This window comes from Cucumis melo, chromosome 4 (assembly GCF_025177605.1).
Source record: "Cucumis melo cultivar AY chromosome 4, USDA_Cmelo_AY_1.0, whole genome shotgun sequence".
Lineage (NCBI taxonomy): Eukaryota > Viridiplantae > Streptophyta > Magnoliopsida > Cucurbitales > Cucurbitaceae > Cucumis > Cucumis melo.
In genome coordinates this window covers 10,457,474-10,529,562 of record NC_066860.1, presented here as the reverse complement: position 1 = coordinate 10,529,562, position 72,089 = coordinate 10,457,474, and the positions used below count along the sequence as shown (strand labels likewise).

Sequence of the window (72,089 nt, the reverse complement as noted above, 5' to 3'; positions counted from 1 at the left end):
CGCTACTTGAAGTCCCGTCTTGAAGAAATTTCTGAGAAAGTTGGTATAATCGATGCGGTAGCTGGCCGTGTCGAAGGGTTACCGATACAAGAGTTATTGGTAAGAGTCGACACCTTGGAGGCAAACACAAATGTCAGGAGAACTGTTAACTACGAGCGTGGGGACAGTTTATCGGGCTTTGCTGCCGACATGAAAGAACGTGTTAACGAGCTAGATAGCTCTCAAAAGACACTCTTAGAGATGATAAACGACATGTCAGAGGATTTTCAAGCTACCCTCGATGTCGTTAGGAATGAAATCGCAGATGTGAGCACAAGACTGAGTCTCACAATGCGAGCAATGGCAAACCAAGTTCCGATTGGAGGAACAGTTCCCGTTACTAAGGTGAAGGTTTCGGAACCTAAGCCCTTCTGTGGGGTGAGGGATGCAAAGGCCTTAGAGAACTTCATATTTGATCTCGAACAGTACTTCAAGGCCACAAACACAGTTATCGAAGAAGCCAAAGTGACACTGACAACGATGTATCTGTGTGAAGATGCCAAGTTGTGGTGGAGGTCCCGATACATGGACATACAGGAAGAGTGTTGCTCAATAGATACTTGGGACGTCCTGAAGAAAGAAATCTGCTCGCAATTCTTTTCCAAGAATGTGGAAATCCTTGCTCGACGAAAATTGCGCGATTTAAAACACACTGGCAAGATTCGAGAGTACGTGAAACAGTTCGTGGGGTTGATGTTAGACATTCGCGACATGTCAGAGAAAGACAAAGTTTTCTGTTTTGTCGAAGGGCTGAACCGTGGGCAAGGGCCAAGTTGTATGAACAAAAGGTTCAAGACCTCACGTCAGCGTATGCAGCAGCCGAACGGTTGTTTGATCTGACAAGTGACTCTCAAGATGTGAGACGTCATCAAAGTTCCTCACCTGGAAGGAACAGGAATAGTCGTCCGAGTTCTCCCAAAGCTGTCGGGGGAGACGAATGTCTTGGTAAAGACTGCAGATCTCACCACTCAAACACAGAGAACACATGGCGAAGGCCGAATAATCGGAGCCCACCCAAGCGTCCCCTCAGTTGTTTCATATGTGGAAAGCCACATTTGGCAAGAGAATGCCCGAATAAAGTCGACTTCCACGTATTTCAAGCCTCATTAATTGCAGATTCAGATGATAAGTCCAATCTAGCTGAGGATGAAGTGGGCCAGATAGATGGGAGCGAGAAGACTCGAATAGGGGCCATAAAATACTTGTCATCTCTCCAGAAAAAGTCAGGGGAGAGAAACGTACTAGTGGAAAGGGGGTTATTGTATGTTGACACCTGGATCAACCAAAAGCAGACGAAGAGCACTATGATTGATTCCGATGCAACCCACAATTTCATAACAGAGGCAGAAGCTAGACATCTAAGGCTCCGTTAGGAGAAGGATTCAGGAAGGATGAAGGCCGTGAATTCTGTTGCCCTACCTATCGTCGGACTAGTGAAGCGATCGACGATAAAGTTGGGAGGATGGAAAGGCCCCGTAGACTTTGTGGTTTTGAAGATAGACGACTTTGATGTAGTACTAGGAATGGAATTCCTCTTTGAACATCAAGTCATTCCAATGCCCTCAGCCAAATGTCTAGCGATTATCGGATTTTTCCCCACGGTAGTACAAGCAGATATTCGTCAGCATAAGGGGTTTAAAATGATATTGGCCATGCAACTAGACGAGAGTTCTGCCCAAGAGGAACCATCATCCGTAGCAATCCTGCTTGGGGCGTTGGAAAAGCCAGGGGAGACAGTCCTCAAAGACACTCTGTGTGTCCTAGAGAAGTGCCATGATGTGCTGCCAAATAGTTGGCCTAAATCCGTGTCGATGCGAAGGACGATCGACCATGGAATAGAATTGTTGCCAGAGGCAAAAGCGTCCGCGAAGAACGCTTATCGCATGGTGCCGCCAGAGTTAGCCAAACTTCAGAAACCATCGAAGATGTTGTTGAATACAGGATTTAGTAGACTTGTACAAGCTCCGTATGGAATCCATGTCCTTTCCCTGAAGAAGAAGGACAGAAGCCCACAACAGCGTATGATTATCTGTCAACCTGGACCTGGAGGAAGACAGAGAAGTCAAGGAAGTCCTTGCTAACAGAGTAAGGACTGGTAGAAGGCCCATGAGGGAGACACATAAATTCCTGGTGAAGCGGAAGATGCCCCTCGTGGAGGTAACAAGTAGAGAACATGTCGAAGACCGTGAAGCGTGAATGCAGAAAACCGAAGAGCTCCAACTTCGCCAGTTGATGAGGACGTCAACCGTTTAAGTGGGGGAGAATGTCAAGGACATACTTGTCCAAGGTATTATTTACCCATGGTTGTATGCCCGAATACCCCTAAATCGCTTTATCTTTATGTCTTGAAAGTAGTCTAGATTAATTCTTTCGTTATCGTGTCGTCGAGCCACAGTGTGACATTTCGGCTGTTTCATATGCAAGCTTGCCAAGGCCAAAAATCTCAATATGTACTATAGGGGGTACATGAGTAGTCCGACCCCCGCTCAAGCCTTGTCGCACTCTTTGTAAGCTAAGCTATTTTCTTTGCAATTGACAGTCTTCAATGCTTTCTTTATGATGTTTTCAACTGTTTACTTTCTCTCTCCCGTTTTATAAAAACATTTTTCCAAGAACGTGGAGGGAGGCTACATCATACTGCGAGTTTGTCCGCGGGTTTCGAATATTGAACGGCTGACTTGTTGACTGAGCAAAACAAGTGCCGCACAATCGTGTTTGAAAGTTACGATTGTGACATTACGCGCACATCCCTGCACGCTAACCTCTTCTTGCAAGGTCATATGCGCAGCCTAAGCACATCCCTTGTCGCTCAGTTGTACCATGGCCTTGCCATTGCCTCAAATAAGTCAAAAATAACCTTTATGAAAATAAAACCATGCCCATCTCAACTAAACATGTTCACACTCGTCCAAAGCCCAAAACATCATTTTCATTTAGAAACATAACTTGACTTTGAAAATTCATAACCTAAATTCCATAACTCTTTTGATAAAATTTTCTTCTACAAAGTTGCTCTAAAATATCTTAACTTTGTTACCTCAAACTTTCAGGACCAAATTCTAAACAACATGCTCTATAGCCTTTTAGAAGTACACCTTGCTCAGATTCTCCTCTAAAATGACCTTCTTGCCTTTCTTTCATCTAAATGCCAATCTTCTCGCCTCCAAATATCATAGTAGCCCTCTTCTATGAATTAGAGATATACGAACTCTTAAGAGTAATTTAAGGTAAATGTCATGAGCGAATTGTGAGAATTCCTTGTGTGAAGTTTCCTATTTATAGTGGAGCCTTACATGAAAATGAGATGACACCTCCTACTTGCTTAATCCAACTTTAAATCTCCTTAATCCACCTCCTACTTCTAATCCACCTCCACCTTGGCTGCAACAATGCACATGATTAGCTTAAGACACCTGGATTAACTCTTAACTAAATGCCATAAGTTTGCCACATAGCTTGTCCAAAACGTCTTGCCTTGTCAAAACGCTCAAATAACCTCTATGTTCCTTCTCCCATAGCCTTGTCCGTCCAACATATGCTTACTAACTTCATAGTGCCTTCTTGCCTAGCACATAACCAACCAAATCAAGCCTTTTTAACCTCTTAAGTCATCTGGTCAAGCACATTTTTATTTATTCTCGCCTAGCCATCATTCCTCTACTAACCTCTGATTCCTTTTTCTTGCCTAGGAAGTCCAAGGATGCTAAGCCATACAAAATGCCTAGACCATACCTTGGAGGTTGTTTTCATAGTTTTGGCCACCTAACACATGGCTTAAACACCTAGTTTGGAGGTTTTGAACCGTCATTTTGTCGCCCAATGCAGATCTTTTAGCTGTTATTCAGTGTCATTTGGTCGTCCACCTAACCTCTAAATGCCTAGCTCTTCCTTTGGACACTTAGCCATTTTTTCTCAACTTTTCCTTCTTTGATCACATTTTCTCTTAACCTTGCCAATCATAACAAGTTCTAATGGTCTTAGAAACTTTTGGGTTTCGCAGTGTAAATATCTCTTATATAAAACGACACTAAGAGAAATCTAAGAGACTTGATTTAAGATACTTGAGTTAGGATAGATGATGATAGTATTCTATCTCTGACTATTTGAGATCTTAAACTTGAAATCCTATATGATTTATCATTGTCTATCTTAGATAGACACTAATAGTGTGCTATCACTGTCTATCCAAGATAGAGAGATAATATTCTATTACTGTCTATCTGAGACCCTAAAATTGAAATAGAAAATAGTTTGTAAGCACAAAGATTAGATTTAATAAGAAACTTACAACTACTTTGTGTATGTATAGATAGACAATGATAATTAAAATTTATCAAAAGCAATAGAATTAAACTACAAACAAAAATCAGAAAATGCACAACTATATATTTTATAATTTCCAAAATAAGTATATTGTTATAAGTAGAAATAAACTTACGAATTACTAAAGTATAAAAAAAAATGTTCAAAACTCAAAATTTACAAACTGAAGCTTTACAAATAGTATCAATTAATTCTACAACTATTGAGAAATGTGTAGGTCAAATATTGGAGCAAAGTCAATGTATTCTTGAGTTAAAATTCTTCTGTGTTCCTTCTTGTTTTGTGTTATATTGTCTCCTTAATATGTCAGAAACATTTGGTTTAACCGCTTACTCCTTTTTCCTTTTGCTTTCCTTTTGTTACTATTTTTTCTTCTATACCCACTTATCTATCACTATCACTATCTTCTTTTGTTTCATTTTCCTCGTCAATAACTTGTTTCCAACTCTTTTGTTTTTTCTTTGTCGTAAATAGAATTTCTTCAATATCACTATTTGTTTCTTCTTGATTTTCCCCCCTTTTAAATATTCCTCATCCTTTTTTTTTTTTCTATTTTCTTTTCTTCAATGATTTTCTGCAAGAAAATATTGGAGTTAATAAGAGGAATAATGAATAGTGTACAATTATAGTTATCTATCTTTCTTAGATAGAGATAGAGGACTATCACTGTCTATCTAAAATAGCAAGTAATAGTCCTTTTAACACTGTCTATCTAGATAGAAAAAGATTGCCTTTAAACATGTCTCAGTGATATTTACGTTGTCCTCTTGGCTATGTTTTTTTTTTCCCTTCTCATATTTTCTTATTCATCAATTTCACCTGATGTTTTATTATCTTCTTTGCTTTATACTTTAGCTTCTTTTTCTTCTTCTTGAACTTCTTCTTCTTCATCATCTTCAACTTCTTTATCAATTTGAATGCCATCTCTCTGAAAGTAAGAATTTAAAAAAATATTTTATAAATGATCGTGTAAACAAAATCGAAATGATCGTTCAACAACATTTAAATGATCGTGTAACAACATCTAAACGATAGTGCAGCAAAATATATACGATTGTCCAACAATATCTAAACAATCGTATAACCAATTGTGTTAAAAAGAATTAAACCTAGGTCAACTCTTGTGTTTTTGGTGTCTCTAAATCTATAATTTCGAAATCATCTTGTTCATCTTTATCTATCTACAAGCATATAAAGTCTGAATTTTTAAAAACATCATATAGATGTCTAGCATTCTACATCTTAGATATATAGATATAGAGGACTATGACAGATAAACAAAGATGGAGCACTCCTTCTATCTATCCCAGTACGGTGTGATAGATTTATTGTTTGCAGAAGATTCAAACATTTGGCAACACTTGTGTTTTTAAGTTTATAGTTCTAATTATTTTCAAATCACTTTGTGTTTCAAGGACCATAGTTCCCTACAAATAAAAAGTAAAAAAAAAAAAAAAAAAAAACACAATTGTTCTTTATACTTTAAACAAAATAAAAGCAGTAGATAAAGAATTAAACACTAACCGCAGAGCAATATGTTGTTGCATACTTCACCATTGTATTAACTTCTTCATCTTCTTCAAAAAGGCTAAGGATATGTCTTCTTCCACAGTTCGTCAACACTCTTTTTCTTTCTCTCTCTCATTTTTTTTTTGTTGTTGTGGAAGATTTTCTGATGGTAGCCTAACATTCAAGCTTCTCATAACAAATGTCAACATTCTTTTTATTTTTTCCTATTCTTTTAACATTTTTTTTATTTATTTTAGGCCTTGTCTATTTTTTCTTGGTTTTTTTCTAATTTTACTTATTTCATTCAAGATTTTGTTTGTTTGTCTTATTGTTATGTGTAGCCACCAAATGTTGTCCGACCTTATTTAAAATTAATTCAATTGATAGATTACTTTTTGCCTCAATTTGACTATTTTTTTTTGTTTGTGATTAACCAACGTTTTGTAAAAAAAAATGTTATTTAACTACTTTTAAAGTTTTGAGGGTAGTCTGGTTATAATAACTAAATCAATTAGTTAAACTAACTATGGTAGGTGGAGAAATACTAAATGCGGTAACTTTTTGGAATTGATTTTGGCTGTTAAAGACTCTATGTTATCTTGAGATGAATGCTAATGTTAGTATTATTTTGAAATAAAAAAAACTAACTATTTTTAATTTTTAGCCATTTGAAGAAGTTTTTTTTTTCTATAAATAATCTCTTCTTCTTCATCCATGGAAACACAAGACAAAAGAAAAAGCCACAAAAAAAAAAAAAAAACCCTAGAGATTTTTACAATAATTCACACCCACTCTTCTTCATCCAAACCTCTAACCTCCATAGCCTTCATCTCTTTTTTAAAAGAATAAACAAAAGATCTACAACATTGATTTTGTTTTCCCTTCTAACAAACTCTAAATCTTCATCTTTCGCCAAAAAGCTCTTTACAATGCCAAAAATCCAACTTATAAAAAAAACTCTAACTTAGTTTGAGGTGTCTGGTAGGACTTAGGTCCAAATAATCCAAACTTCAAACAACAAAAGAGTTTAGTGTTTTAGGTTTCAACAATTTTTTATTTCTCCTTTTTTAGTTATTATTTTTCTTATTTTTCTATTTTCCTTTCTCTTACATTTGATTTTTATTATCTTGTGAACATCTCTTTTATATTTATATATTTTTTATTATACATATTTGCTTCACATTTTGTTGTTTATCTTTTTATTATTGTTGTTGTTGTTGTTGTTGTTATTGCTGGCAACCTTGGTCGCTATTATCTCAGGAGCGAAGCGGGACAACATATCAAAATTTGCATCATACTGCTCCACTATCCTATCGCCTTGCTCCAGGTTTAGAAACTCTTGCCGCTTGGCATCTCGCAAACTGGCAAAGAAGAATTTCGCATTGAAACTCTTCTTGAACTATTCCCAAGTGATCTGGCCCACGTCACTCCCTAGCATCCTCTCTGTCGTCTCCCACCAGGCAGGGCCTCTTTCTGTCAACATAAAAATGGTGCACTGAACTTTCTGATCATCAGGGCACTTCATATACCGAAATATGGTCTCCACAGAAGACAATCACATCTGAGCCTTGGTGAGATCCCCGAAGACCCATCGAATGTCGTAGGATTCTACTTTCTAAAATCTCTCAAATGTTTAGCCTCTGTCGGCAACTGGTACGACACGTTCTAGGGTACGACTGGAGCCTGAGCAGGAGCTAGCAGGGCAGAATGTTGTGGCTCCCGCATCTGCATAATCAAATCCCTGAACCTCTTCTCCATAGCAGCGAGGTCTGCATGAGTGACTGGTGCAGCAGGATGCACTTCAGGTTGGACACATCCTGCTCCTCTTCCTCGACCTCCTCGACTATCCCTACGAGCACCTTTCCTTGGCGGCATTTTCCTAACAACCACCAGTGACTCCTTTAGCCTCATACAATAATTTACTTCACAGTTTAACTTAGGTAAGGTCATACATATAGAGTTATACATATAATTTCATGAAAGCGTACCCGACGAGGGGCAGAGGATCGTTTTGGTCATAGGGACACAAAACACAAACTCACATCATAAGTCATTCTACATAACCTAAAACTTACGCTCTGATACCAACTGTAACAACCCAACTTTTCGGATTAAGCTGAGGCCACTACTTACTGCTAAGACTTGACAGTAAAACACATAAACTCATAAAAAACCTATTTATGATTCATTAAAAACATTTAAAACATAACAAAAGTAGTTTCGGGCCCTATTTTAGATCACTTTCCAAAAGTTCCAAAACATAATCCATAAAGTCATCAAAACCAAATAGAAAAATAGTTGTTCTAACCATGACTCAATTTAATAATTAAAAAGAAATATGAATAACAAATACATTCAGCGGAAGCATAAAAAAACTAGATGTGTCCATATGGCCTTCACGCATCCTTCTTGCCTCTCGTCGGTCTGCCCCTCGCATTACCCTTACCTGAAAAAGTTAAAGAGTAAAGGGTGAGTATAAAAATATACCCAGTAAGGGACCCACTACTAGACCTGCTGGGGTAATAACAATTAGCTTCCTATTAAGGGGTACCCTACATAAAATAGTCTAATGGTTTCGTAGAACGAAGACATCAATCAGTCTAGTGATCCCGTTGGATACACATATCAGTCTAGTGATCCTGAAGGATACACATATCAGTCCAGTGATCCCGAAGGATACACGTATCAGTCTGGTGATCCCGAAAGATACACGTATCAGTCTAGTGATCCCAAAGGATGCACATATCAGTCGAGGAATCTCGAAGGACACCGTATCTGCAAGGTACACTACCTCATAGATAAAGCTAATCGTTACCCCTCAGTCCATACTAAATCATCCACAACAGTCACATCACAATATTGTTCAAGCTAACAATTCAGTTCATAAGTTTAGCCAGTCAGACAGTTTAGGTTTAGTCAACAGTCTCATCAATCGCTATATATATATATATCCAATCCACACGATATTGTCACCTTATCTAAGTCCAGTCAACAAATCAATCATCTCTATGTAAATACACCTGACAATCATTTCGTCTCAGTCCAAACGCTAGCACACCTTCAAGTAAACTATATTATGCATAACGTCCATGTTATGCTTACCATCACTATTCCGTTTACAACACATTCCATCAACGAATACACAAATCTACACATAAGGTTCCCGAACCCATAGTCCATCAATGACATAACTCGAAAGTAAGCAGTCCAACAACATAGTTCAACTATACATAACATCAAGATTTTCATAATCTATCGACATTACTATTTCAGTTAACAGCACGACCCATCAACATAACTAAATTACACAGAACATCCAACCATCTGTACTTCATCAGCAGAACAACCCATTCACACACACACACACACACACATATATATATATATATAAGCTACGACTAACAATCATGTCACCTTTAATCAGTCAAGAGAGCATACTAGTGATGTTTTCTAGGCATACAAGTATCAATCAATTCAGTACTGTTGCTAATGTATAATCTTCATATGGGTTACTACGTTTCCAGTCTCGGTTTGGGGTCCAGTGGTAAGAAATCCCTTACCTGAGATGTGGCTACAATCCTTGTTCAAGCCAGCATCCAAAACGAATCCACCTAAACACAAACATAAGGATTTAAACAATGATACCACCAAAATCCACATGTAAAACGCTCCAAAGCAACATCCACAAACTTACCTAAGTAGATGAGAGTTGGCTCCAAACTACATTTACTGTAAAACCCAAGAATTTGGTTGTCACCTCTCTAACACCTTCAAGGATCAAAAGTTAACCCAACCAATAAGTCTAATATCTTATTCCAACATTTACTTGAATCAGTTATAGAAAACATTCGGAACTCATTAAATCACCCTTACCAAAACTCTCCGAAACTCAACGCAGATGGAGACGGCTTAAGTGGTTCGATGAACAGGAAGATCAGCTTGGCTTGGGAGCGGCTTGGCTCGGGTCGACTCGAGTCGGGTCGTCTCGACTTGGCTCAACTCGATTTGGCTCGGCTCGGCTTGCGACTTGGCTTGGTTTGCGGCTTTTTGCACACAGCTGAAGAAGACAAAAAATCAGCTTGGGTTAGGTGAACGGCTCGAAGACAACTGGCAGCGTGGTTGGATTTCGCTGAACTGCACCCGGGAAAGGTCGACGACGCAATCAATGGGCTTCAACAATGGAGATGGATATGACCGACTGAAAATTGCTCAACAACTTGTCGATGAACACGAGACGCTTTGGCTTTCGAGGGCAGAGACGCCCGACGGCTAGCATTTCGCGGATGACAAATGAAGAAGCAATGGTAGACGAAAGCGGGAGCAACCCGCAGCGGCGGAACCGGGCGAAAGAAGTATACGAGGATAAAGTGGACAACGAAGTGACTTCGCACGAACGAGGAGACGCACAGCGAACACCATGCATGGCTTCAGACCCGACGTTGTGCGTGGAGGAACGACAAGGAGAAGGTGAGGCGGCGGCTGTCGGGAGAGGAAGAAAAATCGGGGGGGGGGGGGGGGCTACGGTGCATGGGAAGGAGAATTAGGTTAAAAAAATAATAAGTAAATAATAATAATAATAATAATAATTTATATTATATTATATTATATTATTAAAATTTATACCCTTCTCCTTTAGACCAAAAAAAGTTTCTTTTCTCTTTTAGACCAAAAAAAGTTTCTTTTATCTTTTAGACCAAAAAATTTTGACCACCCAAAAAATTATTTAAATCCTTAAAATTTATGTAAAGTGTTAAAATTTACCTCAAAAATTTGGGACGTTACATATTATGCCCATTGTTGACGGGACGTTTTTGGTATTTTTCATTGTGGACCTATGAACTTATTCCATTTTCGAAATGGTTTGATACAGTGAAAATATTTTGCCGCTTTATTATATTTTTTAAAAGATCCCTTCTTATTTCTTCATTTTTCTTCTCTTTTAATTATTTATTTATTATCTTATTTCTACATTTTCCTTTTATCATATAACAAACTTATTTGTTTATGTACATTATTTCATGTCTTGTTTATCCTTTTTTACTCATTATTTGTTCTTACTGTCTTCTTTCTTTTTTTACTAATTTTGTTTTATATTTTATTTTACTTATAAATTATTATTTATTTTACATTTTTATCCTTGTATATATGCTTATTTAAATGTTGTATTTGCTTTATGGTCCATATAATGCATTCTTGCTAATAGTTGTTTAATATTTTTTTAATATTTTCAATTAATTTTCTTTTAAAAAACATCCAAAGAAGAAATCTAGGAAACTTGGGAGTTCAATTTGTTAGAATTCTTGAGATGAAGAAATCAATTCTTTGGAAGTCCGGGATTGATATCCAATATGTTTTTATTAAAATCTCAATATGTTATTTTATGTTTGCTTAATTTATTATGATGCTTCTTTACTCTTGTTTTAGTTATCTAATTTTCCTACTAAGCTTATTTAGTGTTCTATTTAAAATTTACAACTCTATTTAACATTTTTCAATGTTTTAAAATCCTTCCAATTTAAAATTCTATATGTTTTAAAATAAAGACTCTTTTTTAATCATTTAGAAAATTTGTCTCTAATGTTATAGTTTTTTTATGCTTTTCAAAGGTTCAAAATTTAATCTATGATTTCATAATGTTTCCTAATCAATCTTTTCTAATAATTTATAATATTTTCATTGAATAAAATCCTACGACGGAATCTAGGAAATTTGGAAGTCTGATTTCCTAAAATTTTTGAGGTAAGAGATCACATCTTTGGGGGTCCAAGATTTGATCCCAATAAAAATGGTTTTAATTAATGTTTGAAAAACATCTCTTTATTAAAAGACTATTCCTACGATGGATTTTGAGAAATTGTACTAATTTCCCACTTTCTTAAGGTGAGAAAATTTTCTTTAATACAGTCTAATAAATGGAATGCTTTATTTTATGAGATGCTTCAAATATTGGAGTAATGAGGGATAAAATAAGACATTATTTTAAAAATAAATTAAAGTATATTTTTAATTCAATATTTGAAATTTGGCCATCGTTTTCTAAACTAGTGTTGTAAAGTGCCTTTCCCAGACACAAATGACTCTCAAACTCAACTCTATTTTTCGTAGACCATTTTTTATGATTGTATTTAAAAATTGCTTTCTTCATTTTGGTCTCAAATCACACGGTAATAAAGATTAGTGCCAACTCTTTTTTATTATTTTGTTTAAAACTAACCCACTTTGAGGACTCTGGTTGCTCCGCGTTGTCTTAGACATGTGGCAACACTATGTTTGTTTCCATTTCTTTGTTTTTTTTTTCATGTATCTTTGTCTCTTCTTTTTTCTCTTGGACCTCAATTTTTTTGAAATATTTCAAAATTGTTTGAGATCCTTATTGTGTTGAATCTAGCAACGTCATACAAAACTACAACTGAAATGATGTTACATGGATAGAAATCTATCATTGTCTATCTAGATAGACAAAGATATAAAATGTTATAAATTTACTTACATCTTCATATTAAAAAATGCTCTCGTTTAAAGTCTTCCATTCACTTGACTCCAAACACTCCCATATCACAATTGTTGGCCCCTAAATTCCAAGCTTCCTTCCAAACCCAACATCTAAATAGGAAAGTTTTGGAATTTTCTCAAAAACCCAATAGACTAAAGCTAGGGAAAATCCTTGAAGGTATACCACATCCTCGGTGCTATATGATGCTTTAAGAATTAATATGTCAGGTTGTAGGATAATCTTCCCCATTCATAGTCTTTGAAAATTTGTTCATGATCCAATAAGTCTAGATGCTAGAGATTGATGTGGTTGTGTTGTTGCTTTGGAATTAAAATGGCTTCTGAGAAATAGAGATTAACTACTTTCTCTTTCAATGAATCTTCTTCATTGCGAAATGCTTTGAACTTTCTCTATCTCTCTTAGTTATAAAATGATCGTGAGGGAAAAATACATTTTCCAAACCGATCTCTTTTCTTTCCCCTAGATTTAACCTTGCGAATTTGTGTCATTTTAATCCAGTGACCAAACAAAATTCTTTAGGCCCAAATTCTGCTCTATGTCCGTTGAAGTTAAAAGCTAGGACATTGACCTTTTTTGTATAGCATTGCTTTCTTATTAAATAATTCAGGAATTGGATTGGTATTTTGGTCATTGTAATATCGAGGAAGTAGCCAAAAGGGCTGTTTAAAACTATAGAAAGAATTTTTTGGTCTATTCTTAATTTGATTGAATTCAATGTTTATAAATTGTAACGACCCAAACTCTTAAACTAAGCTAAGGTCATTACTCAAAAGATAAATGTCAAAAGACATTTTTCTTGAAAAGAGGGTAACTAAAATCTTTATAAAACTTTTTTTTCATGTATTTTTTTACCTTGGACTTATGGACTTTTCCGTTTTTAGAATTTTTAATATTTCTAAGCATATTTATATTTTTTAAAAGACCCCATGCTGTTATTGTGTCCATATCTACGTATTACCATCAATAATTTGTAAACCTGCTGTATCCCAATGACATTGATGTAATACGGTGGAAACTGTAGTACAACCTAAAAGTTTAATGTAGCAATCCACACGACTTTTAAACTACTTGAAGGCCAATAACATCACAAACTTCCCTCTCCATGGACTCTGGACTCATTGGAGCTTTCTCACTATTCTTCAATTGCAGGGAAATTGGAACCTGACGAATGTACATGTAAACTAACAAGGCATAGTATCACATAAAAAATGCACACATAGATAAACTTGACAGTAACTCATCCTTGCCAAATAGAAATGAACTAGTTTATAAATCTAGTGAAGCATGACTGAGCAATATACAACACGGGGAAAAATTCATGGCAAAAAAAAAATCTTGGATAGAGAAAAAAGAGCAGCAAGAAAAAATTCAATAGCAACACTGATGTCCATATTGAGAATGGGATAATGGCCATATCAAATTAGGGGAAAAAAAGGCAATAAGATGAAAGGCTGGAAGAAACAGCTGATGTCCATATTAATGAAGTCTGATTCTATACTCTCAACTTTAATTCTAAGTAGAAATAACAAAATCAAACATCAACTTTAATAAACGAATCTAACGTGTCATCCATCAGAAAACGTACACAGTTTAATTGCTAATAAAGAAGAAACCATATATAGAATCCCCACTAACTCATCCAAAACAAAATCTAGAAGAAACAGCTAAGCTTCCCTACCATATAAAAGCACAATTTTGAGTGAGAATAATCTCAATACAATACACGAAAAAGAGAAATTATCAGTTAAAGAAAGTACAACGATTGTGAAACTTACAGAAAAATTTGAACATTTAATCTAGGAAATGAAAAGATCAGGAAGGGAAAAAGCACGGTAAACGAAATGAGAATAGAATTAACTCCAGTAGCGGATCATGCACTGTAGGGCTTACCAAAGACGTGGAGGCTTGTGACGAAGTCGATGAAGCAAAGGCTCATGACGAGGATGACAATGGTAGAAATCTTTAAGCCTGGAGCATCGTCGGTGTAGAATCTCAGCATGTTTCCGCCGCCGGCCACGAGTCCAATAGAGGCGGTGGCAGAAGTAGAGCAGGACGGACGTTCAAGGTGAGGGAGATGAATAGATTGGTAGAAGGGAGAACGAATGGAGAGGGAAGGAGAGAGGCAGAGCGGTGAACAGTGTCGCACAGAGTGGTGAATAGTGCGACAGGGGAGTGGTGAACAATGTTTAAGGAGAAAGGAGGAGTGAAGGGGGTTTTGATAACCATATTCCCTTGATATTCAAACTCCACCCCACTCTCCTCGTTGGGCCAAACAGGTCGTAAGTTTCTTAAAGACCAATGTAAAACAGGATACCAAAATATGATATTAGAAAAAAAAAATTATAAGTTCCATGGGCCAGATGTGTATAATTTTATGACATAAAATTGTGTACCATAGACCAATTAAATTTCTAACTTCACTTGGGTTCCTTCTCATCATCATCATCATATTCACAAAAAATGAGCAAACTTTGATGCCATTGCCTCTTCCATCCCACAGAAACAAACTGCAATTGCAACACATTTAAACCCTAAAACCCCAATATGAATTCTCAAAGATTCAATGCGGCCTGCGATTTTGTCAAAGAATAGTACTCTCCACGTTGTCCCATTGAAATCAGCTCACTGTGCGATCCTTGTTCCACGACTTTCCCGTTCTTGATCACTGCAATGGTGTTCGCCTTCTGAATCGTCGATAATCGATGAGCTATGATTATGCAAGTTCTGCCAACCATCATCTTCTCCAGGGCTTCCTGTACCAAATTCTCTGATACGCTGTCCAGTGCGCTTGTTGCTTCATCTAGCAGCAGGATTGATGGGTTCTTCAGGATTGCTCGAGCCAGCGCGATTCTTTGCTTTTGTCCTCCTGATAGCTGAGCTCCTCTCTCTCCACAGTATGTATCGTACTCATCTTTCATTCCACTGTTAGAATAGACATATTGAAAAATTAAGAGAAGAAAAATGTAATATTGCTGATTCAATTCTCTGTTTTTAGATAGCTTTATGAGGCCAAATTAGAACAAACATGATAGTTTAAGAACCAAATGAATAAACTTTATTTCTATGAGGAAAGAAAAGGAAGAGAACTTTGAAAGAAGTTAGCCATATTTACCTTATAAATTCATGGGCATTGGCCAGAACAGCTGCTTCTCGGATCTCTGATTCCCCTGCCTCCTCTTTTCCATAGGCAATGTTTTCTCTAATAGTTCCAGCAAAAAGAGTTGGCTCTTGACTGACTAATGCCATTTGTGACCTTAACCATCTCAAATTGTAGTTCTTAATATCTAGTTCATCAATGTGTATAGATCCGGTTGAGGGATCATAGAACCTTTCAATAAGTCCAATAATAGTAGATTTTCCCGAACCACTCTGCCCCACCAGAGCAACTGTTTTTCCTGCATCAATTTTAAGGGTCAGTCCCCTTAAAATCATTTGTTCTGGTCTTGTTGGATATGAGAAGCAAATACTCCTGAGCTCCACTTTTCCCTTTATCCGTCTTTTGTGATCTCTCCCAGATTTGTTCTCTGGATCAATTTCAGTCTTCCTGTCTAGGATTGCAATAACTGATCCAACAGCATTGCTTCCTTTAGATATATCAGAAGTCATACTTCCAGCGTCTGCTATGATGTATGCAGTGAATAGCAATATCAAGAATGCTTGAAAGATGTGTTCTGAGGATATCATATCTTGTGTCAATAGCCTCCCACCATACCAGTAGGCCAAAGCTGTTGAAGCAGTGTTAAAGAACTGGGAACTGAACAGGCCAATGGCAGATATCCAAGATTGTCTAGCACTCTCTTTCTTAGGAGACTTCAGGGTGGCAGCAAAGAGCCCGAGAATCTTTTTCTGGGATGAGAATGCAACAATAGTTTTATGGTTTGTTACAGCTTCACTTGCAAGTTGGCTTCCTTCTCTCTGTGCTTTTCGGGCTTTTTCAGCCATGCTCTTCATCAACACACTTCTTGCATAGAAACTACCAATGACTAGTGGCTGCACTGCAATCATAACCAGAGTTAACCTCCACGAGAGCACAAGCCCCGCACTGTAAGCAAAGGCTGCACTAAAAATTGCTTGAACCAGTAGTGACATTCTGTCTCCAACAAGGGAACGGACCATGTTGGCTTCAGTTGATAACCTTGCACAAATGGCTGCACTTGTGTTCTCATCTTGATCAAACCATCCAATTTCAAATGTCATAAGCTTTTCAAGTATCTTTTCACGCACCCGCTTGGTAAGTCTTTCTCCCATGATTGAAAAGTTATAATGCTGCAGTATATTCATGAAGAAGTTGAAAATGCCAATGCCTAAGAAGACAAGTGACAAGTTTCTAGATTTAGACTTAATGTTGGGCTCATTAGCACGAAAATAAACTGATATGAGTGCTCCTACACAATAAGCATTGATGGGTTGAACTGCTCCTGAGCCTAGAGCACCTATACATCCAAGCAGTGCTCGTCTCCATTCAGGTGCATTCATTTTCAGCAAACGCCACTGGGAAGGAGAAGGATAAGCTGGATGCTTTCTATCTTCTTCAATGCTTTCATCGTCAGGATCAAATTGGACAGAGTAAGAGTATGGTGTTCCCATGGAGATGGACATTGCTGTGCTGAAGGGAAATAATACTGGAGTATTATGTCCACTAGATTTCACACTGATTGGGCTTGTGGGAGCACTCATCCTATGGCGATATCTTCTATCCATTTCAATATTGGTATCATAAAATGTTTCATTCTGCACTGCTATCTGTTGCAACTGCACCATCCGTCGATACTCCCCACCCTGTCCATTGTTCAACAACATCAGCTCATCGTGTGAACCTGATTCAATTACTTCCCCAGCTTTAAGAACCACAATTTGATGTGCCGTTTGTATTGTTGATAGGCGATGTGCAATGGTGATTGTCGTCCTTCCTTTTGATGCCTTGTCAATTGCTTCCTGTACCATTTGTTCCGATTGTGCATCCAGTGCACTGGTTGCTTCATCAAGTAGCAGTATTTTTGGGTCCCGAAGAAGAGCTCTTGCAATTGCAATCCGTTGCTTTTGACCTCCAGACATTTGGAAGCCAAACTGACCAACCTGAAAAGAACCATAGTTGTTGACATTACCAAAGGGTTCTTAAAGTAGACTAACTTTGATTTCAACTTTGTCAGTTTCAATTTTTTATTTTTTAATTGTTTCAAACTAGCAAAGTGGGTTATCTATTTCATAGACTTGTTTGTTTTGCAGTTGATAGCGTTCAAGCATTAAAATATTATATAGCAACCTAATTTTGTAGGTATATATGTGACAAATACTTACTTGAGTATCGTAACCTTCTGGCAGCTTAACGATGAAGTCATGTGCATTTGCAGCTTTAGCTGCATTTATCACTTGCTCCATTGAAGCTCCATCTTTTCCAAACATTATGTTCTCTTTTATTGAAGTTGCAAATAGAACAGGTTCCTGATTCACCAAACCCATTTGAGATCTCAACCATTTTAGCTGAAATCTTTTTATTTTATGTCCATCCAAGAGTATTTCTCCATCAGTGGGATCATAAAATCTTTCAAGCAGTGAGATAACTGTAGACTTGCCAGATCCACTTCCTCCCACCAGCCCTACTCTCTTCCCTGCTGGAACCTTCAGATTGAATCCTTGTAAAACAGGTGTATCTGGTCTTGATGGATAGGTAAAATATACATTTTGAAATTCAATCTCTCCTTTCACATGTGATAGGGCTTTCTCCTTTTTGTCTTCTCTGTCTGTCTCTGCAACACGATCAATCATTTCAAGGATACGAGATGTTGCAGATGTTGCCTCTGTGATGGAGGTTAGATGAGGAAGTGCACTCAATATACTCCTGAAAATGTTGAATTTACAGCGGAAAAAAATTAGTTGAAGTTCAACAATGAATACACAGGATATAAATGTTGAAGAAAACTCACAGTCCTCCCATGAGAACATCGAAACCAGCTATAAAAATATTGCCTCCTTTTTCTCCTTTCTCTGTAATCAAATAAGTGCCAACCCAAGCTTGAAAACCCCAACCAGCATAAATGATTCCCATGCTCCCAAGCATCAATCCCTTCACAAAACCGGATTTTATACCAAATTCCATACTTTTTTGGAGTGCTTGGCTGAATTTTTCTTGTGTTTGATTTTCTCCTACATATGCATATACAGTTCTTATTGAGGATACCGCTTGCTCTACAATCCCACCAGCAACACCATAAGATTCGATCATCTTCATTATCAGGTCCATCATAATTTTGCCAAAGACGAGCCCTGGACCAATGAACATGGCTGAGAGTGGGATCACTGCAAAGGTGAATCTCCATGATACTATAAAGGCAAATACATGGCAGAAGAAAAATGTTGACATGTAAGCAAGGCAATCGGGTATCTGCACAGAGAAAGAATGAGGTATATCAGCAGGATGGAATATGATTTCACTGATTATTTTGAATTATTGATGGCCATTGGGGTGTTGTATGGTTCATATTTAGAGTTTATATAAGTTGGAAGGAAATTCATTACTACCATGGATGAACTATTTTTTTGACTTCTTCAACTTTAACATACTAGAAAATCTTGTTAACATACTGGGTTATAGTCTAAACCGTGCTGATATATATCTCTAACTTAGTTCCTGGTAACTAATAGCGTTTTGAATAATATAATTATAAATTTGTCTTCATCCGTCAACTTAAGCTTTTGGGACAATCGGCGATTTAATATGATATCAAAGACCATAAAGCCTAGATGCGTATTTGATCCAATAAAAAAATTGTGATTCAATTCTGAATGGTGAACCCAAAAGAATTACCATCTTAAGGGGACATGTTTAGAATCTCATATTGGAAAAATCAATAGATCTCACACTCTTTATAGGATAGATTGCCAATTTTTTTTAAGATAGAACCTCATACTAGTTAATATGGTATCTGAGCCAAGTTTAGGATCTAGTGTTTATTGTTTCTATGCACAAATGTTTGGCACATACACTTAAGTGTTGGGAAAGAGTGACTCAGAGCAAACCTTTTCGCATAATGCAACTTGGATTGAACTAGCATCAGAGGAAATAAGGGAGACAACCTCATGAGTTGTGGAACCAGTTTGGGTATCAAAGAAGCTAACTTCTTGTCTAAGCACGGATTTCAAATATTCCATTCTCATCCTAGACGTCTGTCTCTCTGCTGTTCTTGCCCAACACAATCCCTCTGCAAATTTAAAATTGTGTAGCTAATTGAGAAAAACATTGACTATATAGACTATTACCCTCTTACCCTATGGATATATTCCAGCAAATATGCTCACCCACAAAGGCCGAAAGTCCAACTCCAATTGCAACGTATAGTAGACGCAGTGCGAACTGAAACATGTTAGATAGCAAGTTAACCAATTGCTTTACGTACTCTAGAATCAACAATCCATATATCTACCGGCATGTAGCCTGTAGGCTATGTGATAGAAAACAGAAGTTCATAATTAATTGCCATTTCTAGTACTTCTCAGTTTTTCGTTGCCAGGAAGGCATCACCATTGTCTAAGAAGGAAAAATACGGATATAAGACACAGATACAACATGACACTAGCACAGCGTCGCACCATATTTTAGAAATCTAGGATAGGTTACGGCAAGGACATGCTTATTAAAATATACGTAATTTTTCTATCAAAAGAAAATTCAAACTAAATTGGTTGATGGACTTGTATGCTTAAAAAACTTAGCTTGATCTATTTCACACTCAAAATTTATTATTTTTGTCATACATTTGTCTTTTTAGTCTACTCAATAAGTATTATATGCATGTTTAACACATTTGTTGTATATACGTATCCAACAAGTGTTAAGAGTGTCCAAGTGTCTGATACATGTTTAACATGAACATGCTAGCCAAACTAAAGCGTTTGTGCTTCTTGGATGATTGTAGAAACCATTTTCTTTTTCTGCCCTATTTCGGTTTCCTTATGATCAAACAATATATGATAGCAAGTGTAAGCCATTTGATTAGTGGGTTGAACATTACATTTAGTGAATGGACATTATGTCTAATGGATTATGGAACATATTCTTTGTTTCATTCTCTCGTTAGTTATTCTCTATCTTTCTGAAAATGCTTAGTCGTTGCTCACTTTGCCTCTGTTCTCTCCATCTGCCTATAATTATTGGTATAAATATTTTTCATCATTGTGATTATGATAAAGTTTCCCATAAGAAATGAAACTTTACAAAGAGGTGCAAGCCTTACCGTGTCAACCATATCATTTGTCAAGCCACTGTTTTTATCTCCATAAGCATTGATCACATCCTTAAGAATGTACATCATGAGAGGGACCTGTAATCCATCACCAATGCTCCCCAGAGTCCCAAAGAACATCAACAACTTGTCGATGCTATCAGCGTAATGGAATATGCTTTTGCCTGCCATTTTTCTGCTTCTATGGTCTAGAAGAGGGAGAGAGAAGAGAAACAGATTTGGAGATTATTCAAGGTATGTAGTATTTCTAAGCTAGATAGAAAAACTGGTAGGCTTAATCTGTTGCGTGATCTCTTTCATTTTTTGATATAGCCAATACCGTGTGAGATAAGAACGACTTTATATTTGAGCCTTAGCCGGCAGACAGTGATTCCTGAAACGTAATTTTTTTGGTTGTATTATTTGTTTGTCTGCAAGCAATTTCAAGCCCTTGGGTAGACTGATTCTTCGTTTTGGTTATTGGAAAACACAAGTGAATCAGAAATGTATTTACAAAATTCAGAAAATGAAAGATTATTGATTTGAGATTCTTGAGTGATTTGATAGGTTATTATTATTATTGTTATTTTTCGTTCTGCATTTGGACTGATTTGTATGGCCATGATTACGCTTATGTGTGGTTTCTTCTAGTTGTTTACATTTCCAAAACTAAGTATTTTCTGCCTGCAATTTTTGGTCCCTTCCTAAATGCATAAGGCCAAAAGGACTGCACTTAGGAGACTATGAAGCAATAAGACTTTGTTGTTTTTAGGCCAAAAGTTAAATTGACATCCTTGTTAAAATGACTTAAAACTAATAGAAAATAAGAACAAAATCAAATGCAACCACCGGGAGAAAAGAGGGGTCAGAGAGAAAATACTATTATTTTCTATTTACATTATTTATCTTCGGGACAGTTGTTCTTGGATTGGTGTTTCTTGGTTATTGTTTGTTGCATTAAAATATTCCTCCCTCTCTCTCTTTCACTCTCACTCATACACAAGTAAATAGAAATTGTAGAATTGGTAGTACTCACATTGTAATTCTCTTTTGAAATGCTAGATTTTGGATCTTGAAATCTTACATTTCATAATGTTACACGTATAATTCTTAATCTTTAGTTCTTAAGTTTCAAAATATTACAATTCTAACCTTGAGACTTGAGTTTTAATTTGATTTAATTTCTAGGTCTCAAGATTCTTACTTTTAACATTGATTTGTCTAGCTTAATGTTTATTAATTAATTTAAAAGAAGTATAGCTTAATGTTTATTAATTAATTTAAAAGAAGTATAACTAATATTTTGACGTAAATTTAACTTTAACAATTATAAAAATAGCGAAACTTAACTAGTTAATTGTAGGAGAATTTTCAAATATAACATCATGAATCATTGATAAAATCTAAAATTTTGCTATAATTTTCTTTTTAACATTTTCAAAAAATTTGTTATTTACAATAAACTCTCTTAGTCTTTATAATTTGATGGTTGTTCAATTTTGGTCTACATACTTGTATCCAATTTTAGTCCATATATCTTGAATATAACTTGAAAAGGGTCCCTAACATTAAATTAGAATAAAATTCATTAGAATAAAATACATGGATTTCTTTTCCAAATTCAAATGTGTTGGAGTAGAATAAAATAGTTCACTCCACCTTTTGGTCACCTACTAAGTTATTTGGGGATTTAAGGTTATTCAAACACCTTTCATTTCTCAATACTCCTTGTAATCTCTCTCTAGCCTTCTTGTAGTCCCCATCTGTTCTCCTTGTAATCTCCCTACCTCCTTCTCTCCCTTTCTTCTTCTTTCTTCCTCTCTCTCTTTTTTCTTTTTTCTTTTATCTTTTCTTTTTCTTTTCCATTTTAAATTTTTTTAATTAAAATCTCTAAAATATATAATAAGAAGTCTATAATTCTATCATCAAACATAACTCTTTTTTTAAAAATATATGATAAGAAAGCTTTTTGCAAAAGGAATAAATTAAAATTAATATTTTAATATATTCTTCTTTTAGTTCAACTTCAACAATTGCGGAATGTGAAAAAAATCGTTTAAGAAATTTCGATATTGAATTATGTTTAATTAAGTAGAGTTTTTTTTTGTTTATTAATTATTCAATTGAGCTTAATATTTCATTTGAAAACATTTTAATTTAAACCTAGATTTACTTTTGAATTCCTATCAATCTTATCCAAATATTTTAATTTTAACTAATAAAGGTGTTTGATTTCTAACTAAATTATAGAAAACTATTTTGAATTTTATTGTTTTCTATAAAAGCTAGTACTACCCTATTTTGTTTAAAAAATATTTTTGAAGTTACATTAGTTCTCATTAAACATTTTTAAAAGTTAAAAATAGTTAACACTAGTATGTGGTAAAAAGGAAAAATATGCTTAGATGTAATGTAGGTTTTTATAGTAATTTTTTGTGTCAAAATTAAAAACAATGATGCTTAGATAAATCTTAAGATGCATTATCTTCGTGCACCTTATTTTTCTTTATACATGAAAAATGAATTAAGGCCATGTTTATTTTGGAGGAAAACATAATCTATTAATGGTAATTTGAAAAGTAGTGTGGTTTATTTGATTATGTTTGTTGTTATGTTCTATAGTTATAATGAAATGCAAAACTACTAGCTTCATGTAAGAAAGATTGTACTTCATGTATAGTGAAAAACTCAGTTTGAAACTAAGTTTATTAAATGAAGATCCTAAATAACCAAATTTTAAAAAATCAATTGAAGAAAAATGTGTATTTTATGTAGACAAAAAGAGAATAGTAAAAACTCATATTATAATAGTCTACATCCCAAACACATTTTATAATAACACAGATTATAATAGTTTGTACCGTAAATTTGACTAAACGCGGGTTATAATAATACAAATTATAATAGTCTGCACTCGAAACACAAACTATAATAATCCTCATACTATTAGTATGAGAATTATTATAGTCAGATTATTATAAGTTACTCTTCACCCCAAATGTCCCCTAAAAATAAAAAAGTAAACTAGAGAGAGAACGAAACAGAGTGAGAGTGAAATGAACTTTTGTGTTAGTTTATTTTAACAATGAAACTTTGCGTAAGTTTATTTTGGTGATTTCACACAAACTTGACATAAGCAAACAATCTAAAAACTTAATTTTTAAAAATTCAAGACAAATTTCATTTCCTCAAAATTTGGGTCATTTCCTCATAATTTCATACACGATCACCTAAACAGATGAGAAAATTACTTTATGGAGATTATAGTTAAATTTATTAAATGAATACCATAATAAACAATATTGAATAAAATCTCTTTGAAAAAATATGTGTACTGCAAAAAAGAATAGTGAAAAAAAATCAATTTTGATATAGTCTAGATTATAATAATTTGCACCCCAAACACAGATTATAATAACCCCCAGACTATAATAATTTGCACCTCAAACACAGACTAGGGGTGTACATAAACCGAGTTGGGTCAGGTTTGAAGAAAAATATGGACCAACCCAAAAATATTCGGGTTGGAAAAAAAATGAACCCTATAGTTCAAATTGAAAGGACCAACCCAACCCAAAAATTTTGGGTTGGGCCAGGTTGGGTTAGCAGGTTCCTTTTTTTTCATCTATCCATAATCTCAACTCCACAAATTCAACGAATTCAAATTTAGCATTGAACATAAAAACAATTTCAACACCAAAAATTCAAAAAAACCAAATTTGGTATTGAACATAAACAATTTTAGTACCACAAAGTTAAAAAAATTTCAACACCATAATTTCAACAAATTCAACTTACCAAAGTGAAGGGATGAGGCTTTTAATTCTAAAAAAGTATTAACAAAGGGATGGGGCGTCTTCTACCTGCCCTTAGAACATAAGAAAATAAGAGAGTACCGAAAACTACCCTTTCACCAAAAACTGAAGAAGAATTTAGTTAAGGAGACGACAGAGAGAAAGTTGAGCTGAGGTTGATGGGTAAGGGTTGTGGCTTGTCAGGTGACTAGGCTTGGACTGAACTATGATAGAATTTAAGAAATTGTAATAATTTCTCGTTCTCTTAAGATAAGGAATATGTCCTCAATATAGTCTAATTAATGGGTGTATCCCACTTATTTTATGAGATAATTGCTTTAAATATCGGAGTGGTGAGCAATGAAATAAGACAAATTTTTTTAAAAAAATGAATTTTATTCAAGACATTAAATTTGGCCACCGTTTTCTAAGCGGGTGTTACGGGGTGCCAACACCTTCCCCCCGTACATAAATGACTCCCGAACTCAACTATGATTTTTTCGTAGACCAATTTTTATTTTATTTAAAATGATTTAATTTATTTTGGTGTCCAATCACACCGAAAAAGATTGGTGGTGACTTTTTTTTTCGTTTTTAAAATTAAACCCTTTTTAAGGACGTCGGCCGCTCCACATCGTCTTGGGTACGTGGCGACAGCTTGGCGACTCCACTTGGGAATTGAGGTTCCACCTCAAGAGTTTGGCCTTTTCTTTTGTCTTGATCTTGTTTATTTATTTTATTGTTTTATTGTTTTATTGTTTTATTGTTTTATTTTCTTTTCGTTTTAGTGTGTTGTTTATTATTGTTTCACACACAATTACAAGCCTCCTTCTTGAGCTCTACCCTATATGATTAGAAATGAGTATGGAGTAATGTTGACCTTCGAGGAACTTATGCTTCTGTGCAGGAACACGAAAAATTCTCCCAATTTGGTCATACAATCACATGTGACAGTTATGATCAAATTGAGGGCATTTTATCCTTTAGAACTTATATTCAGCTTTACTCATTATAATTCGCATATCATGTTAATTCATATGTTTTAGAATGTTAATTTTTTTGCCTTATTATACTATTTTCACACACTAGGACAAGCCCTCTACCCAAGTTGTACCTATAGGGTTAGATTCGAGGATGTAGTAGTGTTTGACCTTCGAGAAGTTGTTGCTCCCGTGCAGGCTCACAAAAAATTCTCTCTCAATTTGGTTATGTGATCAAGTATGACTATACACCATTTTGAGGGCATGTGTCAAATAGGATACTAGCGTTAACTTCACTAAGTTTTCTGCCTTATTATACTATTTTCACTCGTGGGAGGATGTATCTTAGTGGTTGGAACATTTTCAACTAGAGTCAAGGGTGAGTTGGCCTAAGAAATTAGAAGTTCCACTTCCAAAGACTTGTTAGCTGGGATTCATCAACAATAGCCTAGAAGTGTTAAAAAATTTTATGGAAAAACTTAATGCCAGACTATAGAGCAGTGTTTACAAAAGCATATGGAAGCATAGGTGACCTTTTATACACTACGATTAATTCATCAACATTGCGAGCTTTTGTCACATTTCTGGGACCCTATGTTGAAGCGTTTCACCTTCAACACGTTTGACTTAACTCTTACTATAGAAGAATATCAAGCACTTATTAGCCTACCAGCTGATAGAGGGAATAAGCCTTATATTTATGATCGAAAGTTGACTTTACAAAGGTCGCTATCAAAGTTTATGGGTGACATTCATGCATCTGAAATAAAGAAACAGACAAAGACAAAAGAAGGTAAGAATTGTATTCCCATCAATTATCTCATCAATCTTGTGCACGGTTGTTTATCAAGGAAGAAGGGTTTGTCTCTCATTGCATTATGTATCTACGGAACAGTTATTTTTCCCAGAATTAAAAGGTATGTTGAAGAAGAGGTTGTTAAGATTTTTGTTGGGATAGAATGAGGAGTAAACCCTGTTATCCCAATCATGGTAGAGACCTTCAGATCGCTAAATCATTGTCGAATCCAAGGAAAAGGAAAATTCTTCAGCTGTGCTCCTATGCTCTTCATTTGGATTTCTAGTCATCTAAGGTATCCTAATAATTTTGGATATCCTCAGATAAAATTTAGCAGTCTGTGGAATAATACCAGAAACACTATCAGAGAATTCAATAGTGCATACCTAAGACCCAAAGGATCTAGAATTTGGAGTTTGGATGCAATTTTTCAGCCATTTAACAACAGTAGAAGCAATTTGGAGAGCTCCTTGGATGACCACAAGTCCTTTGACATACCATTGTGGAAAATTGGCTTTTATCCTGCTATTAGGTTTATGGAGGGGCATTGCTTATTCTCCTCTTTTGGTACTACGTCAATTATGGTCAAAACAATTTGCGCCAGTTATATGTGGGCTAGAAGATTAGGAATTCTTGTATGAGTCCGAGCAAACAATAAAATTCATGAAGTAGTTAAGGCATGGAAATTTGCAAAAAGATGAAGAGTTCGCGACGTTGTGAGGGTACTACAGAATAATATGATAATTGTAGAGCATCTAGGAATGAGATTACAGTTAATGCTATGCCAGAATCTTTAGTTCCAAACATAGAATTGAAGAGATATCATGATGATAAAGAAAAGGAATTAAAGCGATTAAGAGAAATGAATTGGGGATTGGCAATAGAGAACGAAAAGTTAAGAGAAGAAGTCAAGAAATGGGTCTAGCAAGCTATTAATACTTAAAAAGATTTAGACAATGCGAAATGAAAGCAATTGGAGCTGGAGAAGAATAACGATTCTTTAAACACTAAGGCAATCCAAGTAAGAAAAAAGAACAAGAGGTTATTAAGGAATATTGTCGACTTACATGAAGAGATGGAAGCTAAAAAGGTATGCATTACAGATTTGAGACATGAAATAGAAAGATTGAATGGTGTTGCTTTAGAATTCCAAAATGCATTACATGAACAAGTCATGTCATCTCAATAGACCGCTGTGAAAGTCGAGGTTCTACGACATTCAATTAAAGAATACAAGTCCCAGCTTATAGAAGCGGAAAGAAAAAATAGATTTATGTAAAAAGCCGTTAACAATTCTGAAGGGTAGTTGTTGATATATCGCAAAGCAAGGGAGGTCGCAATAGATGATTATGCTCAATTAATAGAAAAATATCAAGAAATGTCGATAGATTTCATGATGTGGAGGGACGAGTACGAGATATTGAGACGCAAGTATGATGGTGCTAGAGGTCAGATAGAACAAGGGGCTGAAAAATTAAGACAAATGGCAAGGATGACAGATCAATTCTCAGTGCAAGCTAGAATGGAATTTCCAAAGCGGAAGCGTAGGAACGTCATGCAAGTGAAATTCAATTTGTAAAACCAATAAATTCAAAGAAAAACAAAAAGCCTAAGCATGCTTCTATAGAGGAAAAGGTGTAAAGAAACTAAGAACCTTAAAGAACTCTTCTTCCAAGCTTTCTAGAGCACCACGAAGTCTTCCTTGTTATTCTCCAGGTAAAAAATCACAGAGAGTTGTGGGCTTCTGTAATTTGGTGAGGGAAAAGTTTTTGAGAGAATTCTGTTTTTTTTTTTTTTAATGCAGAGAGATCGATTAATCAATAACATGGAGGAGGAAATTAACCATTGACATGGAGGAGGAAATTATCATAACTTCCTCCCTATTTCCCACATTGGGAGTTATTCTATTTATTTATTTTAAAAAGCTATATTAATTAAAATAAAATAAAACTAATATAAATTTAATCTATATTATATAAACTTTATATTATATCATATATAATATAACCAATAGTTTAGATCTCTCATATGATCTATAGTTCTAATATGAATCGAATCCATATTAATTTTAACCTATAGTTTATTTATGAATCTTATTCATATTATTATTATTATTTGAATCATATTCAAATATTAACTTCTCTCATAAAAACTTTACATTATAATGTATCAAATACATTATATTAATTGTATCATATACAATTTATTTTCTTTAATCAATTTGAACAATTCAAATTAAACCAAAATAAATTTGATTCTCATTTATCCTTAATGAGCTAACAAAGGGACCTTATGGACCTACAGATTGAAGCTCCAATGAAATGAGATTAATTAATTAATCTCTATTCATTAACTATTAGTCATTCCACTAAAAACTAATAGTTGCACTCTTCTTACTGTAGATATATTTTTGTGTCCATTATATATAACCAATCAATAGTGCAATGACCCTTCACAAATTGCTCGTAAGTATAGCTAGGCTAAAAATTATCGTTTTGCCCTTATAATTACATCTAACTCCTTAAGTACCACTGATTGCTCTAATGAACAATAATTATAGTCCTACTATAACTCAACTCCTCTTAGGCCAAGAGAGGGTGTGGCGCCACATTATTCAAGCCCTGTAATTAACCCTTAACAGAGCAATTTCTCTACTTACTCTATTTATAGAGAATGAGTGAATTCCTTCTTGTGTAGCTGTGTTCCCAGCTCCCTAATCAGACGAATCCCCAAAATGGTAAGCATATTAAGTCAGCGACATAGGTCACTCTCACCTATACAAATCAAAGGACCGCCTTCATAAACAGGAGTTCATAACTCATCAGGATTTAGGTTAAATCACCTATGGTCATCTTGGTGAAATGTAGTCTCAACTAGTAATGGTGTTAATAAGAGAGACTATTTATTTCATGGTCCAGTCTTATACAAACTCTTTGTATAGAATACCCTCTCTCTAATGTCTTGACATGAATGATTAGGATCAAATCATTTGTAGCACTTTAGAACAATTGTAACAACTACAAAGCAGAATGTATTCGTAGTGTCACTAGGATAAGGTATCCAGCCTTATCCATTTACTACAGACCATTTAGGTTATCACTTAAACATGATCCACATGTATGTCTCCACATACATGTTTAGGTTACAAAAGATAACCTTGGATGTTAGTTTATTGGTTTTGTTGGTTAATGCAACTAAATGTCAAATAAAATAAAACACTTTATTTTATTAGATAAATAAAAATTTTGTATAATATATACAATTACAAACTATAAGACCATGAGATTTAGGGCATCAACCCCAACAATCTTCCACTTATCCTAAAGCTAGTGGGGTGTATAACATAAGAGTTAAAATACTATAATAATACACAAAACAAGAAAATAGGGCTTACAATACGCACACAGTAAATCTTCCACTTGCGCTAGTTTAAATGTGGCATGACACGTAGACTCAGACTCTCTAGGTGACCTTCAAACACCTTAGCTATGAGGGGCTTTATAGACGGACCAACAACATTGTGCGTCGAAGCTATCTGTGTGACGATCACGTTCCCTCGATGCACTATCTCTCGAATCAAGTGATATTTGAGTTCAATATGCTTTCCATGCTTGTGGCTTCTAGGCTCCCTAGAATTAGCCACAACCCCACTGTTATCACAGAAAAGAGTAATTGGCTTTGACATGTTTGAAACTACTTTCAAATCAGTCAAGAATTTTCTAAGTCGAACAGCCTCTTTGGCAGCATCACAAGCTGCGACATACTATGCCTCCATGGTGGAGTCAGCAATACATCCTTGCTTGATACTTCTCTAAACTACAACTCCTCCGTTAAGAGTGAACACTGAACCTGAAGTACATTTACTAGAATCTCTATCAGTTTAAAAATCAGAGTTTGTGTATCCTGTAAGAATCAAATCCTTAGAACCATACACAAGCATGTAGTCCCTCGTTCTCCTAAGATACTTGAGGATAGTTTTAACGGCAGTCCAATGAGCTAATCCTGGATTAGATTGATATCTACTTACTATCCCCACCGCATAACAGATGTCAGTTCTAGTACATAACATCGCATACATCAAGCTGCCAATAGTTGATGCATAAGGGATATGTCTCATTTCCTCAACCTCTTGAGGTATCTTAGGACACTATTCCTTAGATAAAGTAACTTCATGTCTGAAAGGTAGTAAGTCTCTCTTGGAGTTTTGCATTGAATATTTAACAACTATCTTGTCAATATACGATGCTTGAGACAAAGCTAGCATTTTGTTCTTACGATCTCTAAAGATCTGAATACCCAAAACAAATTGTGCCTCTCTCAAATATTTCATTTAATAAAATTATTCTATTCCATCTTACTTTTTCTTATCTCTCTTCTTGCTGATTTAAATTATTATTCTCTTTTTTAAAAGATAAAAAGCCAAATCTTGCAAAATAGCTCAAGGTCACCTCCTCAGCATCCATATTGGACAAAAAGAAAGGTTCGAATAATGGATGAGCAAACCAATGATCAAGTTCAAGTAGTTCATCAAGACATTGAAGGATTGAAAGATCAATTGTCAAAGATCTTGGAACTGCTCACTACTGGAAGAGGAAAGAGTGTTGCGGAGATTTCATCACAAGTGGAAGTAGATCTAAACCAAGTACTAGAGGACATGCCTGCATACCCTCCAGGTCTTACTCCTCAAAGGTCGTCTAGTCCTCGTATGGTGGATAGGACATATCCTATATCCTTTCTCGCACAAAATCCTAATCCGACCTCACAACAGACAGCCCACGTGAGTGATTCCGTATCTACTCCAATTATAAAAATTGGTAAGAAAATTTCAGAAGAGTAGGGTAGTAGGAGAAGACTGAAATTTCTAGAAGAAAGATTGTGCGCCATTGAAGGTGCAGACATGTACGGGAGTATCAACGCAACACAACTATGTTTGATATCAGATGTGGTGATCCCTCCCAAATTTAAGACTCTAGAGTTTGAGAAGTACAATGGAACCACGTGCCTCAAAAGTCATATAGTTATGTACTGTCAGAAAATGTTAGTTTATGCTCATGATGATAAATTGTTGATTCATTGCTTTCAAGATACCTTAGTTGGCCCGACTTCTCGCTGGTACATGCAATTGGATGGTTCAAAAGTGCATAGGTAAAAGGATCTTGTTGATTCATTCTATAAACAATATAAGTACAACATTGATTTGGCACCCGATCATCTGAATCTTTAGAGAATGGAAAAAAAGAATGTTGAAACTTTTAAGGAATATGCACAACGATGGAGAGAGTTAGCTGCACAAGTGCAACCTCCCCTAACCGATAAAGAATTGACAACCATGTTCATAAACACTCTTCAGGCCCTATACTATGATAGAATGTTTGGAAGTGCTTCAACTAATTTCTCAAACGTCATAACAATTCGAGAGCGGATTGAATTTGGAGTGAAGAATGGAAGGATCGCTGATCCTGTTTCAGAGACAAGAAAAATGGTGACTCCAAAGAAAAAAGAAGGAGAAGTACACGAGTTGAGCTCGACTCAAAGAGTAGTGACACGTGTATCCTCACCAACTGTGAGACAGACAAATTACTCTCCTAGTTATCAGAATGGAGGTCAAAGCCCATTTGGTCAGGCAACTCAAAGAAACATAAGGAACAATTGGAAGCAAACTCGTTTTGATCCCATACCTATGTCATACATAGAGCTTTTGCCTCAACTTTTAAAGAGTCATCAAATGGTTACCGTACTACAAGAGCCTGTACAACCACCCTATCCTAAGTGGTATGACCCCAACGCAAAATGTGAATATCATGTTGGAGCAGTAGGGCATTCTATGGAGAATTGTTTTCTTTTGAAAGCTAAAGTGCAAAGTCTAGTTAAGGCTGGTTGGTTGAAATTCAAGAAGATAAGGGAAGAGCCTGATGTCAACCAGAACCATTTACCAAATCATGAGGGTCCTGCCATAAATATTGTTGACACATTCACGGAAAGACACAAGAATAAGGTGAGTAACGTAACTACTTCAATGAATACGCTTTTCTAAATCCTCCATTGAGTTGGATATTTGTCACCAAGGTCTAACAATGATGATGGGGAGAAGGTTGGATGCGCCAACAAGGAGCAATGTTTATTCCACCTAGAGACAGATGACCATTCCATTGAGGATTGTTGTAAGTTCAAGAATGAGGTGCAAAAGCTTATGGATGCAAAGAATATGTCGTTCCATGGAAGATGAATGTTAGTTCATCACGGACAATGTTGTTTCCGTAATAGTCGGAGGAATGGCTCGTAGTGAAAAATGTTATACACCAGATAATTTAAAATATATCTCAAAAGAGGATGAAGTTTGACGACGTAAAGGCAAAGCTATAGAAATGACAGGTGAGGATGATCTAAATGATCTGAGCAAGATTTTTACTGAGAAAACCACGTTAGTTGAGAAAGAGACAGATCGTGAAGTTGTCTCTAAAGAGGAAGCATGTGAATTTTTTAAATTAATTAAGTAGAATGAATATAAAGTGATCGAACAATTACATCGTACCCTAGCTCGTATATCGATCTTGTCATTATTCATGTACTCTGAACTGCACTGTAAGATTTTGTTGGATATCTTAAACAGAGCCCATGTAGGGCATGACATTTCAATGAATGCACTTAGTGAAATTGTGTAAAATATAACTGCTACAAATTGCATTTCCTTTACAGATGAAGAAATTGCATTTCCTAAAGGTACTGGACATACTAAGACATTGCACATGTCTGTGAAGTGTAAGGACCACCACGTGGCGACGATCTTGGTAGATAATGGATCATCTTTAAATATAATGTCGAGATCCACGTTGATGAAACTCTCCATAGATCCATCGTACCTAAGACCAAGTACCATGGTTGTTAGAGCCTTTGACGACGCAAGTAGAGAAGTAATTGGGGATATAGATATCCCATTGAAAATTGGGCCTTCCACTTTCAACATTTCATTCCAAGTAATGGATGTAAATTCCTCATACAGTTGTCTACTAGGACGACCTTGGATTCATTCAGCGGGGGCAGTCTCATCTTCACTGCACCAAAGGTTGAAGTTTAGTGTAGAAGGTGGTCAAGCTATTGTCTATGGAGAAGAGGACGTGTTTGTAACAAAAACATCAGTACTTCCTTATGTTGGAGCAATAGAAGAAGCTCTAGAATATTCTTATAGATCGTCTGAAATTGCTAATGCTACTATCTTTCCAACAGAAGGTTTAAGTATGGATCGTTATGTGTTTAAGACATCTTTAATGATTACAAAGACAATGATCGAAAGTGGTTTTCAAATGTATAAGGGATTGGGAAAAGATAATCAAGGAGATTCAGAAGTGATTTCTTTTCCTAAAGCCAAGGAAAAGTTTGGTTTGGGCTATAAGCCAACAACTTCTAAATGGGAGAAGGTTTGAACAGAAAAGAAAGAAAAGAGAAGCGCGCGTCTTGTGGGACGCGAGATGAAGGAGGAAAGAATAAGCATACCTCATTTATCTAAGACATTTAAGCCTGGAGAATTGTTGTTTGATACCAACCAGAGAAAAAGACGTAATCAAGATTCTGAGATCTCAATTGCAGTTGTCTCCGAGAGTACTATTCTGCCTCATCTTTTGGTTCATTAGTGTCTGCTAGGATTTGAGTTGAACAATTGGGAGATCAAGAAGACACTGAAAGTCACTAAGAGATCGCAAAAGTAATAACTTTTTATATGCCTTCTGACTATGCCTAAGGTCACAGGGTAGCTTTTTCTTTTGTAATAAAGGCATCTTTTTTATTTTACAAAGTTGCATTTTGATAACTTAGTCATTATGTACTTCCTCTATTTTTTTAAAGAAATGAAAAACGTCGATTATATCTCAATTATCATGTCTTTTTCCTTTTGCTTCTCTCTTTTTGCTTTTTGGCCCTTTTACCGACATAATTTAGGATCCATAATAGAGGTGCCAGAGTAGAAGGTGACATTAATGACGTTGTTGATTTCGAAGTTCCAATTTGTAATCTTGAGTAAAATATTGAAGAGGATGAATATGATATATCTCCTAAATTACTAAGATTGATAGAGCAAGAAGAAAAGAAGACTATGCCATATCAAGAAACTTTGAAGGTTATCAATTTGGGAACACCTGGAAAGTGAAAGAAGTGCGAATTGGCACTTTGGCTTCGGAACAGGATCAATCCGATCTGGTGACCCTACTTCAAGAGTTCAAAGATATATTTGCATGGTCCTACCAGTATATACCTGGTTTGGATACAGAGATTGTAACACATCGATTACCACTCAAGTGAGAATGTAAGCCTATACGACAAAAGCTTCCTAAATTAAAACCTAAAATGTTGATCAAGATCAAAGAGAAAGTTAAAAAGAAGTTTGATGTTGGATTCTTAGCATTAGAAAAATACCCAAATTGGGTTGCAAACATTGTCCCAGTTCCAAAGAAGGATGGAAAGGTTAGAATGTGCGTAGACTATATAGATCTTAATCGAGCAAGTCTTAAAGACAACTTTCCTCTTCCTCACATCGACGTGTTGGTAGATAATATAGCTGGGTTTTTCACCTTCTCGTTTATGGATAGATTTTCTGGATAGAACGAAATCAAAATGGCTCTAGAAGATCAAGAAAAAATGACATTCATCACTTTGTGAGGAACGTTTTGCTATAAAGTAATGTCTTTTGGGTTAAAAAATGCAAAAGCAACTTATCAGAGAGCGGTGGTTACAGTATTCCATGACTTGATGCATAAAGAAATTGAAGTTTATATTGATGATATGATGACCAAGTCTAGACTCGAAGAAAAGCACGTAGTTACCCTTCATAAGCTTTTTAAGCAATTGCAAAAATTCCAATTAAAGTTGAATCTAGCAAAATGCATATTTGGAGTTTCTTCTGGGAAGTTATTGGGCTTCATTGTCAGTCGTGATGACATCAAGGTGGACCTAGACAAAATCAAGGCGATAGTGGACTTAAGGCCACCAAAAACACAGAAGGAGTTTAGAAGTTTTCTAGGAATGTTGAATTACATTGCACGATTTATTTCACACTTCACTCAAACTTGTGGGCCAATTTTAAAATTGCTTCGCAAAAATGAGATTTGTCATTAGAATGAAGATTGCCAAAAAGTTTTTGACAATATCAAAGACTCCTTGCAAAGCCCTTCTATCCTCGTCCCGCCAACTCTAGGATGACCTATAATCTTATACTTGACAGTGAACAAGGATGAGTCAATGGGATGTGTGCTAGAACAACATGACTCTACTGGAAAGAAGAAGCAAGCTATCTATTATTTAAGCAAGAAGTTCACGAATTATGAATAAAAATACTCATTGTTGGAAAAAACATGTTGCGCCTTAGCATAGACGACTCAAAGATTAAAACAATATATGTTGTACTATACTACGTGGCTTATTTAAAAAATGAATCCTATAGATACATTTTTGAAAAGCCATCCTTGTCAGGAAGGATAACTAAGTGACAGGTGTTGTTATCAGAGTTTGATATTGTTTACATTACTAGAAAGACCATAAATGGTAGTATAATTGCTGATTGCCTAGTTGAATTACCAATTGAGGACTATAACCCATAAAGTTCGATTTTCCAGATGAAGATATCATGGTGATAGTAAATACCTCACCAAATAAATGGACAATGATATTTGATGAAGCCACAAACAAAGTAGGACACGGTATGGGAGCGATTTTGATGTCCCCCGATAGGAAGTGGTACCCTTTAACTGCTAAGTTATATTTCAATTGCACCAATAATATGGCTATGTATGAAGCATGTAGTATAGGAGTGCGAATGGCATACGAGATGAAAATAAAAAAGTTACGAGTCCTTAGGGACTCCTTGTTGGTTGTACATCAGCTGAATGGGGAATGAGAGACGAGGGATGCTAAATTGATCCCTTATAACGATTATATTCGCACAAAAGCTCAAACTTTTGATTCGATAACGTTTGAACACGTCCCACACGAAAGCAATCAGATTGCAGATGTATTAGCCACTCTTTCTGCCATGTTTAATGTACCTTATAGTGAAGAAGTTCAACCCATAAGGATGGAGAAGTATAAGACACCATCCTATTGTATGAGCCTCGAGTGAGAACCTGACGGTAAACCTTGGTATCATGATATTAAGCACCACAGCGTATATCGGGAGTATCCACTAGGGGCATCAGAAAATAGTAAGCGCACCATTAGGAAGTTAGCTATTAAGTCTTTCTAAGTGGTAAAGTATTAGACAAAAGAAATTACGATATGACTCTACTAGAATGTGTCGATGCCTTGGAAGCCGAAAAGATTTTGGATGAAATTCATGAAGGAGTTTGTGGGACGCATGCAAATGGACACATGATGGCAAGAAGATGCCATAAATGTAAAATATACGAAGATAAATCGCATGCTCCAGTCTCTCCATTGCATGTGTTGACGGCCCCATGGCCTTTCTCCATGTGGGGTTTGGATGTAATTGGACCTATTGAGCTAAAGGCATCAAATGGCCATCGATTCATTTTGGTAGCCATAGATTATTTCACGAAATGGGTAGAGGCTGCTTCACAAAAGTGTCACCAAGCAAGCTGTTGTCAAGTTTATACGGAAGGACATTATATGTCGGTATGGTTTGCTTGAGAGTATCATCACCTATAATGGAAAAAACTTGAATAATAAATTAATGGAAGAGTTGTGCAATCAGTTCAAGGTTAAACACTCTAATTCCACTCCTTATCGCCTTAAGATGAATGAGGTAGTAAAAGCAGCAAACAAAAATATCAAAAAGATTCTCGAGAAAATGTTGGTCACTTATAGAATTGGCATGATATGCTACCTTTCGCATTGCATGGATATAGAATATCAGTTTGCACGTCAATAAGGACTGTAATGAGAAATGTTTTATATGAAATTTACATGCAAATTGCATGAAAATTATTTCATACATATTCAACACCTAATTAATCCATTAAATCTTAATGGAATTAGTGGCTTCAAATTCACAATAATCTGCCACATTTCCCATTAACCATTAATTAATAAAGTAATTAGTCAAAGGGCCATTTTGGTCATTTGACCAATTAAGTCAAAGTCAAACTTTGACTTTTTGACTTTTTACTATTTTCCCGTCTTGACTAATTCTAACCTCTCGAGTATGAACCCACATTCATTTTCTTAAAATTCAAATCATATTTGAATATAAATACGGTCAAAGTTTTGTTTCTCAAAGTTAAAAGTCAACAAGTTGACTTTTACAACTTTGACCATTTCAAAACTTTTCAAGCTTTTAAATATGAATCTATATTCATATTTATTTAAATCATATTTAAACACAAATCTTAAATTTTATTTCTACCGGCTTATACCTTATATATTTGTCAGTTTCTCTCTCTTTTCTTAATTCGAACAATTCGAGTTACTTCAACATTTTGTTCTTAGTTGAATCCATATGAGCTAGTAGGGGAACCTAATGGACCTATAAATCATGGGCTCCAACGATTCGAGATTAACTGGCTAAACTCTTTTAGACCAAGCTTAATCAACGTTCGTTAACTAAAGAGTCATTCCACTAAAGACTCTTAGTTGCACTCCTCTCACTATAGATATATTTTTGTCTACCTGATATAACCATGATGAGTAAGTTGATCCTTAACTGGTTGTTCGTAATCTTGGCTGGATTAAAATACCGTTTTACCCCCGAGATTATATCTTGCTCCTTAAGACCCACTGATCACTATTGAACAATTGGTTTAAGGTCCAACCTATAAACCTAAATCCTTCTCAGGCCAATGAGAAGGTGGGGCCTCTTGTTCAAGAATTGGATTAAGTCCTTAAGGAAACAACCTATCTACTATCCAATAAATGGGTAGGAGTGAATTCCGTCTTGCACCCTATGTCCCTAGCTATCCACTCGGTCTTATCCCTCAAATGGAAGGCTTATTAGGCCAGCGATGATGAGCTGCCCTCATCTATGCAAATCTAAGGATAAGTTCATAGTTAGCTCAGGATTAAGATCAAGTTACCTAGGTCATCATAAATGAAATAGTGAGTTTATAGTTTACGGTGTTATAACAAAAAGTGACTATTTCGTGGTTCCAGTCTTATGCAAACCATTTACATAGGATGCCCCCACTCCCATGTCTCTACATGAACGATTCAGGATTACATCGTTTGTACTAACTATGGAGTGGGCTGCATCCATAGTGTTTATCCAGAATAAGGCGTCGAACCTTATTCATAACTATAGACTATTTAGGCTATTAACTTGAACTTAATCCATGCTTATGTCTATACATAAAGTTCAAGTGTATTTGACAAATTCAGTAAAATAGCGTTGGGACCTTAACTTATTGGTTTTAAGATTATAGCATTCAATAATTGAATTTATTGAATCAAATAACAAAGTACGAGTTTTAGGACAAAAATTCCAACACTTTCATCATGTTATAAGACAAACTTGTTGATTAGAAGTATTTATGCAAAGTTTTAGATTTCTACTGTTTATCAATATTTATGAAAAGGCTAGTTAGGTGGCAATGTAGCATATTCCATGTTTTTGGATAAATTTGGAGGGCCTTACATATTATCTACTTCTTCTTTGTTTGATATGCATCTTTGTTTCCCAATTTGTAAGTGAAAATGTTGTCCCATGGCTGCAAAAACTGGATGGCATAGAAGATTCACCTACAAAACTGACTTGTTAGATGTCTTGACTATTAGTTATATGTTTATTGTCGTAATAAAATGCTTTTATTTTCCATCACCACGAAAAACTAACCTAAAACCACGGCAACCACGAAAGTCACGAACGATGACGACAGTCATGGAAGCGACGAACGACAACTGCTTGTTCATATTTCATAATTTGAAGTTGAATCTTTGGTATTTTCTTTTCCTCTACAAATCATTGATTCCATATTATTGTAGTTAGTTTCTAAATTACGAATATTTTTTTAAGCCTAATTTTCAAATTCAGGTATTGTGGTTCTTTTCTGGCAAAAGAGAGATGTCTGCCAACAAGATTTTGTCTCAAGATTTTCTGGCAAAAGAGAGTGCATTTAAGGTAATCTTTTGTATGAAAACTTGCTTCTTATTTTTTATAAGTGGTTGAAAAACATTATTTTGTCGTTGAATTGTTTTCCTGCTTAGGGGTAGGAAGTTGTATAGTAGCTAATGTTGTTATAAAGTTGGTCAGTGCTATACAAAATGCACTATTAAAAATCTTTCATTTTGGATTTTTCTAATGCTCTTTCATGTTTACTACCTTCTCATCAAATACAAATATGTGTAGCATGCGCTACAACACTGAATTTGATTATTTTAAATGTATCAAGTAAAAGTGAGGAAGCACTTTGGGAGCTTCTTAATAGGTCAGAAGTTGTTCATCATTTGATTGGCATCATTAGAGACTTTTCTGGAGCTGTGAATCTAGTTGAATGTATTCAACCTCTTTTTTTATCTTTTAAGCACAATACTCTGTCAGTGGCCTCTCTCTAGATTTTCGGTTTGGAGTGATGCTAAAATGGCAGAAGTTTACTAGACTTTTCAATTAGAGTTGAAGTTTTGAAGTTGTATTTGCAATGAGTAATGATTATAGAGGAACTTTCCTACTTTGAGTTTGTAGAATGGTAATTAAGAAAAAGTTATCAATTTTCTTTGTAGCTTTATGTGGTATTGAGGCAAAGGAATTTGGCAGGAAATGGTGAAATGCATGGGCCGCTCATGCCCTTATCATAATAGGATTAAAACATTTAGACTTGCACAATGTATAGTGTTTAGAACTAAGAAGTGTTAAGATGTTTATTTGACGTAGTATTGAATGAATATTATGTTGGTGATACCATAAACTGAAAGCATTTTGGAAGACAATCTCTCTCACTGTTTAACATTTATAATAAATTTTCCTTTCTAATGCAAGAAGCTCGGATTTTATCTGTGATGGTTTCCTGATACCTTGGGCCCTATTGTACTTGTAATGATAAGATAGACTAAGATTTACTTTTATATGAAGCATTTCTAAAAATGTGATTGCAGTACAACACATAATATAACGAACTTTGTTATGCTTAGCGATCTTAAAATATGTGCTTCACTGTTTAAAGATGTTGTAATCGTGTAATGTTTGTACAAATTTTAAGTTTTAAGGGTTATGCCAACTTTTCTTTATAGTGTTCCAACATTTTTCTCACTAAGGATAAGGATGTTCATCTTGGTAAGTTGTACAACTTTATTCAGTCCTAAATTCCTAATTACATTAGTACTTAAAATAAACTTTTGAATTGTCATGGTGACTTGGCTTGCTATTGCATGACCATAATGTAGGGAATTTTGGACTTGCGAAGACATTGAAAGTATATGATTTGGTTTCTTCAGTATGGCCCCAGAACTTGAATTGCATTGTATTTTGATTCACAGTTCTCCGAAATGGGGGGATTGTGTTGTTTGATACTCGTCCTTTTTCTTTTTTAGCAGTTAGCTGATGTTATCATATAATTTTCTTGTTTCTGTTTGGATTTCTGTTTAAAAGTTTGATGCATATATGTATATTGAATATTAAGGTTTTGATTTGTTAGATAGAAGTTAGAAGTAATAAGGAGATGGCTGAACTATTCTTTTGATGCTTAAAGCAAATATAATTTAGCTTTTAACTTCAATATTTTGGATTTCATATCAGATCGATACAAGGACCTCATGTAGTCAACTTGAGTTGAATGAAGTATATGAATGGAGCTTGCAACAACTGTACTGTATCTACCTCGAATCCTTTACTACTCAAAGGACACTTTGGTAATATTCAGGATCTCATGGTGTTGTTTATGTTACATTTTTCAATGGTTCAATTTATTGTCTGGTCGTGGTATTTCATGTCTCAATATCCCAAGTTTGTAGTGTAGGGCCAGATCACCTTTACACTCCCTTGGAGGGAGGGGACTGCATGTTGAGATCTGTAATTGTAGTGTTGTAGCCTTTTAATCTCAGAAGTTTGTAGTCTTTCAAGCCAAAGATACATAACTCTATTCAATTCTATTTATTGTTGGTTCTGCATTATTGTATATATTTCAAATTTATCTGCTATTTTGCTCTCTCCTCTCTAATTACCATGATCTCTAGTTCTCTCCTCTCTAATCGTACTTACCTTTACACTCTCTTGTTTTGTTAAATGTATGAGTAACTTTTTGCTATGGGAGGGAGATACTTCTGTGGGTCAGTTTATTCTTTGACAAAAAAAAAGAATACATATTTGTTTCTACAATTCTTTTGTAAATGAGAACAATTCCTTAAAAAGTGTTTGGTGTGAAATGCATATTTGTTTATGCAATTCTAAAGATTAAATGATGCTTCAAATGGATTGTTGGTTGTTGATTGTGTATTTTGTATTGATATTTTTGTTATGAAATGCAATGGTAGGAAAGGGGAAGGCTTTTAATAACACTAGAGTGAAGCATAGAGTGAAGCAGTCGATTAAGGTGCCCACAATTAGTAACAAGCTAGCAGATATGATGATTATTCATGGAAGAAATATGGTCAAAAGCCAATCAAGGGTTTTTCACACCCAAGGTATGTAAATATGATGGCTTTACTTTTCAGCTTATTGTGTTGATGTTGCTTATTTCTTTATAGATTGATATTGGTTTTCATAATGTTATGTAAAAAATGTTGACTATTCATTTGGCTGGCAATATTATGAGCTAATCAATTACAAGAATTCATAGGTTACCACATAAAATGTTTGTTTTTATTTGGGAAAAGGATTGTATATGATTGCATCTATGGAATATTTCTAATATTAGACTTAAGAGATTTAGGAAAGCCTGATGGATAGGGTAGACTGAAGAGAGTTTTGTGGATTGGGGTGTGAATATAAAATCTTGAGAACTTTTCATCTTTCTCTGCAATTAAAGTGCTTCAAACAACTTTGTTATTCTAAATAAATGGTTTATTTGGATATTGTTTGTAGATAATTGAAGTCATATCGGGTTGAAAGCTAAGCGATTATGCTGATGGCCAGGCGACCGTTGAAAACTGAAGAGTGAGAAGACGTTTAGGATTTCTAATTATTTAATTATTGTATTAGGATCTTTATTCATGTATTGTTGTAGATTGTATATATAAACACAATATTAAGATTTTATTTTGTGTATTCAAATGTAAAAGATAAATATTATAATTTCTAAAATAATACGAATTTCATTGATTTGTTGGCGTGTGAAAAAAATATTTATCTATATGGACCCAATGTCGGTTTATAAAAAATGGACAATAATGCAACAATTAAATAAAAATAAATTTGTAAAAATGAACCAAAAAACTAAGCTAAAACCGACATCATAGTTCAACCGACATTAAAGGGTTTCAATAACACTATCAAAGATGTCGGTTGAAAACTAACATTAAAGGCCTTTATTGTCGTTTTTAAACCGACATTAAAGCCCAAACGACATTAAAGGCCTTTAATAACACTCGCAAAGATGTCGGTTGGCAAGTGACATTAAAGGTCAGATTTCTTCTAGTGAATGATTGTTTATGTAATGCACTATCGTTTGATTGAATAAGCAAACAAAAAACGTTGTACACGATTGCTTAGTTTAAAAAAGAATGCTATAAACGATCACTTAGTTTTACTAAATGATGGCTTGAATTTTGATAAACTATCGCTTGTATTCACTAAACGGTCGTTTATTTATTTTTATTTTTTTGTAGACCATCAATTTATTATTGTACCACGTGCAGAATAAGATGTTACATCTCAAGCATCTTTGAAAATATAGTTTTAGAATAATAGATTCATCATTTATATTAAGTTATTATTCTATAAATTTTTTTTATATAGAAGTTAAACTGCATAATTATATTTTGACTAAATTTTTTTATTTGTCCTTCAAGACTAGCATCAATAATTAGCCAATGGCTTTTTGATAATTATGCACTGACAGCAGACAATAAGGAGATTAAATGGACAAACACAACAGCACACTTAGCATTATGATCAGAAAGTAATTTAGATTACTATTTTACTTCTATTATTAGTGCAATACAAGATAAAGTAGGGTGAGCAGATGTCAACTACGTAATTAGCTGCATCGACATAAAAGAACACTGGATGGCTATTGCAGCAGACATGAAGAAATGCAAGATCTATGTGTTGGACTCAATGCTAAAATAAGTTGAACAAAAACTGGTTGATGCAGCTATTGCAATACCTAAACGATGCATCCCCTCATTAGAAATTACTATTGGAGTACATGCGCAAAGCAAACATTTCAGATATTGCTCTTGGCCAGTGGTAAGATCAATTACTATTGCGGTATTTTTTGTGCCAAATTTGTTGAATGCTTTGTAACAAATGTAGAGGGTAATTGTCTAATTATGGGTAACATGAAACTGTTTAGACAACAATATGTAGTAGACTTTTAGGCAAATAAATTCTATTGGTAAATAAAATTTTTGTTTCGGTTGATGTACATGTACAATTTTTACTTTTTAATTTTAATCAACTTTTGACTAAATGTTTATATTCATATAGATAGATATCAGAAAACAATTGTATAAAGATATAAAAACATTCATCTAGAAAAATGTAAAAGATCGTGCATATAGCTTTAAGCGAATGATCGTTATATATACCACATAAATGTCTAAACGATCACGTATTTTTCGATTAATCTAAACGATCATGTAAGACATCATAGACTACCACGTACTTAAGTCAAACCGATTTCCTAAACTATATGTAAACACACAATTATCAAGCCTAAATGATCATGCGATTCAAATCACACGATCATTTAGTAAAGTCTAAACAATCTTCTTAATACATGTAACCAATCTCTTAGTTAAATATAAAGGATCACGATATTAAATCTCCATTAACTTTAATATCAAACAATTATACATAATAATGAAAGAAAGAGATTACACACTTTCATTGATTGTTCAAACCTTGCTTACAAGTCCAACTATTACGTTCTTTACGATTACAATTGAAACATCTGGTTGAACTACTAAATTCGCCAACAGATGAAATTCTTTGTTTTCTTGGTCTTCCAACTTGCCATTTAAAGACTGAAGGTAATATTTTCATGACAGAATCTACAGCTCTCCAATCGAAATGAGATCCAATAGGTTGAATACAACTACTGCATGTTGCTGATAGTGTTTCTCTACAATAAAACCTAGATACATAAGAATAGGCATCTAAATTAAGCATTCATAGAATAGCAAGAGCATGCGCACATGGAATTTATTCAACATCCCATACTCGGCAACTACAACATCCCACGTTTAACTTCACAATAAACTGTTGATTTCCATCCGTTACTTGGTATTCAATCGTACTAATTGGATCAACCTAATATATAAGAGAAATAAGTACAATTAATAAAATAATAATAAATAGATTTCAATCTCTATATACATCAGATATATGTAAATAGCAATCTATCTGTGCCTATCTGAGACAGGAACAAAAAAATTGTTATTTTTATTTGTAAGATAGACAAAGATAGCAATCTATCTCTAACTATCCGAGATAAAAAAACATCTTACCAATAATCTTCTCGACTTTTCATGTTTTAAACGCAAAACGTTCTCAGCCCAAGAAGTCAAACGACTTTTCATTGTAGAAGCAGCTTTACTTCGTTCATAAAACCACTTTTGCAATACATCCCTAATTGAACTAAGCATCGTAGTCACATGTAGTTCTCTAAGATCTTTAAACACTGAATTTACATTTTTTGCACAATTTGATGTCATCATTCTATACCTTTGTTTACTTGAATATGTCTGAGACCACTTCTCAAAACCAACACTACTAAGATAATCTCTGATATTTGGACAAATGAACTCCATGCATCTCATGTGGTACTCAAATTCATCAACCGTGTAGGCATAAGCACAACTAAAAAAATATTTATCAAGTAGTGGATCCTTAAAATGGAGTTTCAAGTTATTTAAAAGATGTTTTGTGCACAAACAATACTCAACATCAGGAAACACTCTTAAAACTCTTTTAGGGATGCTAAGATGCCTATCAGAAACAATGGCTAAATTAGCCCGTCTTAAAAAACTACCTTGTATCTTCTCAAAAAACAATGTCCATGATACATCAATTTTAAAATCTACAATGGCAAAAGCAAGAGGGAAGATTTGATTGTTACCATCTTGTGATAAGGCTGTTCAAAGGATGCCACCAAACTTACACTTCAAAAATGTCCCATCAACATAAATAATAGGTCTACAATATTTCCACCCCTCAATTGATGCACCAAAAGCGATAAAGCAAAACTTAAAATTACCACAATCATCCATTTCTAAAGCAGTGCATGTATCTATAATAATTATAAACACAAATCTATCAGCACAAACAAAAAAGAACAGAAAGAATGTGATAGATGCTAATATTGGTCTATCTAGATAGATTGCGATATTAGTTTATCCACATCTATTTGCAAATGACTCTAAATTTGATATACAAAACCGACCATACCAGGGTTAGATTCAACCAATTTATCAAAGAATCTTGGAATCAATGCATACGATTCAACTGCGTCACCCTGTAATATCTTCACCATATGTTCTTTCGCCCTCCAAGCTTTTTGGTAACTTATATTAACTCCACTACTTGTACGAACCTTATGCATAATCTTTTTAGGAATGGAACGATCAGTAGACATGAATCTAAAATCATCTACCAAATAACTGTCAATTACTGTTGAAGAAGCTTGAAAGTGAGAACTTTGGGCAGTACTTAATAAACTATTCTGATCAGAAGTGTATTTTCATAGCATCCAAAAATCACTCTTCTTATAACGAGATGCCCGAACATACCATTTGCAACCTTCTTGCAGACATCTAAATTCAAGAGACCTCAAATTTCATACTGTAGTTCTAAATTGAAAGTTGGTCTTCACTGCTATTATGCAAAAACACTTCGAAAGCACTTCGAAAGCACTTCTTTACTTTCAACATTTTTCCTTCAAATCAGAATAATAAGAGATGTCTCTTAGTACCCTACTAGATGAAGAAGATATTTCCAAACAATTAACACTTATATGGGCAACTAATTGATTTCTACTAGTTGCATCTTTAGCAAAAGCTAAATACCAACCAACAACATTGTCTTTCTTTATTGGCACCACAGTTTAAACATTGGTTTTGCCAAAATCAAGTAAAACAAATAATTCTATTGATTCATCCAATTCAATCTGTTCACATGTCAAAGCAACCAAAGAATTAAAGTTGACTCACATATCTACCAAAATTCCAGAGTAATTCTCGTAAACATTGCAGACATTCCGTTGACCTTCATAAAAAACAACAATAGAAATAAACATTCTAATCTAGAAAAAAAATAAAATATAATTAAGTATTTAATGGTGAAAGAAAGAATTAGATAGATATCTATCACAAGATAAGATAATAAAATGTACTAAACAATAAAAATAAACACAATGCAAAAAATAAATAAACGATCATGCAAAAAAGATAATAAATACTAAACAATCATTTAACAACAATAGACGATCGCATAAAATAAATTAAACCATAGTATAGAATAAACTAAACGATAGTGTTGACTTAGATACACAATCGTTTAAAGATGTTGATCATACAAAATATTGAAAGTTTTCGTGTTCATAAAGATGACCGATCATGTTCATATAGCAAGACAATTGTCTCTATATAGATAACGATGATGTTGATAGAGGTAAACAATCAAGTAATTCAATGAAAATTATCATGAAAAACTTCAAACTATCGATCTTCATAATGAAATACACAATTCTTACAGTGATTCTTAAAAGTTCTAAACGAAAAAAATTTAAATTCTTACAAACAACAAAAAACAAAAACGACATTCATACTGAAATATAAATTCTTAGTTCAACGTAAACAATTATCAAAATCTTCAACAATCTTCATAACGAAATACAGGATGTCTTACATTAATACCTACATATTCTAAACATTCTATCTTGACGTCGAAATGTATAATTTTGAACGAAATTTTATAATCAACTAAATAGTTCAAACAAGAAACAATATTTAGAATACTCAACGAAACCAAAATCACTGAGACGATATTATCATAACAATGTACACGATCTTGATTGTCCAAGATGACAAGAAGAAAAACGATGTTATGGTAGATGATAAATATGAGAAAGAATATCGTACAAAATGACGAACAAGAGAAAGAATGATGAAGATGAAATATATATAAAAGACGAGATGAATAACTCGAAAACAATGATTGTAAAAAAAAAATTGGGAAGAACTATTAGATTTGAAAGATCGTTATAAAAGAGTAAGGACAAATAAGAAATTCTAAAAAACTAATTTGTCTTAATGGACTTGTTATATGGACGGTAAATAGTTTACATTTATGTTTTATTCACAAAAATTTCCCTTTTTTAAAATAAAAAAGTCTTCCCCATTAATAAAATCTGTTAGGTTAGGGCTAAAAAACATAACATTTGTCACTTGTTTTCTTACTTTTGGCATGTTTCATTCTTTTACTTTTCTCGATGGATTTTTTTTCTTTTATCTCTTCACCTTTTCTCTCCCTTATTTTTTGTTTTTATAAAACTTTGTGATGCATCTTGCAATCAACCCAAATTTTACTATTTTCTTCTTTATTTGACTTGCTTCTCCGATTGTTTGTTTTTCAGAAAGCATAAAATTATATTTTAAATTATATATTATATCTCATTATTTCCTACATCAATATTATCGATGATACATACAATCTCCTATAATTATTATATTTTTGTAAATCCACAATCATTATACAAAATCAAATTAAGTTCACCAATCTACTCTACAAAAAGTAGAGATTAGAATTCACATATTGTGAAATACAATACCTCTAACAGATTAGTAAATTGAAAATAGAAGGCTTAAAATAACAATGCAACAAAACAATCATGAATTATAAGTACACATTCAACAATACTCAAATTTTATATATTATGTTACGGAAAGTATGTCTCCTAGTTAAAGATAACTAAATCTCGAACTTTATATATCAAGTTACGGAAAGTATGTCTCCTACTTTCAGTACGGCTACCTTGTTACGATTTCACTCCAGTCACTAGCCTTGCCTTTGGCATCCCCCTCCTTGCGGTTAAGGTAACGACTTCGGGAATGACCCGCTCCCATAGTGTGACGGGCGGTTGTGTGTACAAGGCTCGAGAATAAATTCACCGTCATATGGCTGACCGACGATTACTAGTGATTCAGGCTTCATGCAGGCGAGTTGCAGTCTACAATCCGAACTGAGGACGGGTTTTTGGAGTTAGCTAACCCTCACGGGATCACGACCCTTTGTCCTAGCCATTGTAGCATGTGTGTCGCCCAGGGCATAAGGGGCATGATGACTTGATGTCATCCTCACCTTCCTCTGGCTTATCACCGACAATTTGCTCAGGGTTCCAACCTCAATGGTTAGCAACTAAACACGAGGGTTGCGCTCATTGCGGGACTTAACCCAATACCTTACGAAACGAGCTGACGATAGCCATGCACCACCTATGTCCACGTTTCCGAAGGCACCCCCTCTTGTAACTAAATCTAATTATCTTATAAATTTAGATAATTATATCTAATTTATCTCATCTAAAACCATTCAAAATAAGTTTGAACAAAACACTCCAATCCTTTAAGTTAGCCATCTTTAATTGGTCGAATCTTTGTAACCAAGTGCTAATATTTCCTACAACAAATAAATAAATAAATAATAAGGGGTCTCTATAAATATAATTAATATATTTTGAATAGAAAGTTAACCTTAAGTAATTGATTGGATGATATATTGTTTTGTGCATCTGTTGATGTTGTTTGTTCGTTAACAACTGCCACCGTTCCTAGTTGATAAAATAACAATTAGAATTACTAAATATATTCTAGAGTTCATAAATGTAAATCATCATGGGTTGGTCTAATGATAAAAACGACGATATATAACTAAGAGATCATGGAAAAATTAATTTTCTACGGGTTTCCTTGACACCAAAATATTGTAGGGTGAAGTAATTTGGCAAACATTACAACATAAGTGAATATAACACTTACCACGACTCTTTGAAATTTTCACTTGCCTCGATTTGATTCTCAAGTTCACTCGAAGCTTTAGCCTCTTTTGTCCATCTTCTCAAAATACATGGAGAATGAAATTTGTTAACAATTTTCTTCTCAAATCACCTTTAAGTGCATGGGTACATAAAATGCCCATAAAGTTAAATTTCATGCAACTGCAAGTGACTGTGTTAACACATGATATTTAATCACCCTTTGAAGTGAACTTCCAAAAGTTGACAATTTATATTCTGATGCATAATCCAAATTACCTATCTTTAAGACACACGGAATAGAATCAACGTACTTTTTTTGAAACAACTTAGACATATCTGGTGTATATACTTTTGCACCATGTTGTAACATCTCTATATTTATTAGCAAAACTGGCGTTGTTTAATTCATCTTGAAATGATCTACAATCAATATTTCTCCATATATTCGATCAACTAAGTCTCTTTTGTAATATTCAAGGAAACGCAAAATGTGATGACTTGTCTTTAAATATTTTTTCAATAAGCTATTCATATTTTCACTTCATTGTGTACTTTTCTAATAACCATTGCTTCTCGCAGTTCAAATAAATCTGTCAACCATGCTTATTATCTTTGAGATTATAAAGTGTCCAACATTTGGTGTCATGCTAGCAACCAATCATCTTCATCCTCACAATCATACACACAATTGCTAAAGTCAAGAAGAACCAGTTTGATCTATGAAACACATGACTTAACTTTTTATTTGCATTTTGAAAAATATACTAAACATATAGTTGATGTTGAGCTTCAGGAAAGACTTCACTTATTACTTAGATCTATTAGTAAGAATTATGTATGGTTGTTTTTCAGACATTGCCCAAAAAAATGTTTCAAACTACAATTTAAATGATTATATAGTTTCTACATAGAGTAAAGTTGCACCAAAACACCATTGTTTGTAACGTCTCGAGTTTAGGAGAGGGGCATGAATGAATTAAAATCACATTTGAATGAGAGGGATCATGAGGACATGAAAGTAAGATTAAAAAAGACTTAAAAGTTACTACCTATGTCAACAAGGTGTACCCTTCCTTTTTTGTTGGCTTTGATCATAGAAACTCCAAAATTAAGTGTACTTAGCTTTAAACAATCCTATGTTAGGTGACTTCTTGGGAATTTTTTAAGGATGCATGTGAGTGAAGACAAATCATGCTGAAAGGACTCATGTTGGTTTGTGGGGATGACTTTCACTTTAACAAGCCTTTAAGACAAGTAGGGGGGATGACTTTCACTCTAATAAGCCTTTAATACAAGTAAGGATGATGTTGCTAGGTCACAAGGAATGTAGGGAATATCGAGGATCCGAATTCCAAATCCTTGTTCGAATCTTGGGTCTGGGGCATTATAATGTTTGTGATGTTTCTATTTGTATGAGGTTTCTAGAGAAATGTGTTTTGTGGAGTTGAACTTGTGTTGATCTTGTGTTTGTGTTGATTTGATGCGTTGTGGTTCATCTATAGTGCTTGATTTTCTTATTCTTTCTCAGTTGAATGCATACGTGCTTAATGTATGAAAGTGAAGCGCGTGATGTTCTTGAATTCGTAGTCTTAGAAGTATATTTGTATCTCTAAAGAATTTAAGCTTCAAGTGTGGTCCAATGTCCCAAAGTTAGAGGGTCTTCTGATTGTTTGAGAGAATTCTCTCTAGGCCATTCTTGAGTAAAATTTTCTGAACGTCACAAATGAAGAGAATTTCTTTATTTATAAAGTTATTCTTTAATGGCCTTTATGGCCGTAAGCTTGGTTGGTCTATGGATCAGACGCTTGGGCCTAACCATATAGATATGAGACTCGTTTAACATTTGAGCTAAATTAAACCTATCTTTGAGCTCAATTGAGCTTTAACCCAAATAAATAATATTTAATTGGATCAAAATAATTAATTTGATCCAATGTTTATGATAAAAACATGTGGCATCATCAGGATTTGTCGATTCATGTCTTCAATTTCTATTTGGACACATGTCAACTTTAATTAGTCCCAAATTCAATTATCCGTATTTTTGTCATTAATTTGGTTAATGACGTGAAAACTTTTAGTTGGTCCAAAATTTTCGTTCAACAAATACCCATGCATCTCCTACGACCTGGGAACGTCATCCTTACTTGTCTTAAAGGCTTATTAGGGAGAAAGTCGTCCTCACAAACCAACATGAGTCTTTTCAACATGCTTTATCCTTTCTCTTATAAATCCCAGGAAAATTCTTAGACAGTCACCCAACTTAGAATTAACGAGTTGAGGAGGCTACATGGAAACAGGAGGATGACATGAGAGCATAATACCCGAAATTTTTTAAGGAGTAAATTTTGCAAGGACAATAGTTTCTTAATGAGGGAAGATTGGAACATCCCAAAAATTTAAGGTAGTTTTGTTACTTAACTATCTTGAATAATTTATTATTAGATTATTGTAGGTGCTACATTAATTTGATTAATTAAATATCTACATGGATATGTATATTTAATTAAATATTTTGAAATTTGGTGGAGAATTATGACATGAGAGCTCGGTATCCCGAGCTGTTCAAGGATTAGAACTTTCGAAGATAAAAGTTCTTTAAGGAGGAAAGAATGTAACGCCCCAAAATTAAGATAATTGTTAATTTAGTTATCTTAATTTTATTTAATTAATTAGTGGATTTGGGTTTTGGTAGAATTATGGTTAATTATACATATTTATATTATTATGAAAAATGGTAAAGATAATTTTATTTGAAGAAAATTAATTATTGTGGAAGATAATTAATTATTTGGAGAAAGATAAATATTAATTGAGAAGAGATGTTTATATGATTGGGTAAATGAGGAAATAGAAGGAATAGAATTTATTTAAAAAGAAAAGAAGTGTAACATCGCAAATCTTTAAGGAGTTTTTGTTAATTATCTTAAATCTTTAAGAATTTATTTAAAAAGAAAAGAGTGAAAGTTGAATTATTGGGTTCAGATAATTCAGATTGGATTTTATGAAATTTTAAAATAACTAATTTATTACAGAAGATTTAATTAGTTAAAAGAATTGAAGATTTGAGTTGATTTGTATACATATATATATATATATATATATATATATATACTTAATTAATTCTAATTCCACCAAAACCAACTTTGATTATATATATATATGACTATTTATATTAAGGAGTTTTATAAAAAAAAATATAATAAACCGATAAAATATTTACATTGTATAGAACAGTTTTGAAAATGGAAAAAGTCCATAGGCCCACAATGTATGTCACGCGCCGCCTTACCGACCACTTCACATGATCAAGAGGATGCATGTCACTTAGTCTTCCAACGTGTATCTCTCAGTGAGATAACAAGTTGAACGCCTAGTAAGCGGAAAACTTTCTACTCCATTGTAGAGTTCTAACTTGAACTTGGAAGACCTTTTCAAATTAATCGCAGCGAAAACTCTTAGTCCCAACAACTTAGCTTAAACGCCTTGCTTCTGACTCTCAACTCAAATTCTAAGCGATAAGCTCCAAAGAAATACAAGCGTAACATAGCAGAAACATTAACAAATAATATGGAAAATACTCTCCAATTTTATTAATCTGTTTAGCATTTTACAAATACATGTCTTCCTAGCAAGCCACTTAGATGAAACCTAAATACTAAGCTCCACGTCTTCCTTCACCCACTGGATAGCTATTCTTCGGGCCAAGGTATTCAGGAGTATAAGAACTCCTTTCCTATCCTTCTGCTTGCTCGCCTAGCAATCCATCTCAAGGACAAGGCTCAACCTTCGCACAAAACTATGTTGTAACGCCCTTTATACACAATAACTTTAAACCATCCGAAGATGGATAGCTTAATCAACTTCTTCGCTCCACAATCCATCTTGTCTCTTCTTACTCAACCTCAACGTCGGATGACATGGGGAAGGAAAACGTAAACACATAAGTCAAATACTTAGTGAGTGAGGGTCTTAGAAAAACGTTTTTGGAAATACAAGTCAAGCACAAAACATTTTCTTTTCTCAGACATATCTTCTAATGCCTTATTTCGTAAACCACAGAAATCTTGCATTAGCTCCTCCTATTCTTTTTCACCAAGAACATGAATCCTTCCCATCTCCAAGCCTACTGCGATTCACTTTCACTAGTATCTTGCAATTTCAATATTGTGATGTTTATGGAGGGATGAAAACCCTTGGCACAATGGAAGAATTACAGAGACCTTAACCTAATTTTAATTGGAACCTAAAAAATACCAATACATTGACAAAATAATTATAAAATTAATTTCTATGGCTATGCATACTTTCAAGAAAAATTACAGAGAAGAACAAAGAAGAGGAATCTTATGATCGTTGACGTCTCTGTATCTACAAAACACCAAAGTGAAGCACCACCACTTGGAAACCTTCTTATTCTCTTGATTGAGATGGTTTTGTGGGAACCAAATTGGAAAAGGGAATTTTTTAGAGAGAAAAAATTCAGAGAGAATGGGAGAGTCTTTAGAATCACTGAACTCACAGAATAGTTCTTCTATTTTGTTAAGCAAAAAAAGTGGGAAGTTGAGAGAATAAATGGGAAAGTGGGAAAACCACCCACGTTCCCTATTAATTTAATAAATCAATATTAAATCAATATATATTAAAATAATTAATTAATTAAATTAAATAATTAATTAATTTGATAATTAATTAAATCATATTTAATTAATATTTTCATTTCAATCATACTTAAATGAATATCTCTCGCATAACCTATAGTTTTAATTTAATTAATTTAATTAAATCAAATTTAATAATGAAACCAAATTAAACTAAACAATTAATTAATTCTCCAATTATTTAATTTCTAAATTAAATGTTTTATATTTAATTTAATCCAAAATTTGAATCATATTTAAATATAAATTTCTCTCATAACCTATAGTTTCAATATGTATCACATACACATTAAATTTTAACCTATAGTTTTAAGGGAAACTTTCCTAAATATAACAAACTAGTCAAATATTTACGGCCTGTGTAACAAAGCCCATAAATTTAGGCATGTTTTAAATATTACAAGTTTGTCCTTCCATCTTTTTATCCTCTCTGCAATTTCTTTATTGTCTTCCTCTATACTCTTCTTTTTTATCTACGATTTCTTTCATTTTTTTTTTTTAGATTTGGCTAACCAAACCTATTTGTTTCTATCGTCTTTCTTGTTTTTCTCTCTTTTTTTAGGTGCGTTCATGTCTTTCTTCCTCTTTCTTCTTTCTTCTTTTTTTTTCATTCACTGCATGCATCGTATCGTCTTTCTTCTTTTATTTTTTTACGTTTAGATTAGGTAACCAAATCTGATGGTGTATAAGAATCTTGAAAAAATTGGTTAGGCATTTAAATTAGGGTAATCAAAACTAAAAGATTGTGTATAAAGAATATTAAAAAAATCGTTTATACCAAATTTTGAAAAAAAAAATCGTTAGCCAAATCTAAACGATCGTGTAGCCAAATCTAAATGATCGTATACCAAATTTTGAGAGTTTAGATTTGGGGTAGTCAAATCTAAACAATCATGTACCCAAATCTAAACGATCGTGTAACCTAATTAATTAAACGATCGTGTAACAAATTAAATGATAGAATTGAAAAAACAAATCTAAACGATCGTGTACCAAATCGATTACCAAATATATTACATGCATTGTTGACAGGACATTTTTGGTATTTTACACGTTGAACCTCTACGCTTTTTCCATTTCCGAAATTGTTATATAGAGTGTAAGTACTTCACCGCTTTTTTATATTTTTTAAAAGATCCCTAGTTTAAATATGAATCTAATCAACATTAAAATATTTTATTCTCTCATAATTAATTTTGAATCATATCCAAAATTAAATTTATATATTAAAGTTTAATTAAAATATAAACTTTATATTATAATGTATCACCATACATTATATTAATTCCCAAAGTAAATTTGAACATTTCAAATTACAACCAATATAAATAAATCTCATTACCATTTACGAGCTAGGGAGGGGACCTAATGGACCTACAGATCAGAAGGTACAACGATATGAGATTAATTGGCTAAACTCATTAACTATATTAATTAATATTCGTTAACTGTGTGTACACTCCACTAAAGACTTACATCTGAACTCTTCTTATAGATATATTTCTATATCCACAACTATAAACCAATATCAGTAAGTTAGTCCTTCACAAGTGCTCGCAGTACCAACTGGGTCAAATTACTGTTTTACCCCTAGGTTACTTCTAGTCCTTAAATACCAGTGCTCCTCTAAAGAACAACCTGTTTATGGTCCAACCACTAAACAGAAACCTCTCGTGCCACAGAGAGGATAGGGCCCTTTGTTCAAGTCCTGGAGACACCATTTAAGGGAACACTTATGTACTTACCCTAAAGGTAGGAATGAGTGAATTTCGTCTTGTGTGAATATGTTCCTAGCTCCCTACTCGGTCTTGTCCTCAAAATGATAAGCATATTGAGTCAGCAATCTGGCCACTCTCACCCATACAAATCAAAGAACAATCCCTCGCAAACAGGAGTTCATAATACACTCAGGATTAAGACTAAGTTACCTAGGTCATTTTAATGAAATAGAAACTCAACTAGTTAACGGAGTTACATCTAATGATTACTATTTCCTGGTCCGGTCTTATCCAAACTCATTGCATAAGATACCCTCACTCGCATGTCAAATACATGAACGCATTGGATCAATGCGTTTTTATCAAATACAAAGTGAGCCGTATCAATAGTGTTACCAAGATAAAGTATCCAGCCTTAAATCTATACTATAGACCCTTTAAGCTGATCTTGAACATTGATCCTCGTATGTCTCTACATACTATTCAAGACTCATTAAATAGCTTAGGATGTTAGTTTATTTGATTTAGGTTATTAATCAATAATACTTATTGAAATTATAATAATAAAACACTTTATTAATAACGGTCAATGGATTATATTTACTATCTACGAGTTTTAGGACAAAAAAACCCAACAGTTTACTCCATCCACAACCTCTAGGATGTTTCCTAATTCAATTTTTTGTTGCATCGGCCGTCCATACGATGCCATTCACATTATGTGCATACCACATAAGCACTGCTCACTTGATAGGAATAAGGCTAATGGTTTGCATGCATTCACCATAATCAGTACATAGAAAGAAATCATTTTCTCTTTTCAAACAACAACAACAATAATAATAACACAAAGATAAAGGTCACGTTATGCATAACTCAGACTTAGAAGGATCATTTAAGAAAACATTTCTCAAAACATTAGCTTGCAAATTACCCTCAGAGAAGTAATAAGAAAGATCACCCACACATAAGTGTTTAGTTTTAAGAAAGTCACTCACACAGAAGTATAGAGTTTAAGAAAGTCACTCATGCAGGAGTGTAGAGTTTAAGAAAGTCACTCACGAAAGATTTTGGTCTTTTCCTTCCCCGAGCACTTTTCCTCACTTAGAATTTCCTTAGCAACTTAACCCTTTACACCCTCTTAAAGGAACTTCTAAATAACAACAACTCTCTTATATCTTGCTCCTATATATATTGATCCTTTGGACCAGTTACTTACTTTACCCGTCAATTTCAAACTACAACTTTACACGCGTCACTTCCCCATTTTGTCGCATTGTGCAACAAAATCAAGCTTGACATGTAAGCCAATGGTCAATCTCCTGATTTGACACTTCCTCAAGATGTAAACCTTATCATCTCGGTAAGCCAAACTTTCAACTCACCTTATCTTCTCGGGAAACCAAACTCTTTTCTCTACCTCTTTCTTCCTCGCAACAAGCTACAACCGCCTACTTCTTTTCCAACTTCTCTTTGCTTCACTTCTCCAAATCGCCTAACTTTACCCGTGATTGAAACTCTTCATCGCACCATCTCTCCCTCCATTGCCTTCTTTCAACGCAACTTCTTCCCCTTTTATATTAAAATAATTATTCCTTTCAATTAGGAAGGACCATCCTACTTCTCGGCACCTTTATTCTTTGATAGAACTCACAATGTAAAATACCAAAATTACACCAGTCAACATGCGATAAATTGACCACACGCATGTGATACACAATTATGTAGAACGATCGTTCATATTTTGATACACAATCTCGGCCATACCATGCCCTAAGATGTCCCAAGATGAAAGAATTCTTCCTTTAGTTATTGGATCTCGAACCTCAGTGGCACTGAGATAGCCCATTTGAAAGAATTCTTCCTTTATTTTATTCGATTTCGGGCATACATTGTCTCGAGATGTCCTAGGATGAAAGACTTCTTCCTTTATTTATTCGATCTCAGGCCTTAATTGAATCGAGATGGTCTGAGATTAATAAATCGCAAAGAAGATATAAATTACAATGGCATATATGAAATTTATGAAAAAATGATCGCGCGTCATGGGCTTTTCTTATTTTGTTGTATGGGTCGTAAATATTTTTTGGTTTTGTTATTTTTGTGTAAATTAACTTGTATTTAATTCATAATTTAGATTTTTTGTGGAATATAATATTTTATTTGGTTTTGTATAAATAATTAATATGGATAAGTAAAGTTAATTATATGATGAAATATAATTATAATTATTGAAAAATAAGATAGTTAATGAGAAGAGAGATGGATGATTTGATTGGATGGAAAAATATATGGATTTGATTAGCAAATGGAATAAAGGTTTAAATAAATATATATGTCTTGGTGGGAGAATAATAATGATAATAAAGTATGATGGAAAATAGTAGACATGCGCAACAAACAAACGGATCGAAGAAAATTACTCTAAATTGCATCTAAACTATTTAGATGATTAACATGCTTAAAAAAGCCTAATTGAAAAAAATTAGGGTTAAAGAAAATACATATCTTTGTTACTTCTCGTTCCTCAAATTTTTCTCACGAACTCGAACGTGAAACCACCACTAGAATTGACCCGCTATTCTTCAGACTTAAAACTAGGTTGTGGGACCCGTAAGGTGGAGGAAATTGAGAAAGAGATGGTAAAAGGAAGGTTAGATTTTAGGATTGAGAGTTTTTGGAAAACAACTTTGTAATTCAAAAGTATCAAAAAAAAGGCCAAAAGTTTTTGTCAATTTGAAAAGAGACCTATTTAGAAACAAATTACATGCAAAAATGCATGTATTTTGTTTGCATGTAATTTGTTTATAAAAACTCAACACCTATTAATCCACCAACAATTAGTGAAACTTAGTGAGCTAGGTGTTTTACATCACATGTAGGCCACCTATCCCACTAAGTGTTAGTGGGATTATCCAACAAAAATATTGGATTTTCCTACTAACTTAGTCCAAGGGCAATACGGTCATTTCAACTTTCAAATCAAAGTTAAACTTTGACTTTTTCAAATCAAAATTCATCATTTTGACTATTTACCATTTTGTCCATCATGACTAATTCTGACCTCTCAAGCATGAACTTGCATTTATTTTTCCAACATTTAAATCACATTTGAATATAAAGCCAATCAAAGTTGGACTTTTCAAAGTCAAAAGTCAACATTTTGACTTTTTACAACTTTGACCATTTCCATCAATTTCGAGCTTCAGAATATGAATTTGTACTCGTATTTTTAATATTTAAATTACATATAAACATAAAGCTATAATTGACGATTATATCACATATATCACATATACTTGTCAATTTTTCTATATTTACCTAATTCAAAAGTATTGTTCTAAATTAATTCCTTATGAGCTAGTAGGAAACCTGATGAACCTATAAATCATAGACTCCAATAATCTGAGATTAACTGGCTAAACTCTTTTAGGTCAAGCTAATCAACATTCATTAACTAACAGGTCATTCCACTAAAGTCTCAAAGTTGCACTCCTCTCATTATAGATATATTTTTGTCCATCTGATATAACCATGATCAGTAAGTTAATTCTTTACAGGTTGTTCGTAACCTCGACTAGGTTAAAATACCATTATACCCTCGAGATTACACTTTTTGTTCCTTAAGTCCCACTGATCTACTATTAATAATAGGTTTAAGGTCCAACCTATAAACCGAATCCCTCTCGAGACAATGTAAGGATCGGGCTCCTTGTTCAAGACTTAGATTCAGTTCTTAAGGGAACAACCTATCTACTAACTCTAAAGCAGGTAGGAGTGAATTTCGTCTTGCACTCAATGTCCTTAGCTATCCACCTGGTCTTACTCTTGAAATGGAAGGCTTATTGGGCCAACGCCGATGAGTTGCCCTCACCTATATAGATCTAAGGATAATTCCGTTTGAACAGAACTTCATAGTTAGCTTAGGATTAAGATTAAGTTACCTAGGTCATTAATAATCGAAAATAGTTAGTTTTATACAGTCAACAATGTTATAACTTAAAAATGACTATTTCATGGTTCCTGTCTTATGTAAACTCTTTACATAGGATGCCCCCATTTTCATGTCTTCTCATGAACAATTTAGGATCAAATCGTTTATACTTAACTACAAAGCGGGTCGCATTCATAGTATCCCCAAAATAAGGCACCCAACCTTATTTATACACTATAGACCGTCTAGGCTATATACTCGAACTTGATCCACATTTATGTCTATAATAAAGTTCAAGTTTACACTAGATAGCCTCGAAAGCTTAGTTTATTGGATTCAAGTTTATAGCATTCTATTATAACTAATAAGTCTTCAATAACTACTTTATTTTATTGAATAAAATGTAATTTAAACTGTAAACTACGAGTTTTAGGACATAAATTCCAACAAAGTATTATTGTTATTATTATTATTAATGGTTATAAAAATGTCTAAGATTTTGTGCAATTGTTTTAGGAAATAGAATGAGAATATATATGTGGGGTTTTTTAAAAAAATATAACAAACCGACAAAATATTTCTACTTTATATAATAATTTTGAAAACAAAAAAAGCCCACAGGCCCATAATGGAAAATACCAAAAATAACCCAGTCAACACGCGATTCATCGACCACATACGTGAGGGCAATTCTTCTTCTAAACTATCATGACACCCAATCGTGTAGGAAATGATACACAATCTTCTAAGAAATGATACACAATCATCTAGAAAATGATACATGATCGTGTAGTTCTTTTTAACGATTGGAAAAATGCTTCGTATAATTCTTATGCTAAACGATCATGATATGCGATTCATAACTTGTAGAAATACAAGTTACTATTGCATTTTAGATAAAAAAAATGGAGTTTAAACGCAAGATAAAGTGTCAAAATGTTGCAAATTCATAAAGATAAGAGAATAAAATTCACGTAAGTCTCCACACCTGTTTTACAATGCTTTTAGTGTTTTTATTGCAGAATAATAAGAAAAAGAATAATTATAATGAATCGCAAGAGGAACGCATGCTAAAGCTAATACGATAAGAAGATTGTCTAGGTAATTAACTTCCCTAGGCACTATGCCACATCATTACATGAAATGATTCACTAAAAGATAAGAATGGTAATTAAAGTTGATGTGCTTGACAAGGCTGCTTTTTGACACTAATATGTGCAAAAAATAATAGAAGGTTATAAGGCCTAGATCTGAAATAGGGAGTTCTATTGAAGAATAAAGGCGTTATGGAGTGGGATGATCCTTCTAAATTAAAAAGAATGATTATTCTAAAGATAAAGATAAAAGAAAGGCAGGAAGTTGCATTGGAAAGAAGGCGATGAAGGAAGAGTGTCGCGGCAAAGGAGTTCTATTGCAAGGAAAGTTAGGTGTTCTGGTGAAGTAACACGAGGCGAAGTCAAAAAAGAAGTGAACAGATGTGGTTTGTAGCGAGAAAGGGAAGGCGAGAAAGGAAAAGGCAAAAAAAAAAAAGAATTTGGTTTTTCGAGAAGCAATAGTCGAGGAAAAGTTTGGCTTCTTGAGAGGATAAGACTTGCATCTTGAGGGATGTCTAATCTAGAGCTGACCGTGAAGCATATGTGTCAAGTTTGGATTTGGTTGCTGATAAAAAGCATATGAACGCAATGGATAAAAGAGCGGATTTTCACTCTAATTGCAACTAAACTAAATTTAGTGATTAACATGTATTAAACATAACCCTAATTACATTAAATTAGGGTTAAAAGAAATACTTACCTTTGTAGCTTCCCGAAGCTCCAAATCTTCTCCCAAACTCGAACCGGACCACCACTAGAGCTGACCTACTATTCTCCAAACTTGAAACCGGGTTATAGGACCCGTTCAAAGTAGAAAATTTAAGAAAGAGATTGAATTTGGAGGTAGATTTTTTGTGTGAGATTTGGGAGAGAAAAAGGTTTGTCTTTTTTAATTCAAAATTATAAAAATTGTAATAATCCACTTCAAAATGAAAATTTCCCCTTAAATAGACTAATTACATGCAAATTTTGCATGTAATTGAATCACCAAAGCCCAATACCTCACAATCCACTAACCATTAGTGGATTGATTCACCATTCCATTTTCTCTTAGTGGGCTTGATGTCATCACCATAAGCTTCCATATAGCCCACTAAGAGTTAGTGCAATTATCCAATAAAATGTTGGATTTTTTCACTAACTTTGGTCAATGGGCAAAATGGTCATTTGACCATTCTAGTCAAAGTCAAACTTTGACTTTTTAAGTCAAAAGTCAACATTTTGACTTTTTACTATTTTATTCGTTTTATCTAATTTTGACCTCTCGAGCATGAATCCACATTCATTTTTCTGAAATTCAAATCACATTTGAATTTAAAGTCGATCAAAGTTTGACTTTTCAAAGTCAAAAGTCAACATTTTGACTTTTCACAACTTTGACCATTTCCATCAATTTCGAGCTTCCAAGTATGAATCCATATTCATATTTTTAATATTTAAATCACATTTAAACATAAAGCCCTATAACCGATAGTTATATCATATATATATTTGTCGGTTTCTCTCTCCCTACCTAATTCAAACAATTTAAATTATTCCAACATATTGTTCTAAGTTAATTCCGTATGAGCTAGCAAGGGAATGTAATGGACCTATAGATCGTGGGCTCCAACGATTCAAGATTAACTGGCTAAACCCTTTTAGATCGAGCTAATCAACATTTGTTAACTAACGGGTCATTCTACTAAAGTCCAGTAGATGCACTCCTCTCACTATAGATATATTTGTCTCCATTTGATATAACCATGATCAGTAAGTTAATCCTTCACAGCTTGTTCGTAACCTCGGCTGAGTCAAAATCCTTAAGTCCCACTGATCCACTATTGAACATGTGGTATAAGGTCCAACCTATAAACAGAATCCCTTTGGGGTAAATGAGAGGGCAGGATCCCTTGTTCAAGAATTGGATTCAGTCCTTAAGGGAACAACCTATCTACTAACCGTAAAGCGGGTAGAAGTGAATTCCATCTTGCACCCTATGTCCCTAGCCATCCACCCGGCATTACCCCTGAAATTGGAGACTTATTGGACCAGCGACATTGGGTTGTCGTCACCCATGCAGATCTAAGGATAATATCGTTTGAGCAAAAGTTTATAGTTAGCTCAGGATTAAGATTAAGTTACCTAGGTCATCGTAATTCAAATAGTCAGTCTATATAGTCAATGGTGTTATAACTTAAAAGTGACTATTTCTTAGTTCCGGTCTTATGTAAACTCTTTACATATGATGTCTCCACTTCCATGTCTCTACATGAATGATTTAGGATCACTTCGTTTCTACTAACTACAAAGTTGGCCGCATCCATAGCATTTCCAGAATAAGGCGTCCAACCTTATTCATATACTATAGACCGTTTGGGCTATAAACTCGAACTTGATCCATGTTTATGTCTCTTCATAAAAATCAAGTGTACACTAGATAGCCTTGAGGCCTTAGTTAATTAGATTTAAGATTATAGTATTCTATTTTCACTAATAACTTATAATAACCACTTTATTGAATAGAATATAGTTTTACCTACAAACTACGAGTTTTAAGGCATAAATTCCAATAGTTGTATGGTGCCACAAGATGGTAAGGTGACATGTGTAAAGTGGTAATTTGAAACTGGCAAGTAAAGAAAATAACGGGTCCAAAGGATTAGTATAAATAGGGGTGGAGGCTATTACGTGTAGGGAGGGTTGCATCCTAGTTTTGTGTATGGGATGAGTCTTGTCTTTGAGATGGATTGTTAGATGATCAAGGAGAAGGATAAGAAAGAGTTTCTTATATTCTTGAGCACCTTGACGCAAAGAGTAGCAATCTAGTGAAAGAAGGAAAAGGCAGGGACCTTAGAGCTTAGGTTTTATTTTTGTGCCTTGGAAGAAAAGAGATGTAATTGTAAAGTATTGAATCAAGTAATAAAAGTAGAGTTGTATTTTCTATTTTCTTTCCACTGTATTGAGTTGTGTATCTCTCTATTGTGCTTATCGCTTAGTTGCTAAAGAGTTTAAGTGTTGAAGGCTAAGCGATTAAGCTAAGTTGATTATTTAAGTGTTTTTTGCTGCATTTAGTTGTAAAGATATACGTTCAACATGGAGCTCTGCATTGAAGATTGGCAAGAGAAGTTCCACTTACTAGTTGTTGTACTCATTATCTTACGAAGAGATACACGTTGAGTGTCTAGGTAGTGACGTCCTCCCTTAGTTGCATGTAGTGGCCAATGGGGTGGGGCGTGGCGAAGTTTTCCGCCTAAAGGTTCCTATAAAAGACCTCTATCTTCACATGTAAAAGGAGGTTTGAATTGACCCAAAAGCTAGAGAACTCCGGGGAGGCCTATCTCCATGAGGTTTGGTGGAAAGGACTAGCCATTCCCCTTTTATAGAAATTCTTTCCCTCTTCCCCCTCTTCTTTGGTCACCTTCTGAGTGAGAGCTTCAAGTAAGATTAGAGAAAGAAACCACCATTTTTTTCCAAACTTGTAAAAGAACTAAGGAATGCTCATAAGTCATTCTACGGCTCGACTCCTTTCCATACTTTTCATTTTTGTACTTTCTTTGTAATGTTTGACTTTTACATTTTCATGTCTGAAAGCCCTACATCAATTAATACGTTGCATTTTTATCCATCGTCTTTCTATTACTTCTCTTTTGTTAATCTTGTTGAAGTATTATAATTAGTTTAAGTTCATGATAAGTTCTTGATAAGGGCTTTTTACTTATAAGGTTCATTGCGTTTAGTTGGGCTTGGCTCCATTGCTTGGCTAACGTTTATCGCCAATTGCTCGAGAAAGTCAGTAGCAAGGACATAGCTAAATGCGTGCATAAAGGAGTTTGGAAACAAAAAACTCCATTCTGTCGATTGACCTCCATCATTTGTGTCCTAAAAGGAGAACAAGTGTTGTATCTTTACGTCAAGAGGTTGTCCACCTTAAAAGAGAGGCAATGTGATAACTCTCATAAATAAGGAAACCTAAATAGCCATCATATAGTTTATTTTTATCATTTGTATCTCGAGAGGTAAACAAGTGTAGCCTTTAAGCATCGAGAGATGCTCAGTTTAATTAGATAATTGTTATGTAATCTCTATCACATAAAAGACTGCCACATAGCTTAATCGCCCACAACGTGGAGACATTCCTTCACATTTCTTTAATGGAATTTAGTTCACTCCTCACATTCGCACCATTCCATGTCACCTTCTACAAAATCTCTAGTGTAAATAGTACATTGGATATATACATAGACACTTATATTTTATACTGTATAGATATTTATACCACCTGAAAAGAAGTAATCATTAGAACTAAGTTTGATAGCAATTCCCTATGTTCGACCCTAGCTTACCCAGGAAACCTATCGCTTCGCTTACACTTGGACAAGCGATAGTGAAACTTGTACTCAACGTAAATGAAGTACTTGCACATGGAAAGGATGTGCATTTCTTATTGCATGATTCTCGCCTAGACATGACTCTCTAAATTCTCTCTATGTGATAAACGAATTTATGTCTTTTGCAGTCTATTTGAAAATATGACGCCTATGGTTTTATTTATAGGCTTCTTAGAGTTTTCTAATAACTTAAAGATTCCTAATAAGCTTCCAATTCTCAATTGAAACTCATACTAATTTTAGTTTATTATATAATCATCCTATGATTATCAATTGAAACTCATACTAATTTTAATTTATTATTGTTCCTTCAATAATAATCGATTAAAGACATTTAGAATATAATAACATATTCATGGTTATTATTATATAATAACATGCAATTGAATAGTAATGATAATAATAACTCTTATTAAACAATTAAACAGTAATTAAATTATCTATAAAATTATAATAGAGCACAATAAAAAAACCAACAGAAATGATACATGATTGAATATTATTATTACTATTATTATTTAAATAGCATTAGAATGCTTAAATTGACAATGTCTTCTACTATCGCCGCTCATCGATTTTTGGAAGGTCCCTTTTGCAATTTGGTGAGTTTAGGTCAGTGTTTTGGATCTTTATTATGAGATTTTAATACCCATTAAAGGTTAATCATTAAAGGTTAATTGAAACTCTAAATTAAGTTTATTATTAGAATTGATTTTGGTTGCATGCCTTTAGAAGGTCCGTTTGGCAAATCTTGAGGATATAACTGATGAATTTTTCCATCAAGGTTGAGAGGATTTTTTAACCTTCATTTGCGTACGTTTAGTTGGCTAAAAAATTGTTAATTTAATTTTGGTTATCCATAGGTGGAATAATGGTTTCGTTTGTAGCAATGAACTTAGCATAACATAAGGTAAAGGTTCTATTACTAGATCTCCAATTGAGGGTTAAACTATTGTGTGATAATGGTGATATAATTATATTCATAGTATGTGACATATTTGTAAAGGGTAGCCATTGGATTAGGCTAAGGTGTAAAGGATAATTAATTGCATATATTTAATATGGGTTTTATCTATAAAGGTAAAGTTTTGATATATTAATATTTGGATTAAAGTTTGGATTATTTTCTTTGAAGCTATACTTGAAATTTTTTTGAAGATTTAATATGTATAATTTTACCATAAAGATCGAATTAGTTTCAACCTTAAATTTTTGGTGATAGATATTAGACAAACATATCAAAAACAGAATCTAAATTTTACTCTAATGAATAAAATTAGCATTCATAGTTTTAAACCCTAAATTAATTTAAAATTAGGATTTTTAGAATACTTACATTCGAAGCTTCGATTATTGTTTGAACCACCACTAAGATTAACCTGTTATCCTCCAAATTCAAAACTAGATTGTGGGACCCGTGGGAAGAAGGAAACGGGAGAGAAAAAGAGATGGAAATAAAGAGGAATTGGGCTTGGAAGAATTTCTCCTTTTTTTTTAAGTGAAAAAGAAAAAATGGAAGTCCAATTTCTTATGAGAGGCAAAAAAAAAAAACAACTAACCCATGAAATAAATTGTATGACCCTATTTATAAGAAATTGCATGTTCATGCAATACTATAGCCCAATAACTCAACATCTATTTTCTTTAGTGGACTTTTTGTCTTCATCAAAAGGCAACACATATCTCACAAGAGTTAGTGGGATTATCCACCAAGATGTTGGATTTTTCCACTAACTTTGGTCAAAGGGCAAAATGATCATTTGGTTAAAAGTCAAACTTTGACTTTTCCAAACAAAAAGTCAACATTTTGACTATTAATCACCCTCTCCGTCTTGACTAATTTTGACCTTCTGAGCATGAATCCGTATTCATTTTCTCCAGATTCAAATCATATTTGAATATATCGATAATCAAAGTTTGACTTTTTACAACTTTTACTATTTCCATCATTTCAAGCTTCCGAGTACAAATCAACATTATTATTTCTAATATTTATATCCCATTTGAACATAAATCTCTATCTATAATCTTAAAATCGACAACTATATCACATTTACTTGTCGGTTTCTCTCTCCTCACCTAATTCAAAAAATTTGACTAATTCCATCGTATCTAAGCTTAATCCATATGAGCTAGCAAGAAAACTTAATGGACCTATACATAGGCTCAAACGATCCGTGAATAACTAGCTAAACACTTTTAAATCGAGTTAATCAACATTGGTTAACTAACGGGTTATTTCACTAAAGTCTCGTAGTTAGACTCACTTCACAATAGATATATTTGTGTCCATATAATATAACCATGATCAATAAATTAACCCTTCATAAGTTGTTTGTAACCTCACTAGGTCAAAATACTATTTTACTCTCGAGACTACATCTTACTCCTCAAGTCTCATTGATCCACTATTAAACATTGGTTTAAGGTCCAACCTATAAACTGAATCCCTCTTGGACCTAATAAAGGGTGAGGTGCCTTGTTCAAGACTTGAATTCAGTCGTTAAGGCAAAAACCTATTTGCTAACCCTAAAGCGAGTAGGAGTGAATTCTATCTTGCATCTTATATCCCCAACTATCCACCCGGTCTTACCCTTAAATGGAGGCTTATTGGTCAAGCATTGATTAGTTGCCCTCACCTATGCAAACCTAAAGATAATCTTGTATGAATAGGAGTTCATAGTTAGCTCGGGATTAAGAGTAAGTTACCTAGGTCATCATAATCGAAATAGTCAGTTTTATATAGTCAATGATGTTATAACTTAAAAGTGACTATTTCATGATTCAGTCTTATGTAAAACTCTTTACATAGGATGCCCCTACTTTCATGTTTCTACATGAACATTCAAAATCACATCGTTTGTACTAACCACAAAGTGGGTCGCATCCATAGTATCCCCAAAATAAGGTGTCCAACCTTATTCGTATAGTATAAACTATTTAGGCTATATACTCTAACTTGATTCACGTTTATGTCTCTACATAAAGTTCAAGATTACTCAAAATACCCTTGGTATCTTAGTTTATTGGATTTAAGATTATAGTATTCAATTTCACTAATAATTTCACAATAATGACTTTTTTTAATAGAATATGATTACAAACAACGAGTTTTAGGACATAAATTCTAACATTTGGATAAGTGAAATTGGGAAAATTTAGACATTGACAAATATTGTTTTTATTAAATAAGGTTACTAAAAAATTTCCCTTGTTCTGGTGAATTACACGTTTAGACAAAGACTTCGTAAAAAGGTTCATGGTACCAGGGTAATCCGTGAACTAGCCCCAAGTTTAAATGCATATTTCAGTAAGTGACAAGATAAACCTCAATGGATGCATGTAATTATAAATGAAGTTGAGAACCTCAAAACGCCTGAAATCTTAAATGCCTAATATGTTGAAAATTAAGAACCCATATGAAGGTGTCAAAGAAAGTGTCTATGCAGTAAGATTAGTAAGATCTGTTTCTTAACTAACTACGTGATAAAGGGACTAAAAATTATCATTTGAACATTGCAATGAACGATTATGATGCATGTTGAAATTTATATCCTAAAACTCGTAATTTGTAGATAAATTATATTCTATTCAATAAAGAGGTTATTGAAAACTTATTAGTGAAAATAGAATACTATAATCTTGAATGCAATAAACTAAGATCTCGAGGCTATCTAAGGTAGATTTGAACTTTCTAGAAGCTCATGGTGATGACACCAAGCCCACTAAGAGAAAATGGAATGGTGAATAAATCCACTGATGGTTAGCGAATTGTAAGGTGTTGGGCTTTGATGATTCAATTGCATGCAAATTTTGCATTTTTCAAAATTTGAAGAACTTTTGCCACTTTGATCTTCACTTTAAAAAATTAGAATCACCAAAGTTTTTTCCTAATTCTTCCTCCAATTTCCATCCATCTCTCTTTATTTCCTTCATTGAATGAGTCCACAATCCGGTTTTAAGTCCAAAGAATAGCAGGTCAACACTAGTGGTAGTCCTGACTTAAGTTTAGAGGAGATTACGAAGATCAGGAGGCTTTAAAGGTAAGTTTTTCATTAACCCTAATTAGTTGCAATTAGGGTAAACTTCGATTCTTATTTCACTACGCATGTATTGTATTCTATAAATGAAGAGAGTCATGCAACAAATGATTAATAAAGTTTAAGAAAAAAAAATGCAGTTAGGAAGGCTGTGTGAAGAATTGAACGATGAGACCATAGTTTCTTCTCGCCGAAGAACTGGAACCCAAGGATGCTTTTATATCATATAAACTTTCCTTATCTTCCTTACGATTTCCATCCATAAAATTTTGTGAATAGTATACTTGTAGTTAATTTATACATGTAAGTATTTCCATAGTTTAATTTTGTTACTTTATTTAGGAAGCTCAAGTTGCCTCGCGACATCTTTAGGCTAATTGGGATTTTTCGTGATGAAGCCACCTTACAAGAAGGGTTCACGTCAAAACATATTAGGCATTTTGATCCTCTCGCAAGGTGTGATTGAGCATAGGGTTATCATAGAATGATAAGATTTTTGGAAATACGAAATCATACATTTATTTTAAAAATTAAAATTTTTAAAAGTAATGATTCGCATCCCCTAAGAAACAAACCACCTTGTGTCTGAACATCACGTCTCAATTAATACGCACGACGCTGACCACACGATTACCTAACCCCTAACCACAGTCAAACACACCTATTTAAACCCTCCTTAAACCCTTATTTGGAACTTTTAGCCAAACGATCCTCCCAATCTTCAAGCTTTCCAGTATCTAATCATCTTCCCCTGCAAAATTAGTAAGTTTCCTTTTTCCGATCCTTAAATTTTGTTTCATTCCCCCTACCCTTCGTATCAATCATGTCTAGAAAGCAAGCACTTATCGAAGCCCTCAAGAAATACAAAACAACAGTGGCTAAAGCAAGCCTATCCAATGAAGAGGTTGAGAAAACTCCATCCGACAATCTTGTGTCAGAGTAAAGAAAGAAAGAAAGGTCACTCAAGACGATGGACGTCAATGGAGTAGCAATTATACTCCCTGAGGATAAGTTGGGTGACCTTCTTGCAATCGCCTCTAGAGATACTTCAAAGAGAGAAGAAGAAAAAAAAAGAATAGGAAGAGTGAGAAAGGTTAGGGAAGGAAAAAGTAGAAAAAGAAAGGGTTGAGAAAGAGAGAAAAGAAAGAGAAGAGAGGTTTGAAAAATAAAAGAAAGAAAGAGAGGAAAGGGAGAAAAGAGAATGAAATGAAGAATGAAATGGAAGAAAAGGAGGAGGAAGAATAGAAGAAGAGAGAAGATGAGAAGAAAAAGAAAGAAAAGGATGAGGCGAGAAGGAAAGAAAAGGAAGTGCACGAGGAGGCACAATAAGAAATGGTGCAAAACGAAGGCACCTCCTCGTCTATCGTTGACACAGAATTTGATAGGATGGAGAAGAAGGCCCAGGAAAAGACAAAGAATGTGAAGTCTGGGCTGTTAAAAATAAGGTGAAGGCACAGGGCTTTAAAGCCCTAGCAGATGAAATGAAGGAAACAAAGCTAAGGGAGCTGAAAAAGCTCCTTAGTCAGGTTGAGAAAGTAGCCCTCTCCGTGGAGAAAGGCAAAGACAAAGAAAATAATTTTGACAAGCATTGCAAGGAGTTTAAGAAAGAGATTGAGGAGTTAAGTCCTTTGATGGACGAGATGGTAAGACCCGCCAAAAAGAGAAAAGTTGCGATGAAGAAGAAGACTTTAATAGCGCAATTTGAGAAGAGGCAAGCTAAAAAGGTAAAAAGAAAGCCTCAAGAAAATAAAGGAGAAGTGGGCGAGGAAAGTGATTTAGAAGGACCAATCTCTACTTCACAAGTTAGAAAAACATGTTATGATAAAGAAGGGGTTCTATCCATACCAAGAAACCATGCTAGAGTTCCTTACGTCACCCATCAGAGCGTTTAGATGGAAAAATTTTTTCCAAGGGGTGACTGGAATAAGACCAGATGTTGTGAAAATGTTTTATAAGGGATACATCAACGAAGAAGAACACTACACTATGGTAAAAGGGCAAAAAGTAGACTTTGGGCCAGATGCAATCAATGAGTTCTTTGGGTTAGAGGCCAAAGAAATAGAGCACACAATTTTCAAAAACCCAAAAGAGTAGGACTTCGAAGACGCGTTGAAGAGAGTCGCCTAGCCCAATACAAAATGGGACATAACGCCAACATTGAATTACCTACTCTTCTTGCACAACCTAAACATAGAAGCCATCATTTGGTTGGTATTCCTAAAGAAGAAGATCATGCCTACTCGCCATGATAGCACCATCTTCATGGAATGAATAATGTTAGTCTACAACATAATGGAGGAGATACCGGTGAACATAGACAAGATAATAAGCGAGCACATCATAGCATGGGTCAAGCTTCCTCGTAGAGCAAGACCTTTCCCATACCTAATCGAAAAACTGTGTTTAAAGGCATGTCCAGCGTTAGACAAACTTCCTCAGGTAGAGGTGAAGGATGAGGTTTGGTCCAACTCAATCCTTCACCACATAATTGCCATCCACAAGAATAAGGCTAAGCTGAAACGCCTCAAAACCAAACAAGATGGTAAATCAGAGGTTGAAGTAGTGGAAGATAAAGAGGAAGATGATATCCCGTTAAAACACAAACAACAGACGAAAAGGAGGCCTCAAAATCAAAGAAAATAAAAACCTGTAAGGCCAAGGACTCTAAGGAAACCTTGTCGTTTGCGTCCACAAAGATTCCCAAGAAGAAGAAGCCTACCAATCTTCCCTCACCCAATAAATCTAAATCCTCCAAAGCCACTAGCTCTCAAACTCCCACTAAGTCTAAAACGCCTCCACCACCTCCCGAAAAATCCAAATCACCAATCCTATTCCAAGAAATCCAAAACACCTCCTCACCTAATAAAAATCTTGCCATTATTGTACATACCAAGAAAAGAACCTCCACCCCGTGACAAGAGGAAAATCCTCTATCCCTTGTCGTCGAGCCAACCAGCAAAAATTAATCCCTAAGCCCCGAAGAATCCAGTCAGGATGTAACGACCCAAACTTTTAAACTAAGTAAGGTCATTACT

The 72,089-nt window shown here is 34.3% G+C and overlaps 1 protein-coding gene and 3 long non-coding RNA genes across 5 annotated transcripts; 2 read left to right on the top strand and 2 right to left on the bottom strand.

Annotated features, from left to right (window-relative positions):
* Positions 1-8,039: 8,039 nt before the first annotated feature.
* LOC127148763 (uncharacterized) lies at positions 8,040-10,348 on the bottom strand. The gene is made up of 4 exons (XR_007819847.1): positions 9,745-10,348; positions 9,566-9,639; positions 9,432-9,482; positions 8,040-8,317 (listed from the first exon to the last, which is right to left on the bottom strand). It is a non-coding gene; the product is annotated as an uncharacterized LOC127148763 (long non-coding RNA).
* A 3,631-nt stretch (positions 10,349-13,979) lies between these two features.
* Positions 13,980-20,796, bottom strand: LOC103494934 (putative multidrug resistance protein). Its single transcript, XM_051083038.1, is given in 7 exon segments — positions 13,980-15,307; positions 15,498-17,461; positions 17,684-18,224; positions 18,310-18,767; positions 19,403-19,635; positions 19,682-19,736; positions 20,617-20,796. Coding segments are annotated over 7 exon segments (3,801 nt in total). The 3' UTR covers positions 13,980-14,937.
* LOC127148762 (uncharacterized) lies at positions 15,133-21,154 on the top strand. Of its 2 annotated transcripts, none has more exons than XR_007819845.1 (2): positions 15,133-15,279; positions 18,548-21,154. It is a non-coding gene; the product is annotated as an uncharacterized LOC127148762 (long non-coding RNA). The 2 variants fall into 2 exon arrangements; XR_007819846.1 differs by having other exon boundaries at positions 15,143-15,279; positions 17,708-21,154.
* A 17,986-nt stretch (positions 21,155-39,140) lies between these two features.
* Positions 39,141-41,692, top strand: LOC127148761 (uncharacterized). Its single transcript, XR_007819844.1, has 3 exons — positions 39,141-39,228; positions 40,840-40,952; positions 41,574-41,692. It is a non-coding gene; the product is annotated as an uncharacterized LOC127148761 (long non-coding RNA).
* The last annotated feature ends 30,397 nt before the right edge of the window (positions 41,693-72,089 follow it).